General features: G+C 47.2%; 1 protein-coding gene across 1 annotated transcript; it reads right to left on the minus strand.

Moving 5' to 3' along the window:
• Positions 1-32219: 32219 nt before the first annotated feature.
• Positions 32220-33023, minus strand: LOC136573443 (vomeronasal type-2 receptor 26-like). The gene has a single exon (XM_066574733.1). It carries the CDS (start codon positions 33021-33023, stop codon positions 32220-32222), a length of 804 nt encoding a protein of 267 aa, XP_066430830.1.
• Between the last annotated feature and the right edge of the window lie 39066 nt (positions 33024-72089).

The raw sequence follows: 72089 nt of genomic DNA on the forward strand, positions 1-72089 counted from the left end.
GTCAACTTCTCAGTTCAAATTAAGGAGGAAGTACTCCTCGATTGCCTTGGTAAAGGCCGCATTATCCTTACCGGAATCCATCATTGTCATTGGCTGTGATTGGCTGAAGGCACGTGTGTTTCTGGAGGCGGGGATTTAAAGCCCTTCGTAGAGAAAGCAATGCTATGCCGGGAACCAGGAGGGAGCGACAGCCTGCAGCAGCACCGCAGAACGTCAGAAGAAGTGAGTAATGATTTTTATTCTTTGCTCCACTGTATTGCCGGCGTATAAGGCCCCGTCGCCTTATACGCTGGTATATATTTTTATTGTAACACATTTCTGGATGAATTGCAGGGAAGGGCTTATATATTTAAGCCCTTCCCGACAATTCATCCCCGCGCACGCCGGCAGCCCGTTGCTTTCAGTGGAACCTGCAGTATTGCTGGCTCCATTGAATTCAATGGGCAAACATCGTTCTTCTCTGCCACAGCTGTTACAGCTGTGGCAGAGAAGAATGATTTGTCTTCTATATGTTCTCAATGGGGTCGGCGCTGCTGCCGCCAGCCCCATTGAGCGTATATAGAGAAGAGAAGAGAAATCGCAGATCGCACATAGGTGCGATCTGCGATTTCTATGGCCTTAAGAAGGACCGTTGGGGTTCTTGAAACCTAAAATACTCCTAACACTCTCCCTATAGCAGCTCCACCAAGATACCACTTTCCCTGAACTAATGTCAGAATGCATCTGTGGCGAGCCGCGGGAGGGGCAGATTTTAATACTCGGGTGTCACCTAATCTCGCCAGCCACTCACTGCAGGGGTGTGGTATAGGGCTTGAACGTTGCAGGGGGAAGTTGTAATGCCTTCCCTGTCTTTCTATTGGCCAGAAAAGCGCGCAAATTTCTCAGGGAAGAAAATGAAAGTAACCCGAACACCGCGTGGTACTCGTTACGAGTAACGAGCATCTCGAACACGCTAATACTCGAACGAGTATCAAGCTCGGACGAGTATGCTCGCTCATCTCTAATGGTGACGTTTGGCACAAAGTAAACACTAAATTTTCGGATGAACATGTCTTACACTTTTGGAATTGAATAAACTTTTTCCTTTTTAAAAATCATACTTGGGGGGGGGGGGTGGCCTTGTAGGGGAGCTGGATGGATGCACGTTAGTACAGCTCTCCACTTAACCTGCTTAGCGACCAAAAAAAGCGACTTTAAACCAGCTCTAAAGACATACCTCTGCTCGGGGAAAGATCACCAACTCCTTACAACATGCCTAGATGGGCAAACAAGTCTTCTCCTAAGAAACTCACCGACTTTTACACCACTCGGGGCCCGGGAGAGGAGTTAAAAAATGGCGGCTCTGAAATCCCACGCTCCACCAGAAAGAAGACGCACTCAAGTGCCCCACTTGGATCGGCCGAGGAGAATGAGAGCAGCGGCAGAAAGCGGAACCTACCAACACCACCTACAGGTAGGGGAACTCTGACTCTGGCTTCCCCATGTGTGATCCACTCACCCGCGGCCTCTGGCGAAGTGACTGATGGCGGTCCGAGCCAAGCGCGCGGAGCTCTCCCCGCTGCGGTCGGCTCTCCTGTGTGTTCCCTGGAGGCAAGCCCTGCCCCTGCTACAACCAACTTACCTGTAGAGACTCCGGACACACTCCGCGCTGCAGGGGGGGACGGCCGCCGGCATCAGACATTAAGCAGCACCTCTGCTCTCTCCAGCTTCCCTGAGGGACACATGGCTATGTCTCCTGTGGTGGGCACCGCCGGCCGCGCGGACGGAGTACATGAAACTAGTGCCGACACAGCACATCCCTCCTGCACTGCTTCAGCTGCTGGATCTCTGGCTGGGGCTGCCTCTGTGAGATGCCAGCCGCTCATGCATTACGTCTGGAGGTCCTGAGAGCATGATAAGCCTCCACAGCAAGGTCTCCTCTGCAGAATCACAAAAAGCAATGTCTGCTACAAAGACTAACAACCACAATAATACAGATGCACCTCTCACTACCACTACAGCAAGGGCTTCCCATGCTGATCCCCTTGCTGGATCCCTGGCTACATGCACTTCTGTGGAAGGTGATGGTAGCCCAGACCAGGAGGATGTCACCCTGGCTGATCCAATGAGATCTACCTTTGCTACATGCTCTGTGAAGGTATGAGGGTTAAAATTCTAAGTGCAACACCAATCCGGCCCACCCCACTTTCCCCGTTGCCGGCCGTAAGAAGAGACACCACACACAGGAGTCTGGTCTAGCTCCTCACACGGGAGAAAAAACTGCCCCTTTATTACAGATTACATGAGATCTTATACCCTCTACCCTCTCACCACTAAGGGGTGATGGGCTCATAACCATATATGGGCAGTCCGGATTTGCGGACTGAGACAGTGAAAATCATATAACAGTCATGTACATTTGAACATCTTGATATCTTGTTCCAGCGCTTCTGGGAAATCGGCCAAGTACATGCGGCCTTGTCTGGTTCCGTATCTTCTCTGAATTTCTTAGAACATCTCTCTCAGCCTTGGGATATCTGATGTAAGGTGACATTTAAGTTTTTTTTCTCATTTGGAATTGAATAAAACTTGCATATAGGTATAAAAGCATAAAAAACACATATGGCAATATATATATATACCCTCACAAACCCCCCTAAAAAACTTAATATGGAGATCAAGCATCAGACCCTGCACTCTTCCTCGGTCGTCTCTCCCTTGCGTCAGGGTTTCTCCACTGCCCGTAAGTCCCTGCTCCTAAAAGGGAGGGATCCCTACCTCACCTCAGAAGGAGGCCATGGATTCCCTGGGCTTATTTCCGGGCCTCCATACCCTCTATCTGTACAAGTTAACACCCCACAGGGTGTGCCCTCGCCGGAACCTAAGGTCTTCTGCACTTTCCCTAGGCAAATGGGAAGTCCACTGACAGTCCATCTTATGAGACTGAGGCAGACACAGTACTAGTCCATCTCTCCATTCTTCTGGTAACGTACCTGGCTGTCATTATCGGAACTGGCTCTTCATCTTTTTTCAAACAAGGGAAATTTTGGTCATATTAAAGGGATAATACACATACAGAAAATTACATACCCAACCTCTTTCTGCTAAAATCATATCCAGGGCCACTCTATTTTGGAACGTCATGGATGCAGTGGGCCCTAACTGGTCAATTAACCCTTGTAAAGCATCTCTAGTGTAGTTTACAAACCTCTGCTAATTGGAATAGATATAATTCATCCAATCTACATTATCATTAACAGTGACAATAGCAAATAAGGACTCAAAACCTACTTTAACCTGATCTCTAGAATTAAATTCATCTGGCACCCCCCTTGGCACTCCTATTGATACATGTGGGTCAAAGTTACCATCTTGAACGTTAACTTCCCTCTTAGCACGATGCGGTGTTGGATTCTCACCCTCAGTGTAGGATTCATATTGCACATTTCATTGTATTAATTTGTTCTGAAACAGGGGCTAGTGTACAGTAGTCAAAGGTGTGTGTTAGAGGAATTGTACCACATTATAGCATGTAAAGGATATACAGGATCATTAGTTTTTTCAGTGCGAAGTGTGGATCCAAGTGGGCTTTCCTTCGAGCTTGACTGCAGTTGGGGTGGTGAACAACATCTGGTAAGGGACATTCAAACCGGGTTTCTCGCTCAAACTTTTTCACATAGACCCTGTCACCTGGTTTTAGATAGTGACACTCATCTGTAGGACCTGGGATAAAAGCAGAGACTACAGAATGCATTACTAACAATTCCTTGGGAAGGCTCATGACAAAATTAACAAGAAAATCATTCCCCAAACTCTGCTACTGTGGCATGTATCCTCCTGGAAAAAAGAAAAACTAATAGAAAGACACTCAATTCAAAATTTTACCATTTTCTTCATTGCCTTTTGTATCTACTTTCCCCCTACTCCGCGGATGGTAGGGTGTGTGAAAAGCCTGGAATATACCCAAAACAGACATGATGTGTTGCATTATTTCACCTGTGAAGTGTGTACCTTTGTTTGACTCAATCACTTCCGGTACCCCATATCTGCGGATTACCTCATTCATGAGCTTCTGTGCGGTTACCTGCCTATTTACTTTGGTAACAGGGTAGGTCTCCAACCTGAAAAACATTTACATCAACAACAAGCACATTTTCATGCTTCCCAACAAGTGGGAACTGAGTGTAGCCAATTTGCAATCCCTGAAATGGGTAGAGTGGTCTAGGCAAGTGTGATGTGGCAAATTTACTTCTGCCCTGTTGCTTTACGGCAAAGATCATGCAAAACTGGACAAATGATGCAGCAGCTACAGAAAACCAAGGAGCCACCCGTCCTCGTTCAAGCGTCGACATCATTACTGCTTTAAGAGGTGCGTCTTTCCGTGCGTCAGCTGGGCCATCATGGGGCACAGGGACTATGGTGGGCAAGTGCTGTTGACTGTTCACCATACGCCGTCCCTTTTTAGTCCATTTGTAGTTTTAGTCAAAGTCCAAAGTTATAATCAAAGTCCAAGATTTTTATCAAAGTCCAAGTGTAGTCAAAGTCCAAGTTCATATCAAAGTAGTCAAAGTCCAAAGTTATTATCAAATTCTTCTTTTCTTCTTTCTTCCACGGCTTGAGGGCTGCTGCTTTTGCTGTGTGGTCTGTGATGGCGTTGCCTCTTGTTTCTCTGGTGTAGGAATTGGTGTGAGCTTTCCACCTTGTCAGGTAGAAGTAGGGTCTCCATGAGACTGCACCGCTGCAACATTCTTAATTGGCTGTCCTGCTGTGGTAAAAAACTGTCTGGCCTTCCATTTTGGGCCGTAATCATGAGCTATGCCAAATGCATACCGGGAGTCAGTGTAAATGTTTGCCGTCTTACCTTCCTCCACTCCACACGCCTCCGTGAGTGCTTTTAATTCCGCTTCTTGTACTGCGACATGCGGAGACATTCTGCTTTTTAGGACATCTTGTTGTGTAACCACTGTATATCCAGTGTGGAGTCGTCAATCACCCTGGGTACCATCTATAAAAAACAACTCAAAATATGCATTATTAACAAGGGCTTTGAGTAACTTTTTTTTTTTTTAAACTTAAATTTTCTTGTTGCATCACTGCTAGACAATCAGGCTGATATTCTATTTCAAAAAGATCAGAACCTTGTTGCAAAAAATTTAAAAATGTAAAAATGACTTGCAAAAAATTTAAAAATGGCTGATTTGCAATACCTAAAATGGCTGACTTGCAATACCTAGATCACCTACGCCTATTCCTCCCCCCCTTTGAAACAGGGTACGCAATTGGAACAAGAGCACCCGGTTTCAAGGTAGTATAACATTGTAAAAAGATTTGATGGATACAGATAAGGCCTGTAAAATGTTAGCACCAATAACAGACATGAGTTACATCGGGACAGAAAAATCTACAAAACATCTACTAATATTTGAAATGTGATATTCCTTTAAGTGAATTCATTATTAGTCTGTTCTTGCCTGCAATATCTTTATCAAATTTCAGACAGGAGAAAAAAAAACAAAACAAAAAAACTAGCTGCTCAAAATTCTCCCCCCTCCCTTGTGCAGGAGGGATGAAACATTATTACGTACTATTACATCATCTAGCTCCACCCCTTCGATATTGGCACATTGCGTCCGTCTTCTCAACTCCATTTCAGCTTAACCGTCCAAGCATCCACATCTCAACCAAGCAAAGTCCCATGCATGGGGTAGGACTTTTACCCCCAGTCAATTATCTGCATCACACATTCCACACAGCCCAAACACGGGTCACTAACTCTCATCCATCCATGCGCTCAAGTCTGCTCCGTCACCCCCTATTGAAGGCGTACCAGTACATACAGATGCACAGACAAAAAAAAAAAAAAAAGTTTGACAAACATACATACATCAGCTGAAAAACATCGAGGTGAGTGCTATTATTTTATAAAGTACATAATTCTATTGAGATGAGATTGTGAATGAGCGCTATCTTTGACAAATTATGTGAAAAAAAGTTTTGCTAAGTGACTGAAATATTCTATATTTCTTATCTACTGAAGCTATTATATGCTGTATTAAACGCTGAAGTGTTTTAGAATCTCTGACCCTGAATTTGGAGTGAATTCTGAAAGCCCCCACCCTTTTTTAAAACAAATCTCTTATCTCTCCGCGACTATGAAACACAAACTGATTTGTTTTAGCTTAAACTATTGAAAAACATTTTGAAATCATAATTAACACATATGCTGGGACCTTGCAACATTCATTTTCAACCCCTGTATAAGTAAGACTATACATTAGAAATTGCCATATTTCCCTGCCTACTAAGACAGTATAACTAATTAAATTCATTTCAATTCATTGCAAGCAAGCCAAGATATTAACCAAGGATGTTATTGTATTTTCTCTCTCACTGTTATCTTCCTGACCTTGGAAGGCTACACAGAGTCGCAGCTATATGTCAACAACCTCTTCTCCCCTAAGAGCAAGCTGTTAACTATTTGCACATACAGTATATATATATATATATATACACACATATATCCACCTAGTATGGATTATACATTATCTATTATCTATCTTGTATTATACACTTTTTTTTTTTCTTTACCAACAAATCACGTGCATTGTACTTCTCTCCCCTACCTAACTGCCAATATAACCTTCAATAGACACTCTCCTGACGCCCTCTTGATCACTTACTGTACTTTTCAACATTTCACTTACGGATACTTTCTTAAACAAATAATGTGTACATACGTAACTTTCTCTGACTGTCTCTCTCTCTCTAGCAAACCTTGGTCTTCCAAGGCACCTCTGGGTCCTAAAGACCTCCCCCCAGACACCATTTTGTAATCTGCCATGCGGTCGGTGTCACACATTTTCATTAGAGTTTTCTTACATTCTACAGATTCATCCACACGGCGGCAGCCCTTGAGGGGCTCTGTCTTCTTTAATAAGGTCTTACGCATATTACAACAAAAACAACAACAACAATAATAATAACACGCTCCATAGAGTGCATCCCTCTTAATTCCAAATTGTCAGCCCCTTATATACCAGCAAAACAACCGAGGACATCTTCTTCCATGGAACCAGACCCATAAAAATGCATCTCTCTGAAATCAAATCGTTAGCCAATATATAAGGCAAAACAACCGAGAGTCCCTATTTCTATGAGACTTCTCACAAAATGCATCCCTCTCAGCATGCGTCTCTCTTAATTTTCAAATTGTTAGCCCCTTAAATACTGGACAAACAACCGAGGGTCCCTTTTCTTGTGAGACTAAATACAACAAACAACCTTCACTATCGTTAAAACACCATGGACTTCAAAGTACAAATAAACTACAGACTAATTTCTGGGTGAGCCATTGGTGCGCATATCACGGTCAGTGGTCCATGACGGCAAACCCGGAGCCCACACGAGTTACCGTGTAGAACTCTTAACCCAACCCGTCCGGTCACAAACCACAGATAGTCAGTCCCGCTGCAAGACTCCCAGCGTAAAACACAACATAAATATATGTTTGTCTTACCTGGAGTTCTTGTGAGTTGATCAGGCTCGGTTTGCAGTAGGACGGTTTCTCAGTAGCGTGGATCCGGGTGAATTGCGCTGTAAGCTCCGATTTTACCGCCCCAGTTGGTTGCGCCATTATGAGGGTTAAAATTCTAAGTGCAACACCAATCCGGCCCACCCCACTTTCCCTGTTGCCGGCCGTAAGAAGAGACACCACACACAGGAGTCTGGTCTAGCTCCTCACACGGGAGAAAAAACTGCCCCTTTATTACAGATTACATGAGATCTTATACCCTCTACCCTCTCACCACTAAGGGGTGATGGGCTCATAACCATATATGGGCAGTCCGGATTTGCGGACTGAGACAGTGAAAATCATATAACAGTCATGTACATTTGAACATCTTGATATCTTGTTCCAGCGCTTCTGGGAAATCGGCCAAGTACATGCGGCCTTGTCTGGTTCCGTATCTTCTCTGAATTTCTTAGAACATCTCTCTCAGCCTTGGGATATCTGATGTAAGGTGACATTTAAGTTTTTTTTCTCATTTGGAATTGAATAAAACTTGCATATAGGTATAAAAGCATAAAAAACACATATGGCAATATATATATATACCCTCACAAAGGGACTGACTAAGTTCACCCCTGCAGGTGACAAAAAACACCCAGACTGGGCACACAAACAACCTACCAACACCTCCACCGCTAACCAAATCATCAGAGCCCTGTTTCGCTCAACGCCGACCAGCAGCGTTGCATCTGAATTTCAAATGCAGATCCTGCTTGATGACTTACTGGATCCCGCAAATGGCGGCTCTCTTAACAGAGGGGGACGTAAAGATCAGAGTGACAAAAATGAATATGGCCACTCTTCCACAGCTCCCCACCCCATGCAGCACAACTCTCACTGTGGAGATAAAAGTTATACACAAAAATCATACTTGGTTTGTCTTTTTTTGTATAAAAGAAAATTTTAATACCTATTGTTGGTTATGTCATATTCTCTCCTGGTGAACATAGAAGATAGTCTGATCGTGTGTTCAATGTTTTCGCGCAAAAGCGCATGCTGTTCAAAAAGTGGATGCATTGTAATGCATATGCAGTCTTCAGGCAAGATCTGCAGCACTACTTCGTGTTCTCTGCAGCACACGCACTCCGCCACTGTGGGCATGGCCATGCACTGGCCGCATTGACACCACTTTCTGTCTGTAAGTCTGCCATCTGGATCTTCAGCGGATCCTGAAGCCCCCTCTTCTGGTGTTCCCTGTGGATCATTTTGAAAACACTGCACACCACATATGTCCACCATAGCATGCAGGGTGTCAGCCAGTTGTTGTTGAACCTAAGAAAGGATTACATATTGAGTACACCTTATCATTTTATCGTTAGAAAAAGTAAATGTAGCAATTGATCTTATTAATGTGTGTGGGACCGAGAAAATCTTGAATATTTTTTTAAGGCCATCACATAATAAGGTGAATTGTCAACGAAAATAAACCACCTTGATTCACACATGTAACACTCTTCAGCTAAACACAATCAGAGCTATCAGAAGGGAGGAAATTTGAAATCCCCTGGAGCTGATAGCTGAGAGCTACAAAGACGGGGACACCGACAAAAGTGAAAGCAGCGGCCCGACGACTGAAGGGAAATTTTTTTTTTTATAATACATTTTTGCTAATATTTAAAATGGCTTGTCAATGACCGGCCTATGAAACCCTTCCCTGAAAAGCCATAGATGGTATGCCGGGAGCAGGATGGGCTACTGCAGCTGTCATGTGTGACAGCTGCGGTGGGGAACTTTAGAATTCCCTTTGCTGGATATGCAGCAGATGTGGCATATATAGCAGCAGGGATTTCTTTTTACTAGCGGGGATAAAGCAAACATTTTATACGCATGCAGCAGAGTTATTGTTCATGCCTGCGTGGGTCAACACAGCGACGGAGGGAACCCCCCTTTTTTTTTTAAACTGAAATATTGCTTTTTCAGGGAAGGCCTTATACGTAAAGGCTGTTCCATGAAAAAGACAGCAGTGGGCCGCCAGAGCATTGTTTTCAATGGAGCCGCCGGCAGCAGCCTCGCCTCCATTGACAACAAGCACGCAGCTATGTTCACTGGGCTTTTTGCTCGTACCAAGGTGCAGACGTGTGCACACACATAAGAGCGAAAAAAACACATTATTGTGAACCCACCTGCAAACACAATCAATCCGCAAGGCCTAACAAATACGTCGGTGAAAAAAAGAAACTCGGCTGCACACGGCCGTGACGGGCTCCACTGCATAATTTACCACGGTGGAGCACGTCACGGCGGCCCACAGAGACCCCAAAATTACCTGCGGATCCGGCTTCCCCGCTCATGCATGACGCTTTAGCGTGCAGCGCCACAGCGTTATGCTACACGCTGGTCACGTCACATGACACGCCCACCGTGTCATATGACCCGAGGCGACTGTGTCATATGACGTGGCACCAGTAGGCGTGGAAGTGTTTTCACGCTATCAGCGGAAGATAGCGTGAAGGACGGTTTCTATTGACTGCAATAGAAGCCGTCCACACGTACACCCGCAGCATGCCGCGGGTAAGTTTGGATGATGTCACGGTGCGGAATTCCGTGATGGAATGCCGCACTGTGAGCATTGAGCTGTTAGGTTCTATAGATCCTAATATCTTCGGGCAACGCTGTTGATTTTCGCCACATATTACGCGGCGAAAATCCGTCCTTGGGAAGGCATGAGGAACTGCAACACTTTTGGCCTATTTTTTCAATCAAAACCAAAAACAATTATTTAAATTTTCACACATACCTCTGAATATTGCCGACTTTGGGGAACATCATCAACTTCATCCACATCCAAAATATAATCCTGCGGAAACAATCACCGATATAATCATTATGTTTTGTTAGCTTGGTTCTACACAAAGGTTTAGAACGAAAACAATTCCATTTGGAGCAAAGTCTTACCTCTCCAACAGAATCGCATGAAGAATCTAGGTCAAATTCCATGTCTTGCTCCGGGTTGTACATGTTAGCGTTTGGATTTAACTAAAAAAAATTAAAAGAACCAAAAATTTATTGCAATACAATATCACTTATACAAAATGTTACAAATTCCCATTCCCATCTGATATAGTTCTACTGTAGATAAACTGAAGGTCCCCTTTATTAGACCCCAGCCTCTTCCGATTGGCGCTCCCCTGTACAGTAATTTCCCCCGTGACCCTGAAGTGCCTCATAAAGTCACGTTACAAGTTTTCCTTGGATCACTTTCAGTGTGAATCATTAGATGGGAAGATCCAGTGATCGGAGCAATTTCCAAAGGGGCCGGTCATCGGTGCTAGAGCAGCCGTGGTCTCACTGCCAACCACAGAGGGGGGGGGGGGGTTCTCATGTAATGGTGCGAATAGTATACCGAGAATGGCGCGATCAGAGAAAACATCCAGCTAAAGGGGATCCTCTTGACGGAAACAACTCTTCCCTGAAATGGGTCGAAGGAGTATGTCAGGAATCATTCTGACCAACAGGCTGCATAGTCAACTGAATACAAAGCAGAAGTTCCAACTAACGTGTCCGAACACAGAACTCGCCGTTCCGCTACACGGAAGGTATAAAAGCGAACGACCAGTTCCTGCGCTATTGTGTCTAAGAGAAAAAGAAGGTAGAATAAATTTAGACAAACAGCAGCACTCAACACCGCCAGTCCGTGAGGGGGGGGGGGGATTTGTTATGTAGTGTTTCTTCCACCTTGTCTGCACGCCCAAACCGGGACTGGATCCAGATTCCCACAAAGATATACGTCATAAAGCAAAAAGACGTTCAGGCAGCAGATTTGGTGCAGTTGATTTTATGCATTCATAGGAATACAACAACAGTTGTGCCCCCTCTGCACACAAGATTGCGACGTTTCGACTCTGGAAATGAGTCTTTGTCAAGCTTGAACATCTTTTTGCTTTAAGAGAAAAAGAAGGACTCCAGTGGGCTAAATGGCGCAAAAATTGTATGACTGAGCGGCTGACACTTGACTTTTCTAAACACTTGTTCGTTGTTTCTGTTTAGAGCTGAAATATAGTATCAAAACTAAGTACATAATGCTGCGCACAGAAGAGGTTGCAAAGAATACCACAGTATACACAACCATTACAATGGCACACACTGCAAAAAATTAACCACCTATTCACAATACCAACCATATAGTGCTCAAAAAGAATTGAGCAGCGCAGCTATGGAGCTGAAGAACTCAGTAGTGACAGAAACAATGAAAACACTTGTATGTCAGCACTGTAGTCTCACAAACCACCAGCAGATAAGATCGCCTTCCCACGGACGGATATGCACCGCGTAATACGCGACAAAAAAACGCCGCGTTTGACGCAGCTATTAGGTTCTATTGAACCTAATGGCTCTATGCTCACAGTGCGGAATTCCATTGTGGAATTCCATAACGTAAAATCACCCTTCCTCAATCGCGGCATGATCTATTTGCCGCGGGTGTACGCATTCCTAATGGAGTGCAACGGGGCCAAACCAGGAGCGCTCAGCCATTCTGGCCATCAACATTCCACCTTTTTGTCTGTATTACCTTTGCCATGGACAATAGTCAAATTATTATTTTTTTTTTGGGGGGGGGGGGTAGTCTGGTATTTACAGGTGAAGGGTGCATTCATACGATCGTATATCGGCTCCGTTTTCATGCCCAGCCGATATGCAATGTCCATGTATGCATGAGGGGAAGGGGAGGGGTGTTGGGTGGGGTGGGTTGTTGGGGGTTGGGGATGGAAGAGCGAGGAGCAGGAAATGATCTCCAGCCACCTATCTGCCTCCTCTCCGCCCATCTCCACTATTGTCAATGAGGAGCGGCGGGGCTAAGTGGTGCGAATTAGCACCGCCCCAGTACCACCTCTCCACATTGACAATAGTGCACGGGGGTGGAGAGGAGGCGGGAGCTCAGTTCCTGCTCCCCGCTATTCCATAATCCCCCCGCCCCCTCCCTCCTCGCCCTGTTGTCTATGGCACAGTGAAGAAAGACAAAAAGATGGAATGTAGACTCTATGCGCAAAATGCCTGAGCGCTTCCCCCCACATCCCCCCCTTCACATCCCCCTATTGTCCATGGCACAGTGAAGAAAGACCAAAAGTTGGAATACAGACCTATTGGCAGAATTTGGGCAGAATATGGGCAGATTATAGGAAGAATGTAGGCAGATTATAGGCAGAATATTGGCAAAATATGGGCAGATTATAGGCAGATTATAGGCAGATCATCGACAATATGGGCAGAATATGGGCAGATTATAGGCAGAATATCGGCAGATTATAGGCAGAATATCGGCAGAATATGGGCAGATTATAGGCAGATTATGGGAAGAATATGGGCAGATTGTGGGCAGATTATGGTCTGATTATCGGCAGAATATCGGCAGATGGGAGTGCGCACGTAGTGCAAGAACAACGCGGTGCACCATGGAAGAAGACCCGCAGTGCACCGTGGGAGAAGACCAGCGGCGCCATCTTGAAAAGGAAAATTTTAAAAGTTGATAAAAGGTGCTCCAGGTCAGTGAAAATGATTTTTTAAAACGCATTATATGGCTATTGTATCTCCTTTGCTCAACAGGGGGACTGGGCAGAAACAAAAATTTACGTTTTGCCGTGGGACAACCCCTTTAAGTCACTCTATGCAGGAATTAGTGGTGTTGGACGCTTGGCGGTTCTTACACTCCTCCTCTAAAGACTTCACCTCTTTCCCCCATGTACATTCTACCTTTCAAAGGCTAGACTATGTCTTTACTTCCTCTGGATTGCTGACATACCTCGAGATGGCCAAAATTGACTCTATAGCTATCTCAGACCATGCCCCTATACATGTAGACATCTGCCTGCCTCATGAGGCTCCACATGAATGGAGATGGCGTTTAAACGACTCTTTACTACACTCCTTGGAAGAAAGATCAAATATAGGTGAATTCTTGGAGGAATACTTTAAAAAGAACACCGGGGGAAAAGGCGGAGCACCTTTGGTGTGGGAAGCCCATAAGGCGTTTGTGAGAGGGTCGCTGATAGTTTTAGGCTCTAGGGAGAAAAAAACAGAACCAAAAAGAAATTGATAAATACCTTGCTCAAATTGCAAAATTAGAACAAGTAGTTAAACTCTCACAGGCGAAAAATAATCTAGTGGAATTAGCCTCTCTAAGACATCAGCTCCGATGTTGCCCTAATGACAAATTTTACAAAAAACACATGTTCCTCAGACAGGTCTCCTATACTCACAGTAACCGGGGAAGTAAGCTAATGACTTCCCTCCTCAAGAAGACTCGGTCCAGAAACTCCATCCTCTTAATAAAAACGCGGACGGGAGTATCAGTCTCCTCAACCCCTGAAATTGCTAGAGAGTTTCAGCACTTTTATTCACAACTATATAATCTCAAGGACCCGGGGACACCTCTTACCCGACAGAACACTAGCGACAGGGTTGATTCTTTCCTAAGTTCCCTAAACTTGCCTAATCTGGGCGAAACAGAGGCATCCTCCCCACTAAACCCGATTACAGACAAAGAGTTAGAGGAAGTTCTGAACTCCTTCCCTCAGGGTAAAAGTCCTGGTCCGGATGGCCTCTCATTAGCCTACTATAAAGCCTTTAAAGCACAGCTTATCCCTCGGAAACATTTAACGCATTATTACAGGGAGCCAAACTTCCTAAACAAGCTCAGGAACGCACATCATTCTTATCCAGAAAGAGAATAAAGACGCAGAATAGTGTAACAGTTATAGACCCATATCGCTGATCAACCTTGATGTGAAAATCTGGGCCAAATATCTGGGGAAGAGAATGGAGGACTATGTCCACGCTCTGATAGATCCTGATCAGTCAGGTTTTTTTTTAAAGGCAGGGAGAGCAGGGATAATTGTCTCAGATTGCTTCATGCAGCAAAATACGCCCAAACTCGCAATATCCCAGTGGCCTTCGCAAGCACAGATGCCGAAAAGGATTTCGACAGGGTGGACTGGATCTACATTCATCCGCATTCATCTCAGATATAATCTCACTCTACTCGAAACTGCACACTATACTAAAAATAAATAATACACTCTCCCCTCCGTTCGACATTCGAAATGGGACACGTCAGGGCTGCCCTCTGTCCCCTACGTTTTTTATCCTTACAATGGAGCTCCTCCTCAAATTGGTAAGGCAAGATCCAGTTATTAAGATATTGAACATCAATTCTCGCACACTATCCGCAGCCGCATTTGCGGATGACATAATGTTCGTAACCTCTGAACCAGAGAGAGATCTGCCCAGACTTGCTTCTCTTCTTTGAGATTTTGGAATTCTCTCAAACTTTAAAGTGAATTTCTCCAAGTCCACGATTCTCAACATGTCGATCCCAGAGGTGCAAAGTGCTCCATTGAGATCCAGTTCACCCTTCTCATGGTCTGAGATAGCAGTGGATTATCTGGGTATTAAACTTGCCAAGAGGATAGAAGACCTGTATCTCCATTATTTTCAACCTCTGATTCCTCAAATAAAAACTCTTCTTCGCTCATATGACCTCCCATCCCTCTCCTAGTTCGGGAGAAAAAATATTTTAAAATGTATTACCTATTGCCCTACAAACTACGTATGTTGCCAATTTATCCCCCACTGTCTTTTTTTAATTCTCTACGAATGGCCTTCACGGGTTTCGTGTGGAAGCACAAGAGGCCCAGACTCGCTAACAGCTTAATGATCAAGAGAAAGTCAGAGGGGTTAATAGACCTGCCGAGCGTCCAAGACTACTACCAAGCTGTCCAACTTGGTTACTGGATGGACCTGACACACCCATCCAGAGATCCACTGCTGCATGACCTTGCAGCAGGCTCACAAAGTGATTCCTTACTGGAGGACCTGTCCTTCCCGGCCAGGAACATTTATAGAGCAAAATGATTCAACCCCCTACTCAGGGGACCCTGCGAGACCTGAGATAGACTCAGAGAATCGTTAGCACCGAGACCTTCTCTGTTGACTCCAATCCGAAGTCTTTGCAGGCTATTGGGGATCCAGCCCAATCTGGGTTCCTCCAGTGTTTGGAAACAATTCTAAGGTGGACTGGTTGGGGACCTTTAGGCCCAGGCACATAAGACATTAGAAGACATCCTGAAAACCCTAATTCCCAACCACACTCTCTCTTTTCTGCAAATAGCACACATCAAAAAAGTCCTAAATGAATTATTGGTCAATTACAAGACCACCAGGCCTAAGACAAACTTTGAAAACTCCCTAGGGGTAGGCAATCCAAACTCGAGAAAAATCTTCAACATTCAGAGGCACTTCATAGCTCCCCCAATATTTGCTAAGCCCACTTTCCTAAGTTCTTGGGAAAAAGAATTAAACATATCTCTGTCCTCGTCAGATGCTAAGTTAATCTTGAATATGGCGTATGGTATATCCCCATGCATCCTTATGCAAGAGAGTCACTACAAACTATTAGGTGGTACAAAACCCCACAGTGGCTCCATAAATACAAGCTAGCCCCCCACAATAGATGCTGGAGATGCGATGCAGCAATTGGATCCTTTCTCCATATCTGGTGGGAATGCGTAGGCATTAGAGATGAGCGAACACCAAAATGTTCGGGTGTTCGTTATTCGTAACGAACTTCCCGTGATGCTCGAGGGTTCGTTTCGAACAACGAACCCCATTGAAGTCAATGGGCGACCAGAACATTTTTGTATTTCGCCGATGCTCGCTAAGGTTTTCATGTGTGAAAATCTGGGCAATTCAGGAAAGTGATGGGAATGACACAGTGACGGATAGGGCAGGCGAGGGGCTACATGTTGGGCTGCATCTCAAGTTCACAGGTCCCACTATTAAGCCACAATACCGGCAAGAGTGGGCCCCCCCCCTCCCAACAACTTTTACTTCTGAAAAGCCCTCATTAGCATGGCATACCTTTGCTAAGCACCACACTACCTCCAACAAAGCACAATCACTGCCTGCATGACACTCCACTGACACTTCTCCTGGGTTACATGCTGCCCAACCGCCCCCCCTCCCCCCCACAGCGCACACCAAAGTGTCCCTGCGCAGCCTTCAGCTGCCCTCATGCCACACCACGCTCATGTCTATTTAGAATTGCGTCTGCCATGACGAGGGACCGCAGGCACACACTGCAGAGGTTGGCACGGCTAGGCAGCGACCCTCTTTAAAAGTGGCGGAGCGATAGCCCACAATGCTGTACAGAAGCAATGATAAATAGAATCCTGTGCCACCGCCATCAGGAGCTGCACACGTGGGCATAGCAATGGGGAACCTATGTGCCACACACTATTCATTCTGTCAAGGTGTCTGCATGCCCCAGTCAGACCGGGCTTTTTAATTCATAGACACAGGCAGGTACAACTCCCTATTGTGAAGTCCCTGTCGACCCACAGCATGGGTGGCTCCCTGGAACCCACCGGCGGTACACAGAAATATCCCATTGCATTGCCCAACACAGCTGAGGTAGTAATGTCGTGCTTAATGCAGGTGGGCTTCGGCCCACACTGCATGCCCCAGTCTGACTGGGGTTCTTTATAAGTGTACAGATGTAGTAAAAACTCCGTGTGCACCTACAGCATGGGTGGGTGCCAGGAAGCCACAGGCGGTACATAGAAATATCCCATTGCATTGCCCAACACAGCTGAGGTAGTAATGTTGTGCTTAACCCTTTCCAATCCAATTTGTATATGGTTTTCCTAGGGGGCTTACTCTTTTTCTGCTGTTATACAACGGCGCTATATGCTGGCTAAAGCCAGTACTGCATGAGCTGACACGTAGGATAGGCTCCGACAGCAGAGAGGCTGGCAATATACAGTAAGAGAACCCCGACGGACGTCTACCAACAACGGAGCTGTACAGCCTTAAACCCTAATGTCTTCACAGGTCACACAGTGGACTGGAAAGGGTTAATGCAGGTGGGTTTCGGCCCACACTGCATGCCCCAGTCAGACTGGGGTTCTTTACAAGTGGACACATGTAGGTTTAACTCCCTGTGGACCCACTGCCTGGGTGGGTGCCAGGAAGCCACCGGCGGTACATAGAAATATCCCATTGCATTGCCCAACACAGCTGAGGTAGTAATGTCGTGCGTAATACAGGTGGGCTTCGGCCCACACTGCATGCCCCAGTCAGACGGGTTCTTTAGAAGTGTACAGAAGTATTAAAAACTCAGTGTGCACCTACAGCATGGGTGGCTCCCTGGAACCCACCGGCGGTACACAAAAATATCCCATTGCATTGCCCAACACAGCTGAGGTAGTAATGTCGTGCGTAATGCAGGTGGGCTTCGGCCCACACTGCATGCCCCAGTCAGACTGGGGTTCTTTACAAGTGGACACATGTAGGTTTAACTCCCTGTGGACCCACTGCCTGGGTGGGTGCCAGGAAGCCACCGGCGGTACATAGAAATATCCCATTGCATTGCCCAACACAGCTGAGGTAGTAATGTCGTGCGTAATACAGGTGGGCTTCGGCCCACACTGCATGCCCCAGTCAGACGGGTTCTTTAGAAGTGTACAGAAGTATTAAAAACTCAGTGTGCACCTACAGCATGGGTGGCTCCCTGGAACCCACCGGCGGTACACAAAAATATCCCATTGCATTGCCCAACACAGCTGAGGTAACGTCAGCTGTAATGCAGGTGGGCTAAAAATTAATTTGATTACACTGTAGGCGAGGGCCCACAAAAATTGCTGTATCAACAGTACTAATGTACATCCCAAAAATTGGCCATGGCCAGCCAAGAGGGCAGGTGAAACCCATTAATCGCTTTGGTTAATGTGGCTTAAGTGGTAACTAGGCCTGGAGGCAGCCCAGTGTAACGAAAAATTGGTTCAAGTTAAAGTTCCAATGCTTTTAAGCGCATTGAAACTTATAAAAATTGTTCAGAAAAATTATTTGAGTGAGCCTTGTGGCCCTAAGAAAAATTGCCCGTTCAGCGTGATTACGTGAGGTTTCACGAGGAGGAGCAGGAGGAGGAGGAGGAGGAATATTAGACACAGATTGATGAAGCACAAATGTCCCCGTTTTGGATGGTGAGAGAGAACGTAGCTTCCATCCGCGGGTGCAGCCTACGTATTGCTTACGTATCGCTGCTGTCCGCTGGTGGAGAACAGAAGTCTGGCGAAATCCAGCCTTTGTTCATCTTGATGAGTGTTAGCCTGTCGGCACTGTCGGTTGACAAGCGGCTACGCTTATCGGTGATGATTCCCCCAGCCGCACTAAACACCCTCTCCGACAACACGCTAGCCGCAGGACAAGCAAGCACCTCAAGGGCATACAGGGCTAGTTCAGGCCACGTGTCCAGCTTCGACACCCAGTAGTTGTAGGGGGCAGAGGCGTCACCAAGGATGGTCGTGCGATCCGCTACGTACTCCCTCACCATCCTTTTGCAGTGCTCCCGCCGACTCAGCCGTGACTGGGGAGCGGTGACACAGTCTTGGTGGGGAGCCATAAAGCTGGCCAGGCCCTTAAAGACTGTTGCACTGCCTGGGATGTACATGCTGCTCGATCTACGCACATCCCCTGCAACATGGCCCTCGGAACTGCGCCTTCTGCCACTAGCGCTGTCGGCTGGGAATTTTACCATCAGCTTGTCCGCAAGGGTCCTGTGGTATAGCAACACTCTCGAACCCCTTTCCTCTTCGGGAATCAGAGTGGGCAGGTTCTCCTTATACCGTGGATCGAGCAGTGTGTACACCCAGTAATCCGTAGTGGCCAGAATGCGTGCAACGCGAGGGTCACGAGAAAGGCATCCTAACATGAAGTCAGCCATGTGTGCCAGGGTACCTGTACGCAACACATGGCTGTCTTCACTAGGAAGATCACTTTCAGGATCCTCCTCCTCCTCCTCCTCCTCAGGCCATACACGCTGAAAGGATGACAGGCAATCAGCCGGTGTACCGTCAGCAGCGGGCCAAGCTGTCTCTTCCCCCTCCTCCTCATCCTCCTCATGCTCCTCCTCCTCCTCCTGTACGCGCTGAGAAATAGACAGGAGGGTGCCCTGACTATCCAGCGGCATACTGTCTTCCCCCGCCCCCGTTTCCGAGCGCAAAGCAGCTGCCTTTATGGTTTGCAGGGAATTTCTCAAGATGCATAGCAGAGGAATGGTGACGCTAATGATTGTAGCATCGCCGCTCACCACCTGGGTAGACTCCTCAAAATTACCAAGGACATGGCAGATGTCTGCCAACCAGGCCCACTCTTCTGAAAGGAATTGAGGAGGCTGACTCCCACTGCGCCGCCCATGTTGGAGTTGGTATTCGACTATAGCTCTACGCTGTTCATAGAGCCTGGCCAACATGTGGAGCGTAGAGTTCCACCGTGTGGGCACGTCGCACAGCAGTCGGTGCACTGGCAGCTTAAAGTGATGTTGCAGGGTGCGCAGGGTGGCAGCGTCCGTGTGGGACTTGCGGAAATGTGCGCAGAGCCGGCGCGCCTTTACGAGCAGGTCTGACAAGCGTGGGTAGCTTTTCAGAAACCGCTGAACCACCAAATTAAAGACGTGGGCCAGGCATGGCACGTGCGTGAGGCTGCCGAGCTGCAGAGCCGCCACCAGGTTACGGCCGTTGTCACACACGACCATGCCCGGTTGGAGGCTCAGCGGCGCAAGCCAGCGGTCGGTCTGCTGTGTAAGACCCTGCAGCAGTTCGTGGGCCGTGTGCCTCTTATCGCCTAAGCTGAGTAGTTTCAGCACGGCCTGCTGACGCTTGCCCACCGCTGTGCTGCCACACCGCGCGACACCGACTGCTGGCGACATGCTGCTGCTAACACATCTTGATTGTGAGACAGAGGAGGAGGAGGAGGAGGAGGGTGCTTTAGTGGAGGAAGCATACACCTCCGCAGATACCACCACCGAGCTGGGGCCCGCAATTCTGGGGGTGGGTAGGACGTGAGCGGTCCCAGGCTCTGACTCTGTCCCAGCCTCCACTAAATTCACCCAATGTGCCGTCAGGGAGATGTAGTGGCCCTGCCCGCCTGTGCTTGTCCACGTGTCCGTAGTTAAGTGGACCGTGGCAGTAACCGCGTTGGTGAGGGCGCGCACAATGTTGCGGGAGACGTGGTCGTGCAGGGCTGGGACGGCACATCGGGAAAAGTAGTGGCGACTGGGAACTGAGTAGCGCGGGGCCGCCGCCTCCATGATACTTTTGAAGGACTCCGTTTCCACAACCCTATACGGCAGCATCTCAAGGCTGATGAATTTTGCGATGCGGACGGTTAACGTTTGAGCGTGCGGGTGCGTGGCGGCGTACTTGCGCTTGCGCTCGAACACTTGCGCAAGCGACGGCTGAACGGTGCGCTGAACTACACTGCTGGATGGGGCCGAGGACAGCGGAGATGAGGGTGTGGGTGCAGGCCATGAGGCGGTAGTGCCTGTGTCCTGAGAGGGGGGTTGCATCTCAGTGGCAGGTTGGGGCACAGGGGGAGAGGCAGGGGTGCAAACCGGAGGCGGTGAACGGCCTTTGTCCCACCTTGCGGGGTGCTTGGCCATCATATGTCTGCGCATGGTGGTGGTGGTGAGGCTGTTGGTGTTGGCTCCCCGGCTGAGCTTTGCGCGACAAAGGTTGCACACCACTGTTCGTCGGTCGTCAGGCGTCTCTGTGAAAAACTGCCAGACCTTAGAGCACCTCGGCCTCCGCAGGGTGGCATGGCGCGAGGGGGCGCTTTGGGAAACACTTGGTGGATTATTCGGTCTGGCCCTGCCTCTACCCCTGGCCACTGCACTGCCTCTTGCAACCTGCCCTGCTGATGCCCTTGACTCCCCCTCTGAAGACCTGTCCTCCTGAGTAAGCGTTGCACACCAGGTGGGGTCAGTCACCTCATCGTCCTGCTGCTCTTCCTCCGAATCCTCTGTGCGCTGCTCCCTGGGACTTACTGCCCTTACTACTACCTCACTGCAAGACAACTGTGTCTGATCGTCATCGTCCTCCTCACCCACAGAAAGTTGTTGAGACAGTTGGCGGAAGTCCCCAGCCTCTTCCCCCGGACCCCGGGAACTTTCGAATGGTTGGGCATCAGTGACGATAAACTCCTCTGGTGGGAGAGGAACCGCTGCTGCCCAATCTAAGCAGGGGCCCGAGAACAGTTCCTGGGAGTGTTCCCGCTCCTGAGCAGGTGTCATTGTAGTGGAGTGAGGAGGCTGGGAGGAAGGAGGAGCAGCAGACAGAGGATTCGGATTGGCAGCAGTGGACGGCGCAGAACTGCGGGTAGACGATAGGTTGCTCGAAGCACTTTCTGCCATCCAGGACAGGACCTGCTCACACTGCTCATTTTCTAATAACCGTCTCCCGCGTGGACCCATTAATTGGGCGATGAATGTGGGGACGCCAGAAACGTGCCTCTCTCCTAATCGCGCAGCAGACAGCTGCGACACACCTGGATCAGGAGCTTGGCCTGTGCCCACACCCTCACTTGGCCCTCCGCGTCCTCGGCCACGTCCACGTCCACGTCCTCTAGGCTTACCCCTACCCCTCAGCATGCTGTATTACCAGTGATTAGATTTCCCAGGCAGGAAATAAATTGGCGCAAGACTGCAGGCCAAATATAATTTTTGCCCTTTTTGGAAAACGAAAGGCCCCACTGCCTCTAGTGAATGAATTATCTAAGTTTAATAACTGTGCTGTGTCCCTGCTTATGTGTCACAGAACGTGAGGGTAGCAGAGTTATTATAACTCTTGGAGAGCAGGTATTTTTTTTCCCAATTAAGGAAAGCAAATGGCGAACCCAGCAGTAAAGCGTAGCTGGCTGCGTATGATTTAGCAATGTTTTTCACGCAGCTCACACGTGTCCACCGCCCGTAAGGACGGACAGAGGCTGGACAAATAGATTTGTTTTCAGTTTTTTCCCACCAACAGGCAGCACTGCGTATATTCTATGAACCTGAGAAGTTTAATAACTGTGCTGTGTCCCTGCTTATGTGTCACAGAACGTGAGGGTAGCAGAGTTATTATAACTCTTGGAGAGCAGGTATTTTTTTTCCCAATTAAGGAAAGCAAATGGCGAACCCAGCAGTAAAGCGTAGCTGGCTGCGTATGATTTAGCAATGTTTTTCACGCAGCTCACACGTGTCCACCGCCCGTAAGGACGGACAGAGGCTGGACAAATAGATTTGTTTTCAGTTTTTTCCCACCAACAGGCAGCACTGCGTATATTCAATGAACCTGAGAAGTTTAATAACTGTGCTGTGTCCCTGCTTATGTGTCACAGAACGTGAGGGTAGCAGAGTTATTATAACTCTTGGAGAGCAGGTATTTTTTTTCCCAATTAAGGAAAGCAAATGGCGAAGCCAGCAGTAAAGCGTAGCTGGCTGCGTATGATTTAGCAATGTTTTTCACGCAGCTCACACGTGTCCACCGCCCGTAAGGACGGACAGAGGCTGGACAAATAGATTTGTTTTCAGTTTTTTCCCACCAACAGGCAGCACTGCGTATATTCTATGAACCTGAGAAGTTTAATAACTGTGCTGTGTCCCTGCTTATGTGTCACAGAACGTGAGGGTAGCAGAGTTATTATAACTCTTGGAGAGCAGGTATTTTTTTTCCCAATTAAGGAAAGCAAATGGCGAACCCAGCAGTAAAGCGTAGCTGGCTGCGTATGATTTAGCAATGTTTTTCACGCAGCTCACACGTGTCCACCGCCCGTAAGGACGGACAGAGGCTGGACAAATAGATTTGTTTTCAGTTTTTTCCCACCAACAGGCAGCACTGCGTATATTCTATGAACCTGAGAAGTTTAATAACTGTGCTGTGTCCCTGCTTATGTGTCACAGAACGTGAGGGTAGCAGAGTTATTATAACTCTTGGAGAGCAGGTATTTTTTTTCCCAATTAAGGAAAGCAAATGGCGAACCCAGCAGTAAAGCGTAGCTGGCTGCGTATGATTTAGCAATGTTTTTCACGCAGCTCACACGTCTCCACAGGCGTAAGGACGGACACAGGCTGGACAAATAGATTTCTTTTCAGTTTTTTCCCACCAACAGGCAGCACTGCGTATATTCAATGAACCTGAGAAGTTTAATAACTGTGCTGTGTCCCTGCTTATGTGTCACAGAACGTGAGGGTAGCAGAGTTATTATAACTCTTGGAGAGCAGGTATTTTTTTTCCCAATTAAGGAAAGCAAATGGCGAACCCAGCAGTAAAGCGTAGCTGGGTGCGTATGATTTAGCACTGTTGTTCAAGCAGCTCACACGTCTCCACCGCCTGTAAGGACGGACAGAGGCTGGACAAATAGATTTGTTTTCAGTTTTTTCCCACCAACAGGCAGCACTGCGTATATTCAATGAACCTGAGAAGTTTAATAACTGTGCTGTGTCCCTGCTTATGTGTCACAGAACGTGAGGGTAGCAGAGTTATTATAACTCTTGGAGAGCAGGTATTTTTTTTCCCAATTAAGGAAAGCAAATGGCGAACCCAGCAGTAAAGCGTAGCTGGCTGCGTATGATTTAGCAATGTTTTTCACGCAGCTCACACGTGTCCACCGCCCGTAAGGACGGACAGAGGCTGGACAAATAGATTTGTTTTCAGTTTTTTCCCACCAACAGGCAGCACTGCGTATATTCTATGAATAATAACTGTGTTGTGGCCCTGCCTATACAATTCTTTCCCTGCAGTATCAATGGAGGGTGGAATGCTCTGCAGAGGCGATTTTGAGAAGCCCAAAAAAAATGCAGCACAGCCAACAGCAGCCTGGACAGTACTGCACACGGATAAATATGGCCCTAGAAAGGACCGTTGAGGTTCTTGAAGGCTACACTCACTCCTAACACTCTCCCTGCCTATGCAGCACTTCTGTCCCTAATGCCAGGTGCAACGGTCTGCAGAGGCGATTTTGAGAAAAAAAAAATGCCACTGCTAACAGCAGCCAACACACAGCTATCAGTGGCCCTAATAAGGACCTTTGGGGGGTCTTGAAGCCTACACTAACTACCAATTCTTTCCCTACAGCAGCTCCGGTATAAACAGCACTGTCCCTCATCTAACTCACACCGCATCTGAGGCGAGCCGCGGGAGGGGCCGACTTTTATATTAGGCGAACACCTGATCTCGCCAGCCACTCACAGCAGGGGGGTGGTATAGGGCTTAAACGTTGCAGGGGGAAGTTGTAATGCCTTCCCTGTCTTTCAATTGGCCAGAAAAGCGCGCTAACGTCTCAGGGAAGGAAGTGAAAGTAACCAGAACACCGCATGGTGTTCGTCACGAATAACGAACATCCCGAACACCCTAATATTCGCACGAATATCAAGCTCGGACGAACGCGTTCGCTCATCTCTAGTAGGCATCACCCCTTACTGGAGGGAAGTGGAGAACGTCTTGAAAGCCCTCTCCCCAAACTTGTCAATCTCGGCGGATATGGTATTCCTGTTGAAACCGTCTGTAAACTACCACCCCCTGAAAAACAAATTAATAGCTTTTCTACTAGACGCAGCTAAAGCCTTGATCCCCCTACACTGGCTTCAACAATCTCCCCCCTCCCTGAACCCGTGGAAAGAAAAAGCTGACTTAATTTGCAACCTGGAGGAACTGACAAGCTTGTCAAGAGGCTCTCATGATAGTTTCCTCCAGATCTGGAGTCCCTGGAGGGAATTGAGACGAAAAACTTAGCATCAAGAAAACTTTTTCCACTGGATTCAGGGACGTATGGCACAAACCCCCCACTCGGTGAATTAGATGCAAGTTAGTCTCTCTGGCAGCAGGATGCGTGTCTGGACCTCGGGCGTTGAACCCGGATGTTGAACCCGTCTATGTGAATGGAACTTCTGTTGCCAAGGTAAGGGCGAGAGTGACTCCATAGGATCATCGTCTCATGACTCCCCACCCCCCTACTCCCCTCGCTTTCCTCCTTTCCCCTAGTCATGCCTTTCAGCTTGTTTTCACTTAATCTCTCTCCCTCTGAGGAAATTTTCCTCCATACTACGTGTTCTATGCTGGAATAGTAGCACGGAGACTGTTTCTTTCTTTAGGCATCTATATGAGTATCCTTAGATGATGGAAACAATATAGATCCTATAATGTGAGACTTGATCTGCCTCCATAGTTATATGTTGGAAAACGGTTTGTCTCTGTCAATCTATGTAACATGGAAACTATATTGAAAAATCTAATAAAAACTTGATTTAAAAAGAAAAAAAGAACCCCAACAGTCCTTCTTAGGACTTCTCCTCATAGTGTGCATTACTGTTGTGGCTGTCTGGGAGCAGTAGTGCACCATTTTTTTATGCATCTAGGCCTGTGCAGGTTATTGCAGCTATACTGTTTTGTATGTGCAGTGCAGAGGTCTCAATAGTACGCAAATATTTCCTGGGCCACTGCTGATTATTTCAGCTATTTATTTCTATGTCTGCAGTGGATTAGCCAGAGGTCTAGCTCTCATCGCTAAATAGTATGCAAATATTTCCTGTGCCACTGCAGATAATTTCAGCTATACCATTCTATGTCTGCAGTGCCTTAGGCAGAGGTCTACTCGCTAAATAGTACGCAAATATTTCCTGTGCCACTGCTGATTATTTCAGCTATACCGCTCTATCTCTGCAGTGCATTAGCCAGAGGTCTCACTCTCATTGCTAAATAGTACGCAAACATTTCCTGTGCCACTTCAGAACAACATTTCACAGATACCATTCTCTGTGTTGGGTGAAGCAGCCACAGTTAATCGCACAATCCACTGGCTTTAAGGTTTTCTGCCACTGTGCAGGTTGCCACAGTTATCTGCACTATCCACTGGCTTTCTACTTTTCTCCCACTCCATACAGCCTCTCTTCTCTGCAAGTCTCTGTAAGCGGTAAATGACCCCTCGGTATCAGCACAAGACAGCCGTCTATTTTTTTCCGGTCACAGCATAGAACCTCCGGTATCTACAAGTCTCTGTGTGCGGTGAATTAGTCCCAAGTTCTGAGCACTGTACGGTGGGGTACTTTATTTGAGCCCTTCTCTATCCTTAATCCGACATGATGAGGAGTAGGAACAACAAGAAAATAGATATAAGGACAGCGCTCCGCTCACTGGACAATGGCTCAATAGGGTGTAAATACAAATGGAACTTACCCGGTGTAGGTGGGAAAGCCCCCCAAAATGGGCCCCCCACACAACACCTCCAGATCCTGGTATACGTATAATGAATCCAAATAGAAATCCACGTCCTCGTTCGACTGATCACTGTTGAAGCAGGGAGGAGCTAGCCACAGCCCGTCGTATCCCTAATAATAGGGCTCGACTACTAGGAAATAGTAGACAGTGCACAAAAAGAAAGAAAAAAGGGGGCTCGGCGCTCCACAAAACATGCTTAAAAAAGTTGCGTTTACCGCGACAAGACACGTTGCATATATTGTTATTTTCATTAAAAGCTCTTTAATTAGATCTCCATTGTAACTTATCTGGACCCGTTTCGTGGAGCGCCGAGCCCCCTTTTTTCTTTCATGATAAGGAGTAGGGGTAAGGGTCGAGGAAGTGAACGCGTACATCCAAGTGAGGGTGTTGGCACAGGCCGAGCTCCTAGTCAGGGGTGAATCACAGCCAGCGCCAAGTCCATTGGGTCCCCAGATTCATATCACAATTTGCGAGTCCGCATGGTAGACCTTTATTACAAGCAGAGCAGTGCAAGCAGGTCCCGTCGTGAATGGCAGGAAATGCGTCCAGCAGTGAATCGACCCCCCAGTCTTCTACGCAGTCCACTACTCCCGACCTAGAGACTGCATCTCTGAATCCTCTGGCTGCTTCTCCTTTCTCCCAGCCTCGTCACTCCAGGAAAATGTCAGATTCTGAGGAGGCAGACTCCCAGGAACTGTTCTCAGGTTCCTGCCCTGAGTGGGAAAAAATGGTTCCTCTCTCACATGCGGAATTTGTCGTGACCAATGCCCAACATTTGGAAAGTACCCATAGTCCCGGTGATGAGGCTGGGGACATTCGGCAACTGTCTCAAGAGCTTTTTGCCGATGAGGATTATGAGACACAGTTGTCTGTTGTTGAGGTAGTAGCAAGGACACTAAGTCCGAGGGAGGAGCGCACAGAGGATTCGGAGGAAGAGCTGCTGGATGATGAGGTGACTGACCCCACCTGGCTTGCTAAGCTTACTGAAGACAGGGCTTCAGAGGGGAAGGCAAGTGCAGCAGCAGGCCAGGTTGGAAGAGGCAGTGGGGTGGCCAGGGGGAGAGGCAGGGCCAGAGCAAACAATCCCCAATCTGTTTCCCACAGCACCCCCTGACGTCAAGCCTCTGTGCAGATGGCTAGGTGTTCAAAGGTGTGGAGGCTTTTTAGTGAGAGCATGGACGACTGACAAACAGTGGTGTGCAAACTGTGCTGCACCAAGATCAGCCGGGGAGCCACCACTACAAGCCTCACCACCAGCATTTGGTGATTTTGTTTTTATGACACAATTTGCAGTATATTGTGAAGAATCCTAATATTCTGTAGATTTCACACTGACACTAAGCCTAAGCACCCATTTACAATTGTCGACTGACAGACACAAATGCACCCCACATTCGTTTCAGTGACGATCGCTCTTCTGCTTTTACACAGGAGTGATCATTCCTCGGTGCATGCAGGTGGAGTGGGTCAGGGATCATTTTGGCGTGTCCGCCTCCTTTCAAATTAAGCAGGCAGCCAACTATAGATGAACAATTGCTTGGTTACACAGGTAGATCGTCATTTGATTTTCTGATGGGTGCATAATGCGAACGTCTAACAAAATTTCTTTCGCCGCATAGATCATGCAGGCATTACACTACATGATGTAATGCAATGCTTATTTCTTCAGACTGAACTTTTTTCTCCAGAGGCGGGGAACACTGACTTGTCTATATAATTGGAACAACTTTTCCTTATACTTTACTGTTTATATACACTCTTTATCAAAAACATCAAGCACCTAATAGTGTGAGCAGTGAGTAATTGTTGGTTTGCCGCAAAGCTCGGCATGCAGTAGCATCTATTCCACCTCACCACTATATTCAACCTCTCTCTGACCTCTGGCATTTTCCCCTCCTCAATCAAACATACTATCATCCCCACTGCTAAAGAAACTGACTCTTAACTTGACCGATGCTGCAACTACCGACCTTTCTCAAATTTCCCCTTCATCTCCAAACTATTCGAACACCTAGTTTACTCCCATATTATAAGCTATCCCTCAAAAAAAACTCTCTGCTTGCCCATCATAGTCAAGTTTCCTCCCTATACACTTGACAGAAACTACCCTAACAAAAGTGTCAAATGACCTCCTAATGGCTAAATCAAGGGGTGACTACTTTCTACTGATCCTCCTTGACCTCTCTACAGCATTTGACACTGTTCACCACAAACTCCTCCTCAAAATGCTTCACTCCATTGGTCTAAAGGACACTGCTCTTTCTTGGTTCTCCTCTTACCTTTCTGACCACTCATTTAGCATATCCTTTGCAGGCTCTTCTCCCGTCCTTTTTCCCTTGCTGTTGGGGTCCCCCAGGACTTGGTCCTTGGCCCCCTCCTCTTCTCCATCTATACAACCAAAATTGAACAAACCGTCAGGAGATTTGGCTATCAGTACCATCTCTATGCTGACCACACCCAGGTATACACCTCTTCCCATGACATCATAGCATCATTCCTTCAGAATGCTACTGACTGTCTGCCCACTGTCTCTAACACTATATCCTCTCTCTACTTAAAAACTGACCTACTAATGTTTCCACCCTCTGCTAACTGACCTAATCTTGACATCTTTATCTCAGTGTGTGACGCCACCAAAACTCCCAGACAGCATGCCTGCTGTTTTGGGGTTATGTTCTACTCTGATCTCTCCTTTATTTCCTACAACCAATCTCTTGCCAGAACAGGTCACCTGCACCTCAAGGACATTGCAAGAATCTGCCCTTTTCTCACCGCGAGCACTATAAAAATACTCACTGATGACCTCATCCACTCTCGTCTCAATTATTGCAACTCACTGCTGATTGGCCTCCCCCGTGCCAGACTTTTCCCTCTCTAATCCATCCTGAATGTGGCAGCAGGTTCATTTTCCTGTTCAGCGGCTACACGGATGCCTCTGCCCTGTGCCAGTCACTGCACTGGCTGCCCTTCAAATACAGAATGCAATTCAATCTCACAACACTCATCTACAAAACTTTCCACAGCACTGTGCCGCCCTATATTGCAAAACAGAAAAGGGGGGGTTGGTACAGTGTTACCCAGTAGAGCAAAGCATGACTGCCATTAGTGAGAGAAACCAAGAAATCTTATAGATATAACTTTCAATGACTAACAAATATACAAATCATGTATTTTTGTTATCCAATATAAGGTATCATATCTAGAAGAATACTTGGTTTCTCTCACTGAAAACAATCATACTTTGTCCTATATTGCTTCACTCATCTCAATCCAGCACCCAGCTTGCACCCTCTGCTCTCAAACAAAATCAGATTAAGCAACCCTCTAACTTAAACCTCTCAATCCCACTCCAAGACTTCTCCAGAGCAGCACCAGTCCTCTGGAGCGCACTGCCCCAATCTATCCGGGCAATCCTTGACACACAAAATTTAAGGCATGATCTTAAAATGTACCTCTTCAGGAAGGCATACCATATCTCCTAAACCAAAACCCTCTGGATGCCACATGATAATATGCTCTCTGTCCTACTGATTGCAATCCCTGCCAGCCCCAATCAACTGCCCCCTGCAGTCATACTGATTCGGCCACTATGCGGCTCAATTTGACCATTGTCTGTGTGTATAGCATCCCACACTCTCAACCTCACCATATCTTGCACATTTCCAGCCTCTTTACCTTCTGTATCACCACATTATTGGTAGTATGTAAGCTCATTAGAGCAAAACCCTCACTCCTACTGTTTCCATCAATTGATTACTAAATGTAACCGTGGTTTTGTTTCTGATCCCTCTGTTTTGTAAGCGCTGCGAAATATGTTGGCGTTATATAAATAAAGATTATTATCTTAGGCAGATATGCTAATGATTATAGTTCTGGCACAATTAGATAAATAGTCTTGCCAATTTAGGCTTTAAAAGTTTTACCTTTAGTTCATAAAACAGCTCTCAGAGGTACTTGTGTGCATTGGACCTCTTTTTCCACTCGTGGGCAGGGCACATCCACATTTTTATACCAGACGGCATCACACAGAGTCCTCTATGCAATATCAAGCTTAACCAGCAGTAATCTAGAAAGGGTGAAAAGGGATGACAGCATCGAAGGATATGGATAACACATTATGGGGATGAAATCAGTTTTGCTTTACAGTTTATCAACTTACCACACGGTTTCAAAAAACAGACTGCTGCAGAGCAGAAATATTACAATGTGGAATGAGTAAAGCAAATTTATTTACAAGGACGCTGTTATTCCCAGATGTAACATGCTGCACTTCGTACATAATACAACTCTAAGCCACAGTTAGGCCAAAAAAATATATGAATATTACATGATATTTGCCTATAAATTATTGCCACTAAATCCCTCAAAGGAAAACATTACTTATCATGCGTAGTTTCACGGGCTTCATATGCCTTTTGTATACTTGTGATTGTTCAATAAAGACTTTAAAAAGTTTTTAATAGTGTTTTGTGTGAATTTTCATACTGCAGCTACTATAATAACAATTGAGGGTGGTGGAGAGAATAGGGAAGGCTCCAGTGTGGGAAATGTATAAAGTGCCATTTAGACAAGGATTATCACTCAAAATTCTTTCAAAAGCCATCTTTTGAGCGATAATCGTTGCATCTAGAGATGAGCGAGCGTACTCAGTAAGGACAGATACTCGAGCGAGTATCGTTCTTACCGAGTACCTGCCTGCTCGCCCGCAAAGATTCCGGTTCCGGCAGGGGTGAGCGCTGTGTTGCTGGAGTGAGCAGGAGGGAGCAGGGGGGGGGGGGGGGAGGTCTCCCTCCTGTTATTCCCCACCGGCACCAGAATCTTTGCGAGCGAGCAGGCAAGTACTCGGTAAGGGCGATACTCTCTGGAGTATCTGTCCTTACCAAGTACGCTTACTCATCTCTAGTTGTGTCTAAACACGCGGCAATCATGCAGTTTTTATTAACAATTCACTAATTGTTGTCTTTCAGCTAGCTAAAAGACAACGATGAGTCTTATCAAGACCGCGTGCCGAGTTCTCAGCGGGATACCGCTGTTACTATTGTTTCAGCTGGTATTCTGCTTGAAGAACACAGCAGGAGTATGCAGAAGACAGCACTCCAGCTGTTTTCTGCATATTCCGCTGTATACCAGCTGAAAGCTCCGAGAACACAGCAGGAGTATGCAGAAGACAGCACTCCAACTGTGTTCTGCAAATACCGCTCAGAGCGCTCAGCGGTATACCGGCTGAGCGCTCTGAGAACACAGCAGCTGTATACAGAAGACAGCACTCCAGCTGTCTTCTGTATACTGAGGGAGCCTTCATTTACACACTAATAAGCTCTTAAGTAGCTAATTAGCTACTTAAGAGCCTATGCAAAGTGAATGCTCAAGACTGTCACGCAAACTGTCCTTTGAGAGAATTTTGAGCGATAATCATTGTGTCTAAATGAGCCTTAACTCCTCTGCCAGGAGAATCTTGATAAGTCAAGAGATGGGGGTGGATTGATGAGCTGTACTTAAGGGTGGGACCACCTGCACTACTACAGGGAAGGGGGGAGGTTGACAAGATATAAGTGGGTGGGCACCTGTTACTTTTCCAGAAGTGAGCAGTTTGAACAGACATGTACATGCTGTATTACTATCTATTATCAGGGAGTACAATTTTGCAGTCATTCCTGCCTTTTCCCCAGCAGATCAGTTCTTCTATTCTTTTCAGATTTGAACAAAATGATAAAACATTTTGGGAGAAACACACAACCTAAAAGTCCAGCATTGGACACCATTACTGCAAATATCTCCACCACCACCATAGATTTCCCTCTGGTGCTCAGATAAGCCGGGATCATGGAGATCCAGACACTGCAGAACAGCAGCATGCTGAAGGTGATGTACTTGGCTTCATTAAAACTGTCCGGTAATGTCCTCACCATGAAAGCCAGAACAAAGCTCACCGCTGCCAAGAGCCCCATATAACCCAACATGGAGTAAAAGCAGATATCCGAGCCTTCATTACACTGAATGATGATTTTCCCAGGATAAGACTGAGTGTCCAGGTCCTGAAATGGGGGAGAAATAGACAACCAGATAATACAGATGACAACTTGCATAGATGAACACAACAGCACTATGGTATAGGGCAACTTCACATTCAACCATTTTCTCCAGGGACTTCCAGGCTTGGTGGACTTAAAAGCAACACAAACCATAACAGTCTTGGCGAGAAGTGAAGATACGGCAACTGAAAAAAAAATCCCAAAACTGGTTTCTCGTAATCTACAAGTTACGTTCTTGGGGCAACCAAGAAACAAGAAGACAGAGAGAAAGCTGAGGATGATGGAGACCAGGAGGAGATAACTCAGGTTCCGGTTATTAGCTTTAACAATAGGAGTGTCCCGGTAGAAGATAAATATTCCAAATATGAAGCCAGTCAAAAGACATCCAAAGACTGAGACACTGGAAAATACAGAAGCCATTGTGTCATTCTGGTAAGAGATGAATTCCAGGACTTTGGGCAGGCATCGGTCTCTCTTCTCATTTGGCCATTCATCACTTTGGCATTTAATACAGTTCTCAGCATCTGTAGGAATATTTCAAAACATATTTAATGTTACATCCATCTATCTATCTATCTATCTATCTATCTATCTATCTATCTATCTATCATATTGATCCATCTAACAGTGCTGGAACTACTACTGGGCATGAGTACCACCGTTTTGGGGTGCGACTCCTTTGGTGAGGGTCTGGACCCCATTAATACACTCAGAACTTGTTTCTGCCGTTAGATGCCTGTCCTTGAGTAGAAGCAGGCAGCTGATCAGCAGTGACAAGGGGCACCGAGATATTCATGATACATACCAGGGGCATAGCTAAATACAGAGAGGGACAGATGACAAATTTCAGCTCAGGCCCCCTATCCTCCTGTACCCATACCTACCTGTTGCATATCGCTGCACAATAAATTTAAATACATGATCTAATCCTTTGGCATAAGCTTTCCCTACATACTCATTTCCTGGGCAACGTGAAGAGTTATTTCTACCCCTCGAGGCTGTTTTCATGGTTTTTGTTGCATTTTTGAACCATAATTATAAAAACAAGTAAAAAAAACTGCTTGCAGTATTCAAATACGACTTGCATTTTTATGCATCTTTTATGTGTTTTTTTTAATTGTATATAAAGGGTGACATCATATACAGGAGATACATGGGTTATACTAGCATGATCCATGATCCACTATATACAGGGAAATGCATAACTTATACCAACTGTGCATATATAATTATATACAGGAAATATCTAGGTTATACCATGGCCATCAATGAGTGATGACGGGGGCAGGACTGTGGAATCTGGAAGCCCCGAGCCACAGTCTGGCACATGGGCAGTGGATATGGATTCAGTCATTCTATCTCAGGGACTGGGGCATCTAAGCAGTTTGGCAGCTGTATCTACAACTGAGCAGCCTTATTTACGACCCACTCTTCTCACCCCAAATGGAGAGGGAGCTAGAAAAGGTGCCCTAAGCAAAGTCTATCTCTTTTTCCCTGACAGAACTACTGCATCCAGAGGGGTTATCAACTTGCAGTCAAAAAATAAAAGTGAACGATAGGGGGACATGTCATGGATGGCCATGGGAGCAAAAGCAGAGGACAGGGCTCTGCTGAAAGAGACCTCAGCAAGCAACAAACAAGCAAAGAGAAAAGAAGAATTTGGACATACCAGAGAGAAGAGGAGAAGGTGCCAAGGAAGAGAGCGATGAAGAAGGGACCGCAGAGACTAACTGAGTTCTTCCTGGCGCAAGATGCAGGAGGAGAGATGCAGGTTCCGGCCCTAAGTACAGAGCAGCTGGAGATCGCAGATGCGGCGGGTTTGGGGAATTCCCTGTGGTAAGAGCAAGGTAAGCGGGCTTCCCCAATCCCTCGCCTCCTGCACAAGCAAGAAGCTGGGGAAGTGAAGAAAAGAAGAGGGACAGGGAGCCTCAGGCCCAGATCCCCATAAAGAAAATGGCGCCTGCAGCACTGCAATGGGGAGGGGCAATAGCTGGCAGCCACAAAGAGGGAGAAGAGTGAGGAAATAAAAAAGCAGCAACACAAAGCCCCTCACATGAAGGTGTGCATAACATACAGAGAGAGGAGGAACAGAGAAAAGATGGGAGAATAAAAGGCAAGATAGAGATAGAGGTGCAGCCACTCACACACAAAGCCCCTCTGAGGATATTACACCAAGAACACCACAAATAGGGAGAGAGGAAGCTAGCAACAGTGAGAGCAATAACATGGGGAGAGGCAGAGATGATACTACAGTCTCCCAGGCCCGGATAGATGAAAAGGTGTCCACTGCATAAAAAGAAGGAGGGGACACAGCTCTCCATAGAGAACTGCACAGAAGAGAAAATTATTCAGATGGCCCCCACAATGAGGAGGATGGAAGAGCAAGGAAGATAGAAAGAGATAGAGATCCAATATTGAATATCAACTGCTTAACTAAGGCCGCATCAGAATGTTTTATAAGAGTGATGATCCTAGCATTAAAAGGATCCCTACAAAAAGAACTGAGAGCTATGCATGCACCCATTAACACATCAATAGAAGAAATGAGAGGAAGAGTAAATTCTCTGAAAACAAAATGAGTGAAATAATCAACTCACATAATGACCTGATAGATGACCACTCTAGGCTAGTGGAGGAACTCAAGGCAGTAAAGAATTAAATGGCAGATTTAGAGGATCGCAACCACCGGAATAAAATTAAAAAAAAAGGAATAGCAGAGATGGTGGAAGTAGCAGCAGTTGGAGATTATTACTACAAGACCTAATTAAAACTTTACTCCCTGAAACCTCGCAGGGAGAATGTGTTGTGGATAGAGAGTATAGGCTCCCATTCCCAAAGATGATTGCTGAAAACCTGCCCAGAGACATGATGGTATGCGTTCACTTTTACCATATAAAGGACAGATAAATGTATACAGCCAGGAAATTAAAAGCCCTCCTGTATCCTTATGAAACCATGAAACTCTTTGCTGAATTGCCTCAAGTCCACGAGAACAACATATTGTACAAGTGGGGGTTCACGATCAAATTGATAATCTCTAAAGCTGGGAAAAACCATGCAATCACTAAGCCAGAAGAAGGGTTAAAAATAGTCCAAAATTGGCTTACAGAACCACAGACGACAAAGTCCATCTCAAATCAGTCAGGGTTGGCAAAGCAGATCCAAGCCAGCTCCGGAAGCAGCTAACAACAAAGTCCTCCTCGCTAAAGCACCAAATAAAGTTTGAAAATATGAAGTAAAAGTCCAAATTCTTGAGCTACAAAGGAATTCGTAGAATGTCGTAGAATTCCTTTGTGGAACCACGGCTTACTCAATTTGGAATGTTTACACCCTTCCATATTAACCCCTTAGTGACCAAGCCTGTTTGCGCCTTAATGACCAGGCCAAATTTTGCAAATCTGACATGTGTCACTTTAACATGGAAAAACACCAGAAAGGTTTTGCATATCCAAGTGATTCTGACATTGTTTTTTCGCCACATGTTGTGCTTCATTTAGGCGGAAAAAATAGACCAATAGAAATTGTGTTTATTTATTAAAAGCGCCAAAATTGGGAAAATTTTAAAAAAATCGTCATTTTTTCACATTTCCAACTGCAATATCTTAAATATGTGCAAACATAATATAGAAATTTTTGCTAAGATTTATATTTCCACCCGTTTACTTTATTTTGGGCACACATTGGAAAAACTTTAGTTTTTTTTTTAACTATTTAGGAGACGTACAAATTTAACACTTTGTTTTCCTATACCAAGCCGATATTGGAAAGGCTCATGAGTGTCAGAATAATAGATACCCCCCCAAATGACCTCATTTTAAAAACTACACCCCTTAATGTATTCACTGAGGGGTGTCATGAGTATTTTGACCCCACAGTTTTTTTTCAGGAATTAATTCAATTTAGAGGAATTTTTAGAGAAAAAGTAAAATTTCATATTTTTGCAAATCTGTCATTTTAAAGACATATTTTTTCCTATAGTTTACATGAAAATCAGGATTTACACCCCAAAATGGATACCCCTATTTCTCCCGTGTTCAGAAATATACCCATTGTGGCCCTATTGTTATATCTGAGTCCACAACGGGGCCCAAAATGAAAGGAGTAGTCAGTGTCTTTCAAAACAGAAATTTTGCTTGAAGTCCTTTTAGGCCCCATAGCACACATGTAGAGTTCTTGAGCGCCCAAAACCATAGAAAACCCCCACAAATGACCCCATTTTGAAAACTAGATCGCTTAAGGAATTTATCTAGGGGTGTAATGCGTATTTTGACCCCACAGTTTTTGAATAAATTCAAGCAAAGCAAAAGGAAAAAATTTGGATTTTTGTTTTTTTGGCAATTCTGTCATTTTAAAAACAGCTTTTTTTGTACAGCACACATATGAAGGAAGACTTGCACCCAAAAATGGATACCCCTGTTTGTCCCGTGTTCAGAGACATACCCATTGTGGCCCTAATCTTATGTCTGGATACACAACGGAGCCCAAAATGAAAGGAGCGACCGGTGGCTTTCGGAACACAAATTTTGCTTGAAGTCCTTTTAGGCCCCATTGCCCACTTGTAGAGTTCTTGAGCGCCCAAAACCATAGAGAACCCCCACAAATGACCCCATTTTGAAAACTAGACTCCTTAACGAATTTATCTAGGGGTGTACTGCGTATTTTGACCCCACAGTTTTTGAATAAATTCAAGCAAAGCAAAAGGAAAAAATTTGGATTTTTGTTTTTTTGGCAATTCTGTCATTTTAAAAACAGCTTTTTTTGTACAGCACACATATGAAGGAAGACTTACACCCCAAAATGGATACCCCTGTTTGTGCTGTTTTCAGAAATATACCCATTGTGGCCCTAATCTTATGTCCGCATGCACAACGGGGCCCAAAATAAAAGGAGTAATCGGTGGCTTTCAGAACATAGATTTTGCTTGAAGTCCTTTTATGCCCCATTGCCCACTTGTAGAGTTCTTGAGCGCCCAAAACCATATAGAACCTCCACAAATGACCCCATTTTGAAAACTAGACCCCTTAACGAATTTATCTAGGGATGTACTGCATATTTTGACCCCACAGTTTTTGAATAAATTCAAGCAAAGCAAAAGGAAAAAAATAGGATTTTCATTTTTTGGGCTATTGTGTCAATTTAAAAACAGTTTTTTTTTGTACAGCACACATATAAATGAAGGCTTTCACCCCAAAATGGATACCCCTGTTTGTCCCGTGTTCAGAAACATACCCATTGTGGCCCTAATAGACTTACAGGACCCATGGCTAGGCCTACAATGAAAGGAATACCCGTTGGATTTCAGGGTACCACTGAATAAATTTCAGGCCCCATTGCCCACTTATAGAGCCATTGAGCGGCCAAAACTATAAAGAACCCCCTCAAATGACCCCATTTTAAAAACTAGACCCCTTAACGAATTCATCTAGGGGTGTACTGCGTATTTTGACCCCGTAGTATTTGAATGAATCTAAGCAAAGCAGAAGGAAAAAGTTACGATTTTCAATTTTTTTGGCAATTTTTTCAATTTAAAAACAGTTTTTTTGTACAGTGCACATAGGAATGAAGACGTTCACCCCAAAATGGATACCCCCGTTTGTCCCGAGTTCAGAAACATACCCATTGTGGCCCTAATCTACTTACAGGACGCATGGCAAGGCCTATAAAGGACGGAACACCTGTTGGATTTTAGGGCACAACTGAATAAATTCCAGGCCCCATTGCTTATTTGTACAGAATAAAGATTGACTCCCTAAAAATTCCCCCCCTCCCCCTCCGCGCCCTTTTTGGCGTTTGCAAATCTTAGATAAAAGTAAAAATGTGAACTGTGTAGTATTTCCGAAGACAGGGGTAATTACGGAGGCTGGTTGGAATGGGCCCATGGGGCAATAAAACCGGGTATCCCCCCCCCTCCTCTCATGCTTTTTGGGGGTATTTCATGACCTCAGTGGCGGGTATGGGGTGTAAAAAGTGGCGTTCCGTGAGTCTCCGTAAGCTTGATGAGGTGCGGCGGTCTCACACAGAAGGCGCTCAACAAGCTGCTCCTGGAACTGCAGGAAGGCGAGCGTTCCTGGGGCTTCTTGTAAAATACGTATCACAGGTAGCTGTCTGAATAACGCCAGGCTCACGCGGGTGCAGGCGGAATCCGCTTGCGGAGGCCCACAGCGGATCCCATCTGTGAGCCCGGCTGTGACCCTGCGTACGGCTGCGTAATGTACTGCGCATAACTGCCTACTCACACAGGCGGTCATGCACAGTACACCTTTTTTTGTATTTCCCGCACCGTCGCTTAGCGATGACACGGGTACCCGCAGCCCGTATACAATGTAGTTGCGTATGGGCTGCGGGTATATCCACGACCATGGAGCACAATGGGCTCTATGTTGCCGATATCCGCAGTAAAATAGAACCTGCTGCGTTCTCTTTTCTGCGAGTGGATTACGCAATTCCAACCCGCTAATGTGAGCGGAATTGTGTAATCCAATGCGATTGATCTGCGTAATACCGTGGATCAGAAGCATGCAGAATCCGTAATTCCTATGCGGTCATGTGAGACCGGCCTAAGGTAGATCGCTACCTTTTTTATCACGTGACCGGGGACCGCTCAACGAGGCCACCCGTCACTGCTCCGGGCTCTCTGTGACCGTTGGTCGCTGGGAGCAAGGAGATTTTAAGTTTCCTTGGCTCCCCGACTCCTGCACATGTGTCCGGCTTTTTGCCGGCAATCGCATGTGCAGAATCCTGGAAGGTCCACGGAGGAAGATCGCGTCGGGATTCAAATACGCAGGCCTCCGGTAAAAAGTTTCATCTCCTCTCACCGATCGCATCGGTGAGGGGGAGATGAAACTTCAAATTTTTTTTTTTACTTTTACGTGATCGGCATTATTGGATAATGGCGAACACGTGACTAGGAACCGCTCACCGCGGACCCCCATTAAATCTCCATGCTCTTGTCTACGTTTTGTAGCCAGGAGCAGGGAGAATTTAAATTATCCTGGCAATCCACAGCTTTTGCGCATGCGCCCGCCATTTTGGCGACGGGCGCGTGTGCAGAAGCTGTGGTAAGGTCCGCGGATAAATCTGGGGGCCTTAGGTACGTACTTTCATCCTCCCTCACGGATATGATCCATGAGGGGAGATGAAACGTACGCTTTTTAAACTTTTTTACACTTTTTTTAACTTTTTTTTTTTTTAACTTTTTTACACTTTTTTTTCACTTTACATGATCACTGTCATCCATTGGATGACAGTGATCATGTCCCCGGTATAATCTCTCTGCTCCTAGCTACACATGGCAGCCAGGAGCAGAGGGATTTTAAATTCCCCGGGGCTCGAGCCCGTCTGTGCACGCGCCCGATGTCAATCATCGGGCGCGCATGCGCAGACGGGGATTCGGGTCCCGGGACATCGGGACACCGCTGAGGACTGGGGGTGAGTATTTTCACCTCCCCTCATGGATCCGATCCATGAGGGGAGGTGAAACTGACTTTTTTAAAACTTTTTTTTTAACTTTTTCCCGATCGCCGCTAACCATTGGATAACGGCGATCGCGGTACCGGGGACCGCTCACCGCAGTCCCCGCTGACATCTCCTGCCTCCCGGCTACCTACAGGAGCCGGGAGCCAGGAGATTTTAAATCTCCCGCGCCGCCGGGCCTTCTGCGCATGCGGCTGACGTAATGCCGCCTTCGGCTTCGGGCCCCGGAGCGGCAGGAGAGCGGGGAGCAGCGTGCCGGACCTGGGTGAGTAATTTCAGTTGCTCCGATGGATCCGATCCATCAGAGCAGCTGAATCTTTAACTTTTGTGTACTTTTATTTACTTTTTTTGCGATCGGCGCTATCCATTGCATAGCGCCGATCGCAATGCCCGGGGGGTGTCCGAACAGCCCGGGATGACAGCTCCATGCTGTCAGCTACCTGCGGACACCGACAGCATGGAGCTGTCACGTCCAGAGCCTGAGGGGCATTATTCTCTGCAGGAAGCATGTTTTTACGTCCTCAGAGAATAGAGCCCACTTCGGGAGGACGTAAAAACACTATGGGCTGGTCGTTAAGGGGTTAACTCTGAATTGATAATGCGCATAAGAAGTTTTCACACTGACACAAGGTTCAGCATGTATAGCTTCCTCAATTCTCCTTTAATGTTGGGCGTGTAGCCTCTTTTAAAGAGTTTAACATATCCGCCCATCTGGGCAGGTCAAAGATTACATAGATACAACGTATTGTTTAATTATTGGATAAGCATCTTGCAATTCTTCCATCCTTCGGTCATCTGTGATTGGCCATCAGGTGGTGGATGAAATGAGTGGGTTGTCTTGGAGCCACGTGTGGTTCCTTCGATATGATTGGATGTTACATCATGAACTATAAATTGCACAAACCTCCCATGTTATTTGCATACGTTTCCAGTAAAATTGCTTGGGTAATTATTGCGGTAGCTGTTTCAGACTGCGGTTATCTATGTCTGAGTTATACTTCTCCTAACGGCACGAACAGCTGGAAAAATAGATATATATATATATATATATTGGTTTCATGTTGGCTTCCCCATGTCAGCAGAGTTATAAAACAGATATTTTCATATGAGCGGAAGTACCTATTGCATAACTGTAAGAACATTATATTTGTAGCAAGACAGAAAGCAAATATGTATACAGAATGTTAAATTGACAACTGTCTACTGCCAAGGCCCACCGATCCATATAGATATATACTGGGCTTCCACCACAGACCCCCCTTGAAACTATCTGTTTCACTAAACTCGCCCTGCTCCGTCCCACCCCCACCGCTGACCCTAGACTCGCATTGTGTTGTACACTGGAGCTATTGCTGTCATGGGGGTATAGGATGGTTCGACATCATCGTATTCTGGATCCATGATGACGACGTTTGCGCTGATAGTGGGCTTTTTGTTGGACATCGTAGTGGGACAGGTGGACCAGGCAGTCATCAGGGTCGGAATACACTGTATGCAACAACAAACAGAAATTAGGATGACTATAAAGGTGACAAATATAATCAGGTTAGGAGAGGTGCGACTTTCACTATTTCAGGTAAACACTGCATAACTTGTATAGAACCCCGCCTTCTTCAAGAGTGACAAACTCATTTGTGGGGGTTCTTACATCATCAAACAAGTAACATGCAGTTATCTTGCCATTCTTAAACACTGTGCAGAGAAGATCTGGTCCATATTCTTCTAGATCACGCTTGCCTTCTTGACGTTACCTCGATTCATCAACAAGAGTGCAAAATCAGGACTATCTAATGACTGATCAACATGACTGAACCCCTGTCTCATTAGTAAGTGCATGATCATATATATCAATCTGGAAAGAAAGAGCTACAAGGTGATTATTCCCACTTCCCTTTTCCAGACGCGGCAAGGTAACAGGACCAGGGGTGTTGTAACACCGGTATGTTGCGTGGACATAAGCAGAGTGCACTGCAGATAAAATAAAGCAAAATCTTAGCGGAAACCTATCACAGTGTTCTAAATACACAATGTTTCAAAACTTATTTTATATATATTTTTTCCTTCTCCCGTTAGGTACCTTACTGAGGAAAACAGACTAAGGTTAGCTCTTTTTAGTTTGTGCGGTCAGCTTCTTAATGGCAACTGTGTCTTTACCCGCGGGTCACGTGTTGTCTGGAATACAAGTCAACCCTATCATCTAACAGACACTCCCTTTTTTGGCTAAAATCGTACCTAGTGCCATTCTATTTTGAAAAGTCATAGTCGAGGTAGGTCCTATTGGTCGACTAGTCCCTATAAGGCGTTTCTAGTATAATTTATAAACTACTGCTAATTATAATAAACATAATTAATCCAGTCAACATTTTATTTACCATAATAATCAGGAAATGTTTTTTTTAAAACTCATCAGGTACCCCCCCTTGGCTGTCTTATGACGTCAATGTACACGTGTAGGTCAAAACTATCACCAGGAGCCTCTCTTCTCACTCTAATGTGCTGTTACAATACTAGTAGTATGCACAGGTACGCACGGATTGGGACTCCCTGATCTTCACCCACACCAATGTCCCTCCTGGAGATAGTCCTGATGGTGAACACGTCCAGGCCGCCTACCCTGACCCTACACTACCTAGTAACAAGACTGGAAAGAGCCGTCATACCTATGCAGAAAACAAGGGTAGACCAACATGACAGGATAACTACAGAACACAGCAGAGTTGGATCAAGATAAAGTAACTATTGGGGGTAACCTCATTATCTTCAATGCTGTCTGACAGGATGTGGAGGAGCATAAGGGCTTTACTAAGACACACTCCCCTGTTATTACTTTCTAGACATGATGTCACATTATTTTACCTGTGAAGTGTGTACCTTCGTTTACCCCATTTACTTCCGGTACCCTGTGTCTGCAGATTACCTCATTCATGAGCTTCTGTGTGGTTATCTGGTCATTTACCTTAGTATCAGGGTGGGCCTCCAACCTGAAAAAGACTCGAGCAACATCAAGCACATATTCATACTCCCCAACAGGTGTGAGCTGAATGTGGTCAAATTGGCAATCCCTGAAATGTGTAGAGTGGTTAAGGCAAGTGTTATATCGCCACCTTACTTCTGTCCGGACTCGCACATGGCAAAGATCATGCTAACTGGACAAATGATGCAGCAGCTACAGAGAACCTAGGTGTCACCCATTCTTGTTCAGTGTCGACGTCATCGCTGCTTTTGATTCTGTGTACCAGTTGGGCCATCATGGGGGACAGGGACCTCTGTAGGCAAGTTCTGTTGATTGTTCGCCATACGCCGTCCTGTTCTGTCGCTCCCGTCTTTTAGCCCATCTGCTTTCTTTCCTCGTTGACTTGCAACTGTAAAGTCCTTGACATATCAAAGTCCAAGGTTTTATCAAAGTCCAAAGTTTTTATCAAAGTCCAAAGTTTTTATCACTGACTCATGCTGTCAGTATCTATTCTTCTTTCTTCCACGGCTTGAGGGCCGCTGCCTTTGCTGTGTTGTCTCTAAGGTTTTCATTGGTGAAAATCTGCAAAACCCAAGAAAGTGATGGAAACGACACAGAAACAGATAGGGCAGGCGAGGGGCAACATGCTGGGCTGCATTTCAGGTTCCCAGGTCCCACTATTCAGCCACAATAGCGGCAAGAGTGTCCCCCCCCCCCTACCAATTTTTACTTCGGACAAACCCTCATTAGCAAGGCACACCTTAGCTAAGCACCACACTACCTCCAACAAAGCACAAGCACTGCCTGCGGGACACACCCCTGCCTCTTCTCCTGGGTTACATGCTGCACAACCCACCCACCCCGCACGACCCAGTGTCCACAGCGCACACCAAAGTGTCCCTGCGCAGCCTTCAGCTGCCCTCATGCCACACGCTGGCCTCACAGCCACACCACCGTCATGTCTATTTATAAGTGTGTCAGGCATGAGGAGGAACCGGAGGCACACACTGCAGATGGTTGGCACGGCAAGGCAGCGACCCTCTTTAAAAGGGGCAGGGCGATAGCCCACAATGCTGTACAGAAGCAATGAGACAACCAATCCTGTACCACCTCCATCAGGAGCTGCAAACGTGGACATAGCAATGGGGAATCCGTGTGCCACACAGTATTCATTCTGTCAAGGTGTCGCATAGCTCAATCCACACTGCAAGGGGAAAGCCGTCAGCGCTCTGCCCTCTACCTAAGTCAGTCAGTGTCTTTGTGCCAGACAGGTCAAACACCGCGATGGAAACTAAGTTTGCACCAACAGCATAGGAGGGGTCCTAGGAAGCCCAAGACATGAACAAAAAATTGATCTGAGCGGCCAAACATGGCAGACTTGCACCGCGCCCACGACATAGGCCTCGGCCCACAGCTTCAGCAATCCTAGGCAGGAAGCGGACTTTCACTGCACCAAGGACATAGGCCTCTGCACAAACCCTCTGCAATCGCGGGCCTACATCGGGCTCCTATGCTAGCGTAGCTGTGCACGTCTCAGTAGCGCTGTATTGCTCCTGTAGTTTGTCCCAATGCAGTGCCCCGGATAGTAGAGCTAACGTCAGATTAAATACAGGTGCGCTTCGGCCCACACTGCATGCCCCAGTCAGACCGGGTTTTTTTTATAAATAGTCACAGGCAGGTACAACTCCGCAATGGGAATTCCGTGTGCACCCACAGCATGGGTGGCTCCCTAGAACCCACCGGTGGTTCATAAATATATCCCATTGCAGTGCCCTGGACAGCAGAGCTAACGTCAGATTAAATGCAGGTGGGCTTCGGCCCACACTGCATGCCCCGGTCAGACTGGGTTTTTTTATAAGTAGACACAGGCAGGTACAACTCCCTATTGTGAAGTCCGTGTGAACCGACAGCATGGGAGGGTCCCAGGAAGCCACCGGCGGTACATAAATAAATACTATTGCATTGCCCAGCACAGCTGAGGTAACGTCAGATTAAATGCAGGTGGGCTTCGGCCCACACTGCATGCCCAACCTGACCAGGGTTCTTAATACAGACACAGGCAGGTACAAATCCCCTATGTGAAGTCCCTGTGGACCGACAGCATGGGTGGCTCCCTGAAACCCACCAGCGGTACATAAATATATCCCATTGCAGTGCCCAGCACAGCTGAGGCAACCTCAGATTTAATGCAGGTGGGCTTCGGCCCACACTGCATGCCCCAGTCAGACTGGGGTTCTTTATAAGTAGACACATGCAGTTACAACTCCGTGTGGACCGACAGCATGGGTGGGTCCCAGGAAGCCACCGGCGGTACATAAATATATCCTATTGCAGTGCCCTGGACAGCAGAGCTAACGTCAGATTAAATGCAGGGGGGCTTCGGCCAAGAATGTTTTCATAGTTGGAGGAGGACGGAAAAGTTTTTGAGGCAATACGTGTCCTGTCCCCGTCTCCGTGGTTATATGCACCTTCCCAGTGACAGCGTCGCTGAAAAGTTGTCGCGCCTTTGGAACCTAGTAGCGTGGCCTCGCCATCATCATGTCTTTGGGAAGCCTCCGTTTCCACTACCCTGTAACATTGCAGTAGCAGCAGTATAGGCAGAGCCGAGAATTAGTAACATTTCAGCTGTAAGAGTATGCACAAACCCCTGTAACATTTCATTGGCAGCAGTGAGGACAGACCCCACTAACATTTCATTTGGAGCAGTATACACAGACCCCAGTAACATTTCAGTATTATCAGAATAGACAGACCCCAGCAACAGCAACGTAGAAGCAGTAGAGACAAAGCAGCAGATTCACATTTCCCTGGTAGCAGTGTAGGGAGAGCGTAGTATTGGTAAGATTTCAGTAGTAGGAGTATAGACAGGCCCCAGCAACAGTAACGTAGAAGCAGTATGGGCAAAGCCCACTATTAGTTACATTTTTGTTATAGCAGTATAGACATGCCCCAGTAACATTTCCGTTGAAGTATTATGGGCAGAGCCCAGTATTAGTTAAATTACAGTAGTAACAGTATACACCAACCAAGGTAACATTTCAGGAGCAAAAGTATCGGCAGACCGAAGTAACATTTCTGTTGCTGAAGTATAGTCAGACCCCTGTAGCATTACTGTGGCAGAAGTATAGGTAGGCAGAACAGAGTTACATTTCTGTAGCAAATGTGTAGGCCAACCCCAGACACAGCGGTGTACCATGAGTGCAGGCGAAGCCCATAAAAATTACTTGGATTACATTGTAGGCAAGAAAAATTGTTGTACCGACAGTACAAATGTACCCCAGAAAAATTGCCCATGCCCAACCCAGAGGGCAGGTGAAACCCATTAATCGCTTAGCGTACTGTGTCTTAATTTTTAACTAGGCCTGGAGGCAGCCCAGTCTAAAAAACAATAGGTTCAGGTGGAAGTTTCAATGCTTTAATGAGAATTGAAACAGATAAATATTATTTAGAAAAGTTATATGAGCCTTTTGGCCCACAGAAAATTTGCCCATTCGCGGTGATTACGAGAGGTTTCAGGAGGAGGAGCCGGAGGAAGAGGACGAATAGCATACACAGATTGAAAAAGTTCTTTAGGTAGCGGTGCTGTCCGCTGGTGGAGAAGAGAAATCTGGTGAAATCCAGGCTTTGTTCATCTTTATGAGTGTAAGCCTGTCGGCGCTGTCAGTTGACAGGCGGGTACGCTTGTCCGTGAGGATTCCCCCAGCTGCACTAAACACCCTCTCTGACAAGACGCTAGCCGCAGGGCACACCAACATCTCCAGGGCATACAGCGCGAGTTCGGGCCACGTGTCCAGCTTTGACACCCAGTAGTTATACGGAGCAGAGGCGTCACGGAGGACGGTGGTACGATCGGCTGCGTATTCCCTCACCATCTTCTTACAGTGCTCCCTCCGACTCAGCCTTGACTGGGGAGGTGTGAGGCAGTCTTACTGGGGAGCCATAAAGCGGGCAAAGGCCTTGGAGAGTGTTCCCCTGCCTGCGCTGAACATGCTGCCTGATCTCCGCGCCTCCCCTTCTACGTGGCCCTCGGAACTGCGCCTTCTGCCACTGGCGCTGTCAGATGGGAAGTTTACCATTAGTTTGTCCACCAGGGCCCTGTGGTATTGCATTACTCTTAAACACCTTTCCTCTTCGGGAATGAGAGTGGAAAAGTTCTCCTTATACCGTGGGTCAAGCAGTGTGTAAACCCAGTAATCCGTAGTGGCCAGAATGTGTCTAACACGAGGGTCACGAGAAAGGCATGCTAACATAAAGTGAGCCATGTGTGCCAGGGTACCTGGACGCAACATATGGCTGTCCTCACTAGGATGATCACTTTGAGTATCCTCCTCCTCCTCCTCCTCCTCAGGCCATACACGCTGAATGGAAGAGAGGCAAACTGCATGGGCATCCTCTGCAGTGGGCCTAGCTGTCTCTTCCTCCTCAGGCTCCTCCCCCTCCTCCTCCACGCGCTGAGATATAGACATGAGGGTTCTCTGACTATCCAGCGACATACTGTCTTCCCCCGCCTCCGTTTCCGCCCGCAAAGCATCAGTCTTTATGCTTTGCAGGGAACTTCTCAACAGGCATAGCAGGGGAATGGTGATGCTAATGATTGCAGCATCGCCGCTCACCATCAGGGTGGACTCCTCAAAGTTTCCAAGGAGCTGGCAGATATCTGCCAACCAGGCCCACTCCTCTGTAAAGAATTGAGGAGGCTGACTCCCACTACGCCGCCCATGTTGGAGTTGGTATTCCACTATAGCTCTACGCTGCTCATAGAGCCTGGCCAACATGTGGAGCGTAGAGTTCCACCGTGTGGGCACGTCGCACAGCAGTCAGTGCACTGGCAGATAAAAACGGAGTTGCAGGGTCCGCAGGGTGGCAGCGTCCGTGTTGGACTTGCGGAAATGTGCACTGACCCGGTGCACCTTTCCGAGCAGGTCTGACACGTGTGGGTAGCTTTTCAGAAACCGCTGAACTACCAAATTAAAGACATGGGCCAGGCATGACACGTGCGAGAGGCTGCCGAGCTGCAGAGCCGCCACCAGGTTACGGCCGTTGTCACACACGACCATGCCCGGTTGGAGGCTCAGCGGCGAAAGCCAGTGGTCGGTCTGCTCTGTCAGACCCTGCAGCAGTTCGTGAGCCATGTGCCTCTTCTCTCCCAAACTGAGTAGTTTCAGCACGGCCTGCTGACGCTTGCCCACTACTGTGCTGCCACGACGCATGACACCGACTGCTGGCGACATGCTTCTGCTGACACATCTTGATTGCGAGACAGAGGTAGCGTAGGAGGAGGAGGAGGAGGAGGGTGGTTTAGTGGAGGAAGCATACACCGCCGCAGATACCAGCACCGAGCTGGGGCCCGCAATTCTGGGGGTGGGTAGGACATGAGCAGTCCCAGGCTCTGACTCGGTCCCAGCCTCTACTATATTCACCCAATGCGCCGTCAGGGAGATATAGTGGCCCTGCCCGCCTGTGCTTGTCCACGTGTCCGTTGTTAAGTGGACCTTGCCAGTAACCGCGTTTGTGAGGGCGCGTACAATGTTGCGGGAGACGTGGTCGTGCAGGGTTGGGACGGCACATCGGGAAGAGTAGTGGCGACTGGGAACCGAGTAGTGTGGGGCCGCCGCAGCCATCATGTTTTTGAAAGCCTCTGTTTCCACAAGGCTATACGGCAGCATCTCCAGGCTGATCAATTTGGCTATGTGCATGGTTAACGCCTGAGCGTGCGAGTGCGTGGTGGCGTACTTGCGCTTGCGCTCAAACAGTTGCGCTAGCGACGGCTGGACGCTGCGCTGAGAGACATTGCTGGATGTGGCTGAGGTCAGCGGAGGTGAGGGTGTGGGTGCAGGCCGAGAGACGGTCGTGCCTGTGTCCTGAAAGGGGGGTTGGATCTCAGTGGCAGGTTGGGGCACAGGGGGAGAGGCAGTGGTGCAAACCGGAGGCGGTAAACGGCCTTCGTCCCACCTTGTGGGGTGCTTGGCCATCATATGTCTGCGCATGCTGGTGGTGGTGAGGCTGGTGGTGGTGGCTCCCCGGCTGATCTTGGCGCGACAAACCTTGCACACCCCAGTTCGTCGGTCGTCTGCACTCTCAGTGAAAAACTGCCACACCTTTGAGCACCTCGGCCTCTGCAGGGTGGCATGGCGTGAGGGGGGCGCTTTGGTGGATTATTCGGTCTTGCCCTGCCTCTACCCCTGGCCACCGCACTGCCTCTTCCAACCTGCCCTGCTGCTGCACTTGCCTCCCCCTCTGAAGACCTGTCCTCAGTAGGCTTAGCAAACCAGGTGGGGTCAGTCACCTTATCGTCCAGCTGCTCTTCCTCCGTATCCTCTGTGCGCTCCTCCCTCGGACTTACTGCCCTTACTACTACCTCACTGATAGACAACTGTGTCTCATCATCATCGTCCTCCTCACCCACTGAAAGCTCTTGAGACAGTTCCCGGAAGTCCCCAGTCTCCTCACCTGGATCCCGGGAACCTTCCAAAGGTTGGGCATCGGTCATAAGAAACTCCTCAGGTGATAGAGGATCCATTTTTCCGCACTCAAGGCCGGGACCCGAGAACAGTTCCTGGGAGCCTGCCTGCTCTTCTGAATGTGTCATTTGCTGGGAGGGAGGAAGCTGGGAGAAGGGAGGAGCAACAACGAGAGGATTCAGGGATGCAGCAGTGGACGGCGTAGAAGACTGGGTGATGACGGTGGATAGTTTGCTGGATGCACTTTCTGCCATCCATGACAGGACCTGCTCACACTGCTCAGTTTCTAATAAAGGTCTACCGTGTGGACCCATTAATTGTGAGATGAATCTGGGGACCCCAGAAACTTGCCTCTCTCCTAATCCCGCAGCAGTCGGCTGCGATACACCTGGACCAGGAGCTCGGCCTGTGCCACACCCTGACTTGGGCCTGCGGGTCCTCGCCCACGCCCACGTCCTCTAGGCCTACCCCTACCCCTCAGCATGGTGTATTACGAGTAGAGCAGAAACAGAACGCTGTAATTAAATGTGCCGCTTATTGGCCTATGGTTGGAGGCTGACTTCGCTTACGGAATGCACAGCAGAGCCAGGAAACAATTATGCGCAAGCCTGTAGTGAGACCTAGGTGTGTATGACTGAGCTACTGGAATTCACAGCGAAGAACCAGTCAAGTGGCCAAAGGCCAGTGGTAGGCCTTAAGTATTTGTTACCTTAAAGTCACCTCTGTGATAGGGCTTTACTATAATTTTGGAGACATTTTCTTACTGCCCCCTCTGTGAATACTCCTTAAGTATTTTGCTTCAATTTTTTAAAATGGTGAGGTGAAAAACCACACAGACACCGTATGCAGCGTATATATGTATACTCTTTCCTTCTGGTGGGATGACGGCGATCATGTAACGGACACAGCAGAGCCAGGAAACAATTATGCGCAAGCCTGTAGTGAGACCTAGGTGTGTATGACTGAGCTACTGGAATTCACAGCGAAGAACCAGTCAAGTTGGATTTCCCTGTTGGAGGTTGACTGTGGTTATTGAAAGCACAGTGCAGCCAGAAAAAATTATGCACAAGGCTGCAGTAACACCTAGCTGGGTAATAGTGAGCCACTACTACCCCCAGCAGACACGCAGTAAACTGAACACGGTCACAGGCAGCCCAAAGATTTTTCTTTCCAATTTTCTTGAAAAAGCCCACTGCCTATATAGCCTGTATATCTCTTTCCCTGTACCACTGTCCCTGCCTCACCAGTACTGCCCCTATACTCAGTAAAATGACTGCAGACTGAGGACGCTATGGTCTGCACGCCCGATATACAAAAAAAAATGTGCAAAACTGCTAAAAGCAGCCTCAACAGTACTGCACACGGTCAGATGTGGCCCTAAGAAGGACCATTGGGGTTCTTGAAGACGAAGATAACAGCCTAACACTCTCCCTATAGCAGCTACAGCAGGACGGCCCTTTCCCTAATGTCTCTCAGCGTGCATCTGTGGCGAGCCGCGGCCGGCCCCAGTTTATATACTCGGATGTCACCTGATCTTCCCAGCCACTCACTGCAGGGGGGTGGGATAGGGCTGGAACTTCACAGGAGGAAGTTGTAATGCCTTCCCTGTGTTTCTATTGGCCAGAAAACGGCACAGAAAACTTTTCTGGGAAGAAAATGGCAGTGACTCGAACACCGCGTGGTGCTCGTCTCGAGTAACGAGCATCTCGAGTACCCTAATACTCGAACGAGCATTAAGCTCGGACGAGTACGCTCGCTCATCTCTAGTCGCAATGCCTTGGGAAGAAGTAGTTTTTTCCCCTGAATCTTTTTAAATTTCTTTCATATACGTTTTTTCTCTCGCTTTTTTTATGAGAGTTGACATCAGTTTACCTCCTTTGTCTCCGTGAGCATAAATCTTTTGCCTGTAGTTTACAGAGGACTTGGTGAACTTTTTGTCAAGTAGTGACTTTAATTGGTCTCTAAGGGAGTTAAGTTCGGTTTGTGCTTTCTCTACTGCTGAAAGTTTCCTTTTTTGCTCTAGGGACGCTATTTTCGTTAATAGGTCATCTATTTTCTTTTGTTTCTGTTTCTTTAGTTTTGAGCCCAGGGATATGAAGAGACCCCTCACATAGGCCTTATGTGTTTCCCAGATTATGGGGGCATTTGTATTGTCTTTTGAGTTGATCTCGAAGAATTCAGTTAGGTCTTTGATTAACTCTTGTTTATGTTCCTCCTCTCTTAATATAGACTCGTTTAGGAGCCATCTCCATTCCCCTAAGTAATTAGATAGTATGTTTATGCTGGTGTGCATTGGGGCGTGATCCGAAATTGTAATGCTATCTATTTGGGAGCGATAAATTGCTTTTAATAGTTTGTTTGATATAAAAATATAGTGGAGTCTCCGATATGAGGTGTGGACTTGCGAATAGAAGGTGTAGTCTGTATCTCCAAGAATTGGTTAAATTTAATTCCTGCAAGGCTGAGTGGACTTTTTTTAGAGCTCTCTGCAAGACCTGGGACCTACCCTTTGATGCGTCTAGTAATGGGTTGAGTGTTATATTAAGATCCCCGCCCAGGATTATATGACCTACCGCAAAAGACTTTAGTGTCAGTAACGCGTCTGTTAGCCATTTGGTTTGGTTAGTGTTAGGCACGTATATGTTGGCTAGGGTATAGTGAGAGCCACCTATTGTGCCTTTTATAAATATGAAACGGCCTTCTGTGTCAGTGAGTTGTTTGTCACTCTGGAAGGGGAGGTCTTTGTGATCAGCGATTGATACTCCCTTAGAGGCCGAAGTCGGGTTACAGCTATGAAACCATTGTGCGAAATAGTTTCTCGGGAGAGCTGGGATCTTATTACTTTTAAAGTGGGTCTCTTGTAGAAATGCGATTTTCGTTTTACTTTTCCTTAGTAGCCATAACATGTGATGTCTTTTGTTTGGTGAGTTTAGCCCTTTAGTGTTAAAGGTGGTGATGGTTGTTTTTCCTATTTGAGGAGATGGGATTTTTTGTTGCTGTTGTTTTTGTTTTTGTTGTGGGGGGTGGTTGTTTCGTTGACTATGTGGAGTGTTGGTTCGGGAAGGGTGTCTTGCGGACATATTGGTGATGACAGTTTTTGTATAGATAAACATAGAGTGGGGGGCGGAATCGGCTGGGGGAAAAGCTGCAGTTACTGTAAACTTCTTGACCAGGGGAATGGTGTCCGGTCAACTGTTGAGTGAACTAGAAATGTTGTTATGTGGATCAGAAACACCCCGACAACCTCACCAAGCGGAACTCTGTTGTCGGTGTCTTTCTCATCCAAGGACTGCCCTTGGGTGAAGGCTAACGCATAGATTTTGTGTGTAGTAGACTCACTCACATGTGCGGCTCCCTCTCAGCAGCGTGGGGTCGCGCGTTGTCATCATCCCCGCTCGTACCATCAGGGGATTCTTTTCTTCCCCTTGGCAGGGCTTGTCTTGCGCTTTGACCTGTGCTTGGGTACTGGAGAGAAGCATACCAGAGTAGGGGGAGGTAGGAGAGACAGGAGAGGTAGAAGGGAGGAAGACGCACAATAACATAAAAACAACTAGTGCAAGTTCTCCCTTCCTTCCTAATATATCACAATCGGCGTAAGAGACTTATTATAACTAGTAAACTTGTAATCTATACTTTTCTATTCTATTTTGTCCGTCATGTGGTTCCCTAGGCAGTGGGGCCCCGGGATGTCGACCCCCGTACGACTCCCGGGGCTCCACCTACCCCAGGAACCGTCTCTTCTATGCAGGCTTAACCTCAGTAGGAAGTTCCTTACTATTTGGATGTAGTAATGATAATCTAACAAAGGGTAGTCTTTAGAGTCTCCTCTTTAAATCGGGAGCTCCCTCAATCTCCATGTGTTGGTGTCAGCCTGTGGAGATTAGTCAGATTGAGGTCCCTTTATGGGTTTCATAAGTCCTGCAAGTAGTGGTCCAGATGAAAACCCTGGTATCCATGCTCCGAACGTTGTAAGCTGTGTGCAGATTGTGACTTAAATCCAGGGTTTCAAAAGTGTCGCAACTTTGCTTCTCTTTTATAGGTCTGATGCGCTGTTCTCCCGAAAGGTTGCCACACCGCGAGATGAGTCTCTTTTAGTGTCCTAAGACTAGGCTTTTGTACCATATTTCTTGCTTTTTGGTGATATGAGCTTTGTGATTGTTTTCCAAGGCTCTCCCTCTGGTAGTGGAGGGAAGTTAAGTCGTATTGTGTAGGTAACCAAGAAGGTATTTCAATTGGGTCTATTTTCAAATGTTGCCAGATCGCTTCGAGATCTTCAGGGGTTCGGATTGTCATTCTACGCCCTGCGTCATTGATTGCCAGACCGAATGGGAACAACCAGGAATATTAAATTCCTTCTGATTTCAGGACTTCTATTAGTGGTTGCAATAACCGCCTTTTCGCCAGAGTAGAGGGTGCAATGTCCTGAAAGAATTGAATTGGCACGTCGTTGTATTTGAGCAGTTGACGTGTTCTTGTAGCATTTAGTATAGCACTTGTATCTGTGAATGAGAGCAATAGGCAGATTACGTCTCTTGGCGGGTCTCCTTCTTTGGGTTTGGGTCTAATTGCTCTATGTATTCTCTCAATTTGAATTTGTGCGGCCCTCTCTTCTCCCAGCAAATCTGTAAAGATTTCCCGGCCACTTTGCGTAAGGACTCAGCTGCCCAAGATTCCGGGAGGCTTTTTATCCTGATGTTACAGCGCCTGCTGCGATTCTCTTGGTCCTCAATTAAGGTAAGAGCCCGGTCTAGGTATGAGCGGTGGGCCTCCACCACATGTGAGGTAGCTTTTGCATGTTTAATGATAGCGGAGCATGATCCCTCTAGGTCCTCCACTCTATTTCCGATTTGTTGTAGCTCAGATTTAATGTCCGCGAGCTCTGACATTATTGGTTGAGTGACTTTGAGCAGTGCTTTTTGTAAGAATGATTTGGAGATTTGGGTACCGAGGTCACATTCTTCTTCTTCTATATCGCTATCAAGCTCTGAGACTTGAGGCACATGGTCTGGTATGTTTTGTGATGGGAGTGATTTTGCCAGGGCATTTGGGGATTGTGAACTTTTTCTTTTCTGCATCTCATCTTGTTTTTTTTTTGTCTTCTCGGTGTGTCTGGTGAATCGCAACTTCGTTCTGTGTTGCCTTTCACCATTTTGTGCTATAAATGAGAATACGTAGGAGTATATCTGGCAATTAGGAGAGCCTTGGTAAATAGGGGTCTTGAAATATGTCCCCGTCATGGGCTAGGGGGTGGCTTCCTCCACACTATTTAGGGGTCAATTAGTCATCTCTGCGGCCCATGGGCAGATGGTGTTGCAAGAGGTCAGAAAAAATTGACGTTTAATAGTTGTGGCGAACTTACATCTAAAGTCCTTAAAAATTGTGTTTGCTGTAGATCTGAGTAACGCAGTTCCAGAAAAATAAGAGCTATGCTCTTGAGAAGATTCTTGCTTCACTGTAAGTCAGGTCGCCTCCTGTAGATAAATGGTATTGCGTGGTGGAAAATGAATGTTGGAGGTTTGTAGTAGGGGCAGACGTACGTCTGAAGTCCTCAGAAAATTGTGTTTCTTATGGAGCTGGGTAGACCAGCTCCTGAAAAATTAGGGCAGAGCCCTTTTAGCAACTTCTGCCTCTCTTCCAGTTAAGCAGTTTAAGTTGTATGCTCCTTAGTTCTTTTACCTCTGCTCCCACTCACGACTGCGGGGCCGGAGGGGAGGAGAGGGGGGGGGGTGAGATGGCGGAGAGTTCGGGCGGGAAAATGAGCTTGGCGGAGATAAACAGGGAGGTGAGATGGTATGTTTGCTCCCGTGGCTCTTAGGGAACTGTCCGCAATGTGGAAGGGCTTTCTGGGGTCTCCAGTACTCACTGCTCCTATAGCGGTTACAGTTTTCCTCTGTGCCGGATGCCGCCGCTCCCGATCGCGGGACTGTCTGGTCTAGCACTATGTGCTCTGAACTGGTGTTCGCGGGACTCACCTCTGCTCCTCTCTGCGAGCCCAGCTATCGGAAGCTCCCTGGGGTAAGTCCGCTGTAGTTCTCGGCCCTTCTGGAGCGCCTCCGTGCGTGCTGATTCCCTTCCTCTACCAAAATCTTGGGCGCGGCTCCGTGCAAGCGCTAGGCCCCGAATCTCCAACTCCACCGATTTCGTGGGGAGACCTCTCTGAATGATCCTCACACTGCAGGCAAGCTGTTCAGGCTTAGTATGAGGTGTGACTGCTGGCTTGGGAATGCCAAAAGATGCAGTAGAACTTCTATGGCTCAGGAGCCCAGTATTGAACAACACATTTCTAATGAAAATTCTCAGATTTGGGGAGAAGGTTTGCATTGCAATAAAGGAATATTTCTGTTTCAGTGACTCACCAGAAATGTGTTGATTAACTTTGTGGAACGCACATAAGCCTGTAATTAGAAGGGTGATGATACAGCAGGGCTCTATCTATAAAAAAGAAAAAAACTAAACTACTTAAAACACCGTGATGGAGTTAGCTAAATTAGAAAAAGAACTACAAAAGTTCCCAACAACCCTTCTGCATAACCTACTTATAGAGATCAGATTAAAGGTGAGGGCTATACAGATGAGCACAAAAAAAATTAAAATATCTTAAAACAGCATATTATAAAGCTAACAACAAGTACACTCGTCTAATGGCCAGTAGAGTCAAGCAGAAGTGGATTAAAACCAGGATCACCAACGTTATTGACCCTGAGACAGGTAAAAAAATATCAAATTCCCTAGGGATCGCAGAGATATTCAGGAAATTTTATGAATCCCTATACAATCTCAAGAGGGAGAATTCCATCTCTCACCCCTCCAAGGAAGAAATTGAGTTCAGCTCCTGACAATAAATAAAGAACAATTAGAGAAGCTTAATTTCTATAATGTCCCAAGAAATACTAAATATAATAAAAGAGTCTAAGAGAGATAAGGCCCGGGTCGTGATGGATATACAAACGAATACTATAAAACTTACAACACTCAACTAGCAAACCATATGAGAGAAATATTTAACATAGCAATGGAAAACGGTTTCTTGCCACCAGAAATGCTCCAAGCTAACATCGTCACAATCCCAAAACCAGGCAAAGACAATTCCTCTCCCATCAACTTTAGGCCCATTTCACTACTAAACAGCGACACCAAATTCTGTGCTTAAATACTGGCATCTTATCTTCTTCAAATAGTCCTGGAACTTGTTTATAGTGATTAGTCAGGATTTGTCAAAGGAAGGCAGATGTCAGATGCAATAAGAAGGCTGCTGGACTTGATGGGTGAGATGGAAGCCTCTCGGATGCCTTCTCTGCTACTAACTTTGGATGCAGAGCAGTTGTTCAACAGGATCCACTGGGGTTATGCTTTTTCGGTCCTTACTAAACTGGGCTTTGAGGGGAGAATTTTATGGGCAATTCAAACTTTATATGGAGCCCTGTCGGCCAAAGTACTAAGTTAACAGAATGATATGTAACAAATTCAAAATTACAAATGGTACTAAACAGGGATGCCTATTGTTGCCAGCGTTATTTGTGCTGATTTTGGAACCCCTGGAGGCAATTAGCATGGAAGGAGGAATTAATTTCTTATTCTCATAGACAGCACAAAATAGGGCTATTTGCGGACAATGTAATATTAATATTAACGGCACCACTAGAGTCCCTTAGAGCAGCAGCAAACCTAATTTCTTATTACAAAATCAATCCGACAAAATCCAATCTCTTGGCTTTTAACATACCTAGCAAATTACATAAAATTAGGGAAGCATTTCCTTATGAATGGGATCCATCAAGAACACATTATCTGGGCATAATACTCGCCTCTCCAGTACAAACTATATTAAATATCAATGTTAGCTCCCTGGTAGAAGAAATAGAGCTAAGCCTAGGGAATTACAACAAGGTGGAGTTCTCGTGGCTGGGGAGAGTTGTCCTATATAAAAGGATGATTTTCCATAAGATCTTATGCAGATTTCGCACAATTGCCCTCAAATGCTCCAAAACATTGCCGAAGAGTTTGCACAAACAAATGATGGCATTTATCTGGGGAAACAAGAAATGGAGGGATGGGGCTTCCAAACCTGGAGGCCTACTATAAAGCTAATATTTTCATACACCTGAGAGCCTGGTGCATGCTGATAGAAGAGATCTGTTTGCCTAATATAGAACAACAAATTCTGGGGAAGGAGTCACTACAAAATTTATTATTAGCAGAAAGTAATGACCGAGCAATAGTTATTCCTCTAGGCCCTACACTTGAAGCAGCATAGGGTGTCTGGCAACAGTTGCTAAAGATCTCTAGAGATCATTCTCCTAGGAAAGCTGTCTATCTTCCTATAGAGGTTTTGGAATTCTGGGGGAAGGACCTGATAATACAGAACTGGATGAACAGAGGAATAAAATTATTGTCGGACTTGGTGGTTGGACAAGGAATAAAATCCTTTGGGACTCTCCAAAAGCAATATGGCCTGCCAGATGGAGAGTTCCTACAGTATTCTCAAATTAGAAATGTTTGGTCGGTCTATCCCACCCAGAAAATCTCTCTGCCTCTGTACATATACAAGTTTATCTTTGACCCACTACTAGAGATGAGCGAACGTACTCGTCCGAGCTTGATACTCGTTCGAGTATTAGCGTGTTCGAGATGCTCGTTACTCGTGACGAGTACCACGCGATGTTCGAGTTACTTTCACTTTCATCTTTGAGTTGTTAGCGCGCTTTTCTGGCCAAGGGAAAGACAGGGAAGGCATTACAACATCCCCCTGCAACGTTCAAGCCCTATACCACCCCCCTGCAGTGAGTGGCTGGCGAGATCAGGTGTCACCCGAGTATAAAAATCGGCCCCTCCCGCGGCTTGCCAAAGATGCGTTCTGACATACTTTAGGGAAAGTGCTGTCTTGGTGGAGCTGCTATAGGGAGAACGTTAGGAGTATTTTAGGCTTCAAGAACCCCAACGGTCCTTCTTAGGGCCACATCTAACCATGTGCAGTACTGTGGAGGCTGCTTTTTGCAGTGTTGCACTTTTTTTTTTTTGGTATATCGGCCGTGCAGAGCATTGCGCCCTGCAGTAATTATTCATACTCCAGGGCCAGAAGTGGTGGTTAGGCAGGGACAGAAGACATATATTGTGAGGCAGGGACAGAAGACATATTTATTGAATATAGGCAGTGGGCCTTTGCAAAAACATTTGGGGAAAAAAATCTATTTGTGCTGCCTGTGACTGTCCTCAGTGTTCTGGGTCTCTGCTGGGTGTAGTAGTCCTCCTAATTCATACGCAGCCAGCTAAGTGTTACAGCAGGCTTGCGCAAAATTATTTCCTGGCTCTGTGTTGGCTGTTAAATCACCGCTGCATTGCAGTCCACAGTGCAACACTCTGCAGTTATTTGACATACTCCAGGGCCAATAGCGGTGACGCAGAGAGAGAAGAGATATATTTATTGAATATAGGCAGTGGGCCTTTGCAAAAACATAAAGGGAAAAAAAATCTATTTGGGCTGCCTGTGACTGTCCTCAGTCTTCTGGGTCTCTGCTGGGTGTAGTAGTCATCCTAATTCATACGCAGCCAGCTAAGTGTTACAGCAGGCTTGCGCAAAATTATTTCCTGGCTCTGTGTTGGCTGGTAATACACCATGCTGAGGGGTAGGGGTAGGCCTATAGGACGTGGACGCGGGCGAGGACGCGGAGGCCCAAGTCAGGGTGTGGGCACAGGCCGAGCCAGTGCGGTGGCCAGGGGTAGAAGCAGGGCCAGACCGAATAATCCACCAAATGTTTCCCAAAGCGCCACCTCGCGCCATGCCACCCTGCAGAGGTCAAGGTGCTCAACGGTGTGGCAGTTTTTCACAGAGACGCCTGACGACCGACGAACAGTGGTGTTCAACCTTTGTCGCGCCAAGATCAGCCGGGGAGCCACCAACACCAGCATGTGCAGGCATATGATGGCCAAGCACCCCACAAGGTGGGACGAAGGCCGTTCACCGCCTCCGGTTTGCACCACTGCCTTTCCCCCTGTGCCCCAACCTGCCACTGAGATCCAACCCCCCTCTGAGGACACAGGCACTACCGTCTCCTGGCCTGCACCCACACCCTCACCTCCACTGTTCTCGGCCCCATCCAGCAATGTCTCTAAGCGCAGTGTCCAGACGTCGCTAGCGCCACTGTTTGAGCGCGAGCGCAAGTATGCCGCCACGCACCCGCACGCTCAAGCGTTAAACGTGCACATTGCCAAATTGATCAGCCTGGAGATGCTGCCGTATAGGCTTGTGGAAACGGAGGCTTTCATAAGCATGATGGCGGCGGCGGCCCCACGCTACTCGGTTCCCAGTCGCCACTACTTTTCCCGATGTGCCGTCCCAGCCCTGCACGACCACATCTCCCGCAACATTGTACGCGCCCTCACCAACGCGGTTACTGGCAAGGTCCACTTAACAACGGACACGTGGACAAGCACAGGCGGGCAGGGCCATTATATCTCCCTGACGGCACATTGGGTGAATTTAGTGGAGGCTGGGACAGAGTCAGAGCCTGGGACCGCTCACGTCCTACCCACCCCCGAATTGCGGGCCCCAGCTCGGTGGTGGTATCTGCAGCGGTGTATGCTTCCTCCACTAAACCACCCTCCTCCTCCTCCTCCTACGCAACCTCTGTCTCGCAATCAAGATGTGTCAGCAGCAGCACGTCGCCAGCAGTCGGTGTCGCGCGGCATGGCAGCACAGCGGTGGGCAAGCATCAGGAGGCCGTGCTGTGACTACTCAGCTTAGGAGAGAAGAGGCAGACGGCCCACGAACTGCTGCAGGGTCTGACAGAGCAGACCGACCGCTAGCTTGCGCCGCTGAGCCTCCAACCGGGCATGGTCGTGTGTGACAACGGCCGTAACCTGGTGGCGGCTCTGCAGCTCGGCAGCCTCACGCACGTGCCATGCCTGGCCCATGTCTTTAATTTGGTGGTTCAGCGCTTTCTGAAAAGCTACCCACACTTTACATACCTGCTCGGAAAGGTGCGCCGGGTCAGCGCACATTTCCGCAACTCCAAGACGGACGCTGCCACCCTGCGCACCCTGCAACATCGGTTTAATCTGCCAGTGTACCGACTGCTGAGCGACGTGCCCACACGGTGGAACTCTACGCTCCACATGTTGGCCAGGCTCTATGAGCAGCGTAGAGCTATAGTGGAATACCAACTCCAACATGGGCGGCGTAGTGGGAGTCAGCCTCCTCAATTCTTTACAGAAGAGTGGGCCTGGTTGGCAGACATCTGCAAGGTCCTTGGAAACTTTGAGGAGTTTACCCAGATGGTGAGCGGGGATGCTGCAATCATTAGCGTCACCATTCCTCTGCTATGCCTCTTGAGAAGTTCCCTGCAAAGCATAAAGGCAGACGCTTTGCACTCGGAAATGGAGGCGGGGGAAGACAGTATGTCGCTGGATAGTCAGAGCACCCTCATGTCTATATCTCAGCGCGTTGAGGAGGAGGAGGAGGGGGAGGAGCATGAGGAGGAGGGGGAAGAGACAGCTTGGCCCACTGCTGAGGGTACACATGCTGCTTGCCTGTCATGCTTTCAGCGTGTATGGCCAGAGGAGGAGGAGGAGGGGGAGGAGCATGAGGAGGAGGGGGAAGAGACAGCTTGACCCACTGCTGAGGGTACACATGCTGCTTGCCTGTCATCCTTTCAGCGTGTATGGCCAGAGGAGGAGGAGGAGGAGGAGGAGGAGGAGGAGGATCCTGAAAGTGATCTTCCTAGTAAGGACAGCCATGTGTTGCGTACAGGTACCCTGGCACACATGGCTGACTTCATGTTAGGATGCCTTTCTCGTGACCCTCGCGTTACATGCATTCTGGCCACTACGGATTACTGGGTGTACACACTGCTCGACCCACGGTATAAGGAGAATCTTTCCACTCTCATTCCCGAAGAGGAAAGGGGTTCGCGAATGATGCTATACCACAGGGCGCTGGTGGACAAACTGATGGTAAACTTCCCATCCGACAGCGCTAGTGGCCGAAGGCGCAGTTCCGAGGGGCAGGTAGCAGGGGAGGCGCAGAGATCAGGCAGCATGTAGGCGCAGGCAGGGGACCATTCTCCAAGGCCTTTGCCAGCTTTCTGGCTCCCCAGCAAGACTGTGTCACTGGTCCCCAGTCACGGCTGAGTTGGCGGGAGCACTGTAAAAGGATGGTGAGGGAGTACGTAGCCGATCGCACGACCGTCCTCGGTGACGCCTCTGCCCCCTACAACTACTGGGTGTCGAATCTGGACACATGGCCTGAACTCGCGCTGTATGCCCTGGAGGTGCTTGCTTGTCCCGTGGCTAGCGTCTTGTCAGAGAGTGTGTTTAGTGTGGCTGGGGGAATCATCACGGATAAGCGTAGCCACCTGTCAACCGACAGTGCCGACAGGCTTACACTCATCAAGATGAATAAAGCCTGGATTTCCCCAGACTTCTCTTCTTCACCAGCGGACAGCAGCGATACCTAAGCAATACGTAGGCTGCACTCGCAGATGGAAGCATCGTTCTCTATCACCATCAAAAACGGGGACCTTTTTGCTTCATCAATCTGTGTATAATATTCCTCCTCCTCCTCCTGCTCCTCCTCCTGAAACCTCACATAATCACGCCGAACGGGCAATTTTTCTTAGGCCCACAAGGCTCAGTCATATAATTTTTGTAAACAATTTTTATACGTTTCAATGCTCATTAAAGCGTTGAAACTTTCACCTCAACCAATTTTTATTTTAACTGGGCTGCCTCCAGGCCTAGTTACCAATTAAGCCACATTAACCAAAGCGATTAATGGGTTTCACCTGCCCTCTTGGTTGGGCATGGCCAATTTTTCTCAGGTACATTAGTTCTGTTGGTACACCATTTTTTGGGGGCCCTCGCCTACAGTGTAATCAAATTAATTTTTAGCCCACCTGCATTACAGCTGACGTTACATCAGCTGTGTTGGGCACTGCAATGGGATATATTTATGTACCGCCGGTGGCTTCCTGGCACCCACCCATGCTGTCGGTCCACACGGAGTTGTAACTGCATGTGTCCACTTCTAAAGAACCCCAGTCTGACTGGGGCATGCAGTGTGGGCCGAAGCCCACCTGCATTAAGCACGACATTACCTCAGCTGTGATGGGCAATGCAATGGGATACATTTATGTAGCACCGGTGGGTTCCAGGGAGCCACCCATGCTGTGGGTGCACACGGAATTCCCATTGCGGAGTTGTACCTGCCTGTGACTATTTATAAAAAAACACGGTCTGACTGGGGCATGCAGACACCTTGACAGAATGAATAGTGTGTGGCACATAGGTTCCCCATTGCTATGCCCACGTGTGCAGCTCCAGATGGAGGTGGCACAGGATTGGATTTCTCATTGCTTCTGTACAGCATTTTGGACTATCACCCCGCCCCTTTTAAAGAGGGTCGCTGCCTGGCCGTGCCAACCCTCTGCAGTGTGTGCCTGCGGTTCCTCCTCATGGCAGACGCACTTATAAATAGACATGAGTGTGGCGTGGCATGAGGGCAGCTGAAGGCTGCGCAGGGACAGTTTGGTGTGCGCTGTGGACACTGGGTCGTGCGGGGGGGGGGGGTTGGTCAGCATGTAACGCAGGAGAAGTGGCAGCGGAGTGTCATGCAGGCAGTGATTGTGCTTTGTTGGAGGTAGTGTGATGCTTAGCTAAAGTATGCATTGCTAATGAGGGCTTTTCAGAAGTAAAAATTGTTGGTAGGGGGGGGCCCACTCTTGCCGGTATTGTGGCTTAATAGTGGGACCTGGGAACTTGAGATGCAGCCCAACATGTAGCCCCTCGCCTGCCCTATCCGTTGCTGTGTCGTTCCCATCACTTTCTTGAATTGCCCCGATTTTCACAAACGAAAACCTTAGCGAGCATCGGCGAAATACAAAAATGCTCGGGTCGCCCATTGACTTCAATGGGGTTCGTTACTCGAAACGAACCCTCGAGCATCGCGATAATGTCGTCCCGAGTAACGAGCACCCGAGCATTTTGGTGCTCGCTCATCTCTACCAACTACCATATAAATTAACCCTAAAATAAATATATGAAGTCTTTTGCAGAGAGGAAAATTCTGTAGAAGATACACATAAAGCCAATATATTGAGCTGAGAGAGGGAGATGGGGCGTTGCTTTTCTTCCCAGCAATGGGGAATTACACACATGTGGGCAAATAAAGCCTCTATATGCGCTAATTTAATAGAAGGGCACTGTAAAGGTGGTTACATGTTAGTAAAGATCCCTGGTGAGTCTATCCAATTTTTTCCCCAAGACCTCGGACAGATGTTGGAGAGGATGTGGGAAAAGAGGTACATTATTCTACATTTTTTGGGGTTGTCCAATCATTCAACCAACTTGGCAGGCCCTTTTCTCTCTTATAAGCATGGTTGTAGGGATGGGAGTTCAACCTTCACCTGAACTTGCGATACTATTGCTGGGGACAGAAAAGATCCCTATTTAAGTAAGAAAACTGGTTGACAGACGCTTCTCTCCATTAAACTACTAATAGTGAGGAATTGGAGGTCTGGCTACACTCCAACAATGACTAAAATAACCCATATGATGACTGAACATTGTATGTATGAAAAACTACATACCTTTAGGAATGATAATGTTGTGGATTTCAAGGAGGTATGGGGGCCTTAGTTGGATCAGTTTAGTTTGGAAAATTTTATACCGAAAACATAATTCTCTCAGATATACATCTGCAGCATCTATATAGATTGTGTATTAGCTTCTCTTTTTAGGCCTCTGGAGAACACCACATTTTACTTGTTCTTGGTCAAAATACTGTACTGTTGATAAATGGATAATTAAAAATATTTATGCTGAAGGTATTGAGGACCCTACAACTTTCTTTTCCCCGGTCTCACTCCCAAGTTCCCCCTCCATTCCCCCCTCTCCTTTCATCACCTCACCTTCCCCTCTACCCAGGTTTCTCTCTTTTCTAAGAATGATTGCAGATGCCTTAGCAGTTTATTCTGTATTCAAATACATTTCATAATACAATATGTTTTATTCACTAGTAGCTCTGGGGGTGAGAGGAGCTATTTCTGTACTGACTATGTTTCATGCCAATGTGATTGTATATCTTGATTTCTATGTTACATGTTGTGCAAATATAACAATAAAAATTATTGAACGATAAAAAAAACTAAGGCCGCCTGCAGACGGCCGGGTCAGATCCGGCGGCGAGAATTATCGCCGCGGGACCCGACTCGAGCCCCTGCAGAGAGCAGCGGGAACTCACCCGCGCCCTGCAGCTCCGGCTCTTTCATGTGCTGGCTGCCGGGCAGCCGGCGCATGCACAGAGCGGAGCCGGTGGCCGTTGAGCGACGTTTCAGAATTAGAACATGCCGCGGTTTGTTTCCGCGTGAGATTTTGCGCGGACAAACCGTGGCCGTCTGCCTAGCATTGCATTTGCTAACGCAATCCTATGGCAGCTTCCAAGGGCGGAAATTCTACGGGAAATCCAGCCGTGGAATTTCCGCCCGTCTGCAGGCAGCCTAAAGCTGATAATAAATTGAGGTTTGCAACATAGGCAAAAAAGAATAAAAAAAGGATTTTGGGGGGGGGGGGGGGGGGTATGTCAAAAGCAAAACAAAAGTCAAAGCTATTGAATGCTTACAAGATGAAAAGGGTGAATTACTTAAGAATGATGTTGAGAAGGACAAACTTTTAAATTCCCATATTATATCTGCTTTCTTTCAGAAAGGAGATAGAACATCAACTGATCTTCCCTGTTCTATTGGGGGAATAAAAGAATACAGACTATCTATATGCAGAGAGAAGGTGAGAGAGCACTTAGCTAACTTAAATGAATTCAAGTCTCAAGGTGCAGATGAATTACATCCTAGGATACTAAAGGAAGCAGCAGAGGTAATTGCTGAGCCACTCGCCATAATCTTTGAAAATTCCTGGAGAACAGAAGTTCCAGAAGATTGGAAAAGAGCAAATGTTGTCCCCATCTTCAAAAATAACTTCTATACCAGGAAAAATCTTTCAATAAATTATTAAACAGCATGTATGCATGTACTTGGATAAAAATGGAGTAAATAACCAGAGTTACAGGGTTTGTAACAGACAAGTCATGCCAGACAAATCTAATTTCCTTCTATGACCGAATTACAGACTGAGTTGATCAGGGAAATGTGGTGGTTATACTATATCTTTCCTTAAGTAAAGCTTTTGACAAAGTTTTGTATACCATACTTAAAAAAAAAACAAAAAAAAACACCTAAATATTGGATTGACAAGGCAACTGCTAGGTGAATTCACAACTGGCTGAGTGATCGCACTCAAAGAGTGGTCATAAATAGCTGCACATCCAAGTGGAACAATGTATAAAGTGGGGTACACATGGCTCTGTCCAAGGCCAGTGTTGTTCAACAATTTTCTATAAGCTGGAGGAGGGAATTGATGGGAAAGTGATCACATTTGCCGATGACACAAAGCTAGGATGGATAGCTAATACTAGGAAAGAGAGGGAAAGTATTCAAAAAGATCTAGAAAAACGTGAACAGTGGGCAGCGACTAACAGAATAGTATTTAACAAGGAGAAATGCCAAGTCCTACATCTCGGCAAGAAATATGAAAAAAAACAACAAAAAAAACACATACAGAATGGGAGGAATTGGGCTAAACAGCAACACGTGAAAAAGACTTGAGTATATTAATAGATCATTAGATCTGAACATAATTCATTAGATGTGAACATGAGTCAACAATGTGTTGCAGCAGCCAAAAAGGGAAACACAATTCTAGGAGCTAGATCACATGAGGTAATTATTCCCCTTTACTCTTCCTTAGTCAGACCTCATCTGGAATACTTTGTTTTTTTTAAGGTGAGGTGCCCAGAACTAGACAAACTAGAGCAAGTTCAGAGAAGAGTTACCAAGATGATGAGCAGTCTGCAAATTATGTCCTATGAGGAGAGACAAATCGGTTCTTCTAGGGTAACTAGTCACCGTAAAGAACCTACCAAAATAGATACCCTGTTTCCCTGAAAATAAGACATACCCTGAAAATAAGACAACATGATTTTCCTGAATTTTTGAGGATGCAAAATGATTTTTCAGGCTTTTTGAGGATGCTTGAAATTTAAGCCCTACTCCAAAATTAAGCCCTGCTAACAGTTAATTAAAAAAAGTCAATTTAAATAGTGTCCAGGCAGCTATACATGTAAAAAAGTTAAACCTTTTTGACCAAAAATTAATATAAGACACTGTCTTATTTTCGGGGAAACACGGTAGTATAAAATATATGAACAGTGAACAGTCTGCAAATCATGTCCTATGAGGATCGTTTAAAGGATCTAGGTATGTTTAGCTTGCAAAAAAAAAAGGGCTGAGAGGAGACTTAATAGCTGTCTACAAATATCTGAAGGGTTGTCGCACTGCAGAGGGATCAGCCCTATTCTCATCTGCACAAGGAAAGACTAGAAGCAATGGGATCAAACTATAAGGGAGGAGACCCAGATTATATATTGGACAAACTTTCTGACAGTGAGGGTGATCAATGAGTGGAACAGGTTACCACGGGAGGAGGTGAGTTCTCATTCAATGGAAGTGTTCACACAAAGGCTGGACAAATATCTGTCTGGGAGGATTTAGTGAATCCTGCACTGAGCAGGGGGTTGGACCCCATGACTTTGAAGGCCCTTTCCAACTCTACCGTTCTTTGATTCTATGAACCTGTCCTCTAGTGTCTGATTGAGTCCTATGTGGCTAAAGTTGGGAGATGTAAACAGGAGGATGCTGTCCTTACTTATCATCCCCTTAGCATACGGGAAATAGCAGCAGTAGTAGTATGTCCAAGATTGAACTTTTAACAATCTATGACATTTAGCGATGGTATTATAATATGCCAAGTCTGTAATTTCCCAAGAACAATACATGAGAAAATTATATTTATGCCAAATTATTATCAAATCTTTGCTTTATCACTTTGTTTGTGATGTACCAGATGTCTAAGTTAATTTAGGTTAATAATACAAGGAAAGAGGATGACCCAGTTTAGACTCAACAAGATCAAAAGGTGGTTTCTGTTTTCTTTAAGAGAAGTTGCAGCCAAAGCTATTTTGATTAACCTGCTTTTAAATTTCTTTAACAGGAGACAAGTCAAAGTTGTTGGCGTTCCACCTAGGAGTGAGTGTCCTGTTATGATGACTCTAAAAGTGCATCAGGACATCTTGAAAGAGATGAAAAACAACTTGTAATGTGCTGCGAAATATGCTGGTGCTATATAAATAATGATTATAAATACCTGCAGGAGGATCTTCAAGCTTCAGTAACCTCTGTTTATGTGCCATGTGTTAGAGACAGACTGAGGAACAATGGTGTTCATGAAAGGATACCATGAAGGAAGCCACTGCTGTCCAAAAGAACATTGCACTAGATCTCAAGTTTGCCCGAGACCACATGGATGCTCTGCAATGCTTCTGGGAAAATGTGATTTGCCAAGAGATAGAAGCGAAACTTTTGAATAAAAACGTACAACACTGTTTGGGGAAACCAACACCAAAGCCTCATCCAAAGCCTGGTGGAGGCAGCATCAGTTTGTGGTTGCATTAAAGGAACAATGAATTCTAGGGCAGATCAGAACATCTTACAGGAGCATATAAGGGCCGCCATCCATGACCTCCAGCTGAGGAGATGCTGGGTGATGTAACAAGACCATGAAATAAAGGACACAAGAAAAACACCTTAAGAATGCTAATTATTAAGATTTATGTTATGGAATTGCCAAGTCAGAGTCATGATGTTAACCCTTTGTAGATAATGCAGAATCACCTGAAGTGGTTTGTGTATGCCAGACATCTCAGAAATAGTAATGAATTGAAATCCATTTACAGGATGGAATGATCCAAAGTTCCAGCTCAGTGATGTGCAAATCTTATTAGTGGCTCCGGGACATGTTTAGTGGTGATTGCTGCTATAGTAGGATCTATATGTTATTAAAGGGAACCTGTCAACTCCCTACAACACCCTGTACTAAGTTATGGTGCTGTTAGGGAATGTGACAGGGAGCCAGGTGAAGTATTGTTATACACACCCACTCCCTGGTTTCTACCACTGACATCCATGCGGTACACAGAAATCTGACACTCTTCAGATTGCTGTCCGTGCGCTCTCATAGACATCTATAGGAGAGCGCACACATGGCAGTCTGAAAAGAGATTTCAGGTCACTATGTGACTTCAGTGGCGAGCAACGCAGGAACCCGGGAGCAGGTGAGTATAAAAATGCATCACCCAGCTCCCTGTCACCTTCCGGAGCAGGACTTACTTTATGGTGTTGTAGGGTGCTGACAGGTTTGATTTAAATTTGTTGGTTCACATACTTTTTCTCCATGTATTCTGGATGATTATTAATTGTGTTCAATACAATATATTGGTGATGGCGAACCTTTTAGAGACTCAGTGCCCAAACTGCAACCTAAAACCAACTTATCGCAAAGTGCCAACACGTTAGGGGGCGGGGCTTATCACGACGTATGATTTTACCCTCGTCATTCTAAAAAGAACAGGGCCACTTGAAAATAGACAGGGTGCAGATTTAAACTGCTTTCTGGATTGGGAAATGCTGCAGAATGTCCTCAGCGGAAGTTTCTGTGAAAAATTCTGCAGCATTTCCGCATCCAAAAAGCAGTCAAAATCTCTGCCCTGTCTATTTTAAAATAGCCCTGCCATCCCACAGTGGCCCCCAGAATAATAGTGACATCCCACGGTGGCCCCAGCGGTAATAGGGACATCCCAGGGTGGCCCACGGTGTAACAGTGACATCCCACGGCGGCCCCATCGGTAACAGTGACATCCCACGGGGCCCCCCCATGGTAATAGGGATATCCCACGGCGGCCCCAGCAGTAATAGTGACATCCCACAGCGGCCCCAGCAGTAATAGTGACATCCCACAGCAGCCCCAGCGGTAATAGTGATATCCAAAGCACCCCCCCCCCTGTGTAACAGTGACATCCCACAGCGGCTCCCCGTGTAATAGTGACATCCGATGGCAGCCCCAGCGGTAATAGTGACATCCCACGGCAGCCCCAGCGGTAATAGTGACATCCCGCGGTGGCCCCAGCGGTAATAGTGATATCCCATGGCAGCCCCCAATGTAATAGTGACATCCCACGGCGACCCCAGCGGTAACAGTGACATCACATGGAGGCCCCAGCGGTAATAGTGACAACCAACGGCGGCCCCAGCGGTAATAGTGACATCCCATGGCGGCGCCTCATGTAACAGTGACATCCAGTGGCGGCCCCAGCGGTAATAGTGACATCCCACAGCGGCCCCAGCAGTAATAGTGACATCCCACAGCAGCCCCAGTGGTAACAGTGACATCCGACAGCGGCTCTAGTGGTAATAGTGACATCCCCGGCGGCCCAAGCGGTAATAGTGACATCCCACGGGGCCTGAGCAGTAATAGTGACATCCCACGGCGACCCCAGCAGTAACAGTGACATCGCATGGCGAACCCAGCGCTGATAGTGACATACCGTGCCAGCCCCAGCAGTAATAGTGACATCCCACGGTGGCCCCAGCGGTAACAGTGACATCCCATGGCAGCCCCAGCAGTAACAGTGACATCCCACAGCGGCCTCAGCAGTAATAGTGACATTCCACGGCGGCCCCCTGAATAATAGTGACATCCCACGGTGGCCCCAGTTGAATAGTGACATCCCACGGCGGCCTCAGCGGTAATAGTGACATCCCACGGCGGCCCCAGTGGTAACAGTGACATTCCATGGAAGCCCCAGTGGTAACAGTCACATCTCACGGCAGCCCCAGCGGTAATATTGACATCGCACGGCGGCCTCAGCGGTAATAGTGACATCCCACTGCGGCCCCAGCTTTAATAGTAACATCCCATGGCGGCCCCTCGTGTAATAGTGACATCCCACAGCGGCCCCTCGTGTAACAGTGACATCCCAGGGCGGTCCCAGTGGTAATAGTGACATCCCACGGTGGCCCCCAGAAGTAATGGTGACATCCAACAGCGGCCCCCAGAAGAAATGGTGACATCCAACAGCGGCCCCCAGTGGCAATAGTGACATCCCAAGGCAGCCCCAGTGATAATAGTGACATCCCACAGCGGCCACAGCAGTAATAGTGACATCCCACGAGGACCCCCCGTGTAATAGTGACATCGCACGGCGGCCCCCCGTGTAACAGTGACATCCCACGGCGGCCCCAGCGGTAATAGTGACATCCAACGGCGGCCCCAGCGGTAACAGTGACATCCCACGGCGGCCCCAGTGGTAACAGTGACATCCCAAGGCGGCCCCAGCGGTAATAGTGACATCCCACAGCAGCCCCAGCGGTAATAGTGACATCCCACGGCGACCCCAGCGGTAACAGTAACATCGCATGGCGAACCAAGCAGTAATAGTGACATACCGTGCCGGTTCCAGCAGTAATAGTGACATCCCATGGCAGCCCCAGCGGTAAAAGTAACATCCCACAGCAGCCTCAGCAGTAATAGTGACATCCCACGGCGACACCAGCGGTAACAGTGACAACCAATGGCGGACCCAGCGGTAATAGTGACATCAAATGGCGGCCATTCATGTAACAGTGACACCCCACGGCGGCTCCAGCAGTAATAGTGAAATCCCACGGCAGCCCCAGCGGTAATGGTGACATCCCACAGTGGCCCCAGCGGTAATAGTGACATCCCATGGGGCCTCAGCAGTAATAGTGACATCGCACGGTGGCCTCAGCGGTAATAGTGACATCCCACGGCGGCCCCAGCGGTAACAGTGACATCCCACAGCAGCCCCAGCGGTAATAGTGACATCCCACGGCGGCCCCCAATGTAATAGTGAAATCCCACAGCGACCCCAGCGGTAACAGTGACATCGCATGGCGAACCCAGCAGTAATAGTGACATACCGTGCCGGCCCCAGCAGTAACAGTGACAACCCACGGCAGCCCCAGTGGTAATAGTGACATCCCTCGGTGGCCCCAGGAGTAACAGTGACATCCCACAGCAGCCCCAATGGTAACAGTAACAACCCACGGCAGCCCCAGTGGTAATAGTGACATCGCACGGTGGCACAAGTGCTAATAGTGACATACCACGGTGGCCTCCAATGTAATAGTGAGATCCCACGGCGACCCCAGTGGTAACAGTGACATCGCATGGCGAACCCAGCAGTAATACTGACATACCATGGCGGCCTCCAATGTAATAGTGACATCCCACGGCGACCCCAACAGTAACAGTAACATCGCATGGCGAACCCAGCAGTGCTAGTGACATACTGTGCCGGCCCCAGCAGTAATAGTGGCGTCCCACGGTGGCCCCAGCGGTAATAGTGACATCCCATGGCAGCCCCAGCGGTAACAGTGACATCCCACAGCGGCCTCAGCAGTAATAGTGACATACCACGGCGGCCCCCTGAATAATAGTGACATCCCACGGCGGCCGCAGTGGAATAGTGACATCCCACGGCGGCCTCAGCGGTAATAGTGACATCCCACGGCGGCCCCAGTGGTAACAGTGACATTCCATGGCAGCCCCAGTGGTAACAGTCACATCCCACGGCAGCCCCAGCGGTAATATTGACATCGCACGGCGGCCTCAGCGGTAATAGTGACATCCCACTGC

This window comes from Eleutherodactylus coqui, chromosome 7, assembly GCF_035609145.1.
Source record: "Eleutherodactylus coqui strain aEleCoq1 chromosome 7, aEleCoq1.hap1, whole genome shotgun sequence".
In the NCBI taxonomy this organism is placed as follows: Eukaryota; Metazoa; Chordata; class Amphibia; order Anura; family Eleutherodactylidae; genus Eleutherodactylus; species Eleutherodactylus coqui.

Bases quoted from the DNA above. Each gene is read 5' to 3' on its own strand.
- LOC136573443 (XM_066574733.1), bottom strand. From the start codon at position 33,023: ATGGCTTCTGTATTTTCCAGTGTCTCAGTCTTTGGATGTCTTTTGACT.